General features: G+C 42.8%; 1 protein-coding gene across 1 annotated transcript; it reads left to right on the forward strand.

Moving 5' to 3' along the window:
• The first annotated feature begins 20,094 nt into the window (after nucleotides 1-20,094).
• Nucleotides 20,095-56,347, forward strand: LOC121549274 (protein cornichon homolog 3-like). Its single transcript, XM_041861133.2, has 6 exons — nucleotides 20,095-20,642; nucleotides 25,786-25,854; nucleotides 32,071-32,118; nucleotides 50,509-50,621; nucleotides 52,717-52,860; nucleotides 55,842-56,347. Exons 1-6 carry the CDS (start codon nucleotides 20,565-20,567, stop codon nucleotides 55,867-55,869), a joined length of 480 nt encoding a protein of 159 aa, XP_041717067.1. The 5' UTR covers nucleotides 20,095-20,564; the 3' UTR covers nucleotides 55,870-56,347.
• The last annotated feature ends 15,742 nt before the right edge of the window (nucleotides 56,348-72,089 follow it).

The following is a 72,089-nucleotide window of genomic DNA, read 5'->3' on the forward strand; positions in this document are numbered from 1 at the left end:
AGAATCGTCCCAAACTGAAGATGAACCATCCGAAAGGTTTTAAAAAAAAATGTTTTGTTATGCCAACATGGTTCTACTCATAGGACCTAGGTCATTCACAGTGATTTAAAGGGCTAATAAGAGTAGCCTACTACTGAAATAGATAAATGGGGCTGTCAACTGAGGCAAAAATTCAACAAGAAAGATCACACAAAAAAATCGTCACAACATCAGCTCTGAGATCCATTGGTGTCGAACATGTTAAGCCTCCAAGAAGGGGGGGAGATACTGATAATCTATTACTGAGAAGAGAATTGCATTGGATTCACCGTTTGTCCACAATGTCTCCTAAAGGTCTGAACCAAGAGTTTGATATCAGACTATTTCTTACATAAATATGTTACGCTGTAGCGTTGCGTGGGTAAAATCACTGGGGAAACCAAGACAGAAAAGACACGCGTAAACGACACAATGCTAACAATTACAAACAACAATGACTGAACAGTCCAGGGCTATATAGTGGTGGTGATGATATGATGAGGTGCAGGTGCGCTGGAGGTGATTTGGGTGTGTTGCGTTTCCATTCCTGTGTTGCCGATGTGGTGCGCTCAGACGCACCCGTCTCAGTAGACCGGCGAATCAGAGCGCCGGAGGGGAGCAACGGGAGGAGACTTGACAGCATGTAACAAACAGTTACATGACCTACAGCATGGTTAAGCAAGTTAATGTTTACGACATTTTCGGACTACTAAACAACAATTGATTTAGAACCACAGAGAGTTACCACAAGTCGCAAAGAAAACAGGAGCTGCCTCCACTATTCCAGCACAATTTCAACATCATCAAGTCACCTATGCTTAGTCTTTTGGGTGCGCCAGGACCAATCACAGTTGAGCTCACTCAGTTTAGCTCAACGCTGATTGGCTATTATTTTAAGTTAAATGCTCGCTGGCTTCCCTTGCATTCAATGCTGCGGGCGGCAACAATGTCATACTCTTTTTTGACCAGACAGCATGATAGATGGCCTACACATACTGAGACAGAGGGGCGCTGTTTCGTTCGCTCTGATGCTTTCTCCGGTGAGATACATTCAGCCTCTTGCGAATTGAAGGGAAATTAGGAAAACACAGAGACATTACTTAACTTTTTTTTCCTTCTTTTTTTCTTGGTCAATTTTTTGGGGAAGCTCGGCTTCCTTTGCATCCATGAATACATGCCACTGATGTTACGTTGATTTGTCTTGCCATCCAGGTCTCCACTTGGTCATTTTGCACATATGTATACGTTAGATTATCTGTAACATGTGCCCATCTCATTGATATCAAATTATTAGAGGTAAACAAGTTGTTTTTGAAATAGGTCACTGTAATTATATCTACAGCGACCGTGCGCCCTAATTTCGAATTCTGGCTACATAGGCTACCCAGAGAGAAAGCACATCTTTCCCTCTCTCTGAAACTGTTGGATGATTATTTCTCAGTTTCTCTCCCTTGCTGTGTTGGCTCTAGTAATGATTGGTAGGACTGGGGGTGGTCAGGATACAACGAACGAGGCAAACAAGAATTATGAGGGAGAAGTATGTAGCTAGCTAATGCTAGTTAATTAAATTGTTGTTCTCACATCATTTGTGATGACTGCCTGCTGAGGCGTCTTTCAACACCAATGACTGTGTCAACACACACACACTCCGAGCCTCTCCCTCCCTCCCCACCACTCACTCATTCACTCACTCAGCAACAGTCTGCCTCACTACCTGATAGTCAGCAGTAGCAGGACACAGTGAAATTCTGATTTTTTAAAAGAGAAATGCCATGGTGGCCGCAGTGCAATTTAGAAGTACCGCGACATCGTTTTTCAAACGGTTACTTGTGCAAAGCATGGAAGGGTTAGGCCTATGCCACGTTGGTAAGTGTCAGATGTAGGACCTGTCATAACAGCTTTTAGTATGAATTTGCTAAATATTTGTGAAGCATCTATGTTGGTATTTTAAAGGGTTTATAACGGCTTCATTTTGTACTAATTAAAAACGTCATAATTGTATTTTTGTCGTCATTATGGTGTCATTATCTGTCACAACCATAGAGATCACTATTACCAGTTTTTTACTAGTAGTATTTTAATTCCTAATTCTATGGTCTCAACATTAGTACCGCTATTGTTTGTATGTTCAGACAGTAATCACTAGATGGCGCCAAAAGACAAATTACTAGGCCTCTAAATGTTGGAACATTGCTGCGGGGACTTGCTTCCATTCAGCCACACAAGCATTAGTGAGGTCAGGAACTGATGTTGGGCAATTAGGCTCGCAGTCGGCATTCTAATTCATCCCAAAGGTGTTCGATTGGGTTGAGGTCAGGGTTCTGTGCAGGCCAGTCAAGTTCTTCCATACCGATCTTGACAAACCATTTCTGTATGGACCTTGCTTTGTGCATGGGGACATTGTCATTCTGAAACAGGAAAGGGCCTTCCCCAAACTGTTGCCACAAAGTTGGAAGCACAGAACCGTCTAGGATGTCATGTATGCTGTAGCGTTAAGATTTCCCTTCACTGGAACTAAGGGGCCTAGCCTGAACCATGAAAAACAACCCTAGACCATTATTCCTCCTACACCAAACTTTACAGTTGCCACTATGCATTCGGGCAGGTAGCGTTCTACTGGCATCCGCCAATCCCAGATTCGTCCGTCAGACAGATGGTGAAGCGTGATTCATCACTCCAGAGAATGCATTTTCACTGCTCCAGAGTTCAATGGCGGCGAGCTTTACACCACTCCAGCCAACGCTTGGCATTGCGCATGGTGATCTTAGGCTTGTGTGCGTTTGCTTGGCCATGGAAACCCATTTCATGAAGCTCCCGATGAACAGTTCTTGTGCTGAAGTTGCTTCCAGAGGCAGTTTGGAACTCGGTAGTGTTGCAACCGACGACAGGCGATTTTTACGCGCTTCGTGCTTCAGCACTCGGCAGTCCCGTTCTGTGAGCTTGTGTGGCCTACCACTTTGCTAAATGACTAAAATGTAAAAATGAATTTAAGTATGCTCCCTCTAATTCTCTCCCTCCCCTCCCGGTTTCCACTCTTCTGCATGCGGCTATGGAACCCTGACCTGTTCACCGGATGTGCTACCTTGTCCCAGACCTACTGTTTTCAACTCTCTCTCTCTACCGCACTTGCTATTTCAACCTCTAAATGCCCAGCTATGAAAAGCCAAGTGACATTTACTCCTGATGTACTGACCTGTTGCAACCTTTACAACCACTTATTTGACCCTGCTGGTCATCTATGAAGGTTTGAACATCTTGGAGAAAAATCTGGCCTTAATGGCCATGTACTGTTATAATCTCCACCCGGCACAACCAGAAGGGGACTGGCCACCCCTCAGAGCCTGGTTCCTCTCTAGGTTTTTTCCTAGGTTTCTGCCTTTCTAGGGGGTTTTTCCTAGCCACCGTGCTTCTACACCTGCATTGCTTGCTGTTTGGGGTTTTAGGCTGGGTTTCTGTATAGCACTTTGTGACATCTGCTGATGTAAAAAGGCCTTTATAAATACATTTGATTGATTGATGCATCCCAATTATTTTTGTTTTGTTTGCCCCACCAAGATGTACATGCTAAAATCGCCACTGGCTCTGTGTGCCAAATGTACAATCTGTACTCTTTCTCTCTGTCACGATCGAGGTAAGGAGTAGACCAAGGCGCAGCGTGATGAACAAACATACTTTAATTAGTTAAAGTTTAAACATGAATACAAAACAAGAAACGACTCGTGACGTCCATGGTATCAATGACCGAACACGGAACAAAAACCCACAAACCCAAAGGGAAAAACATACAGTTTAAATATGGCTCCCAATCAGAGACAACCAGCCAACAGCTGACACTCGTTGCCTCTGATTGGGAGCCACTCAGGCAAACATAGAATTAAACACAACAGAATTACCAACATAGAAATACACACATAGAATGAACACACCCTGGCTCAACATAATGAGTCCCAGAGCCAGGGTGTGACACTCTCCTCCATTTAAACAGTGTTCGCTGTGGGGTCCGAGCTTGTCCGAGGCGCCAACAGAACCAGAGCACATGCTGGGAAGCTTATCTGGCTACTTTGGCCCTATGTGGTAGCGGTAAGTTGTGTTATCTACATTTACATTTTAGTCATTTAGCAGACACTCTTATCCAGAGCGACTTACAGTTAGTGATTACATATTTATTTATTTTTTATACTGGCCCCCCGTGGGAATCGAACCCACAACCCTGGCGTTGCAAACGCCATGCTCTATCAACTGAGCTACATCCCTGCCGGCCATTCCCTACCCTACCCTAGACGACGCTGGGCCAATTGTGCGCCTCCCATGAGTCTCCCGGTCACGGCCGGCTGCGACAGAGCCTGGATTCGAACCAGGATCTCTAGTGGCACAGTTAGCACTGCGATGCAGTGCCTTAGACCACTGCGCCACATCTAGATCAAGTTTAGTGCGTTTCGTCTAAAACAGTTGTTGAAGACAATAGGCAGTGCCGCTGTCATGTCAGCCTGTGTTACCTTGTCAAGGAATGTTCCCCTAGAGACTCTGTCCAAATATTGTCTATATATCTGAAATCAGGCTTTATCCCTGTTCTTTCTGTCAAAGTTGGAAATACATTCTTGCTTGATTGAACATACATTGAACAACATTGAACATTGTCCTCTTGAACAACATTGAACATTGTCCACTTCTTTGTATTTCAAAGGCTTACTGAGAAACAATTTCACTATTTTAATTAAATCAATAACTTTGTTGTATCACTAGCATTATTAGTGAATAGCTTGATAAAAAAATGTATTCTTATTGATAAACCATCATATAGTTTTTCTTGAATCATATTGATAAACAGTCAAACTATTTTATGTGAGAAATTATTTTACATCAATACAGTATTGTGTTTGATGTTATTATGACTTTATGATCATAAAGTTCAAAATGTATAATGAGATGGTAATTGTACATATTCTATAAGGTTTGCATGATCTAATTTCAGATTACTAAACAAGACTATAAATCATAGATTTATCGGCTATAAATATGCTGTAACTTCGAATGGAGCAGTACCAATTTATACCACGAGAGATTCTCATACATGGTTTTAATAGACTAAATGAGAGCAACAACCCAAATCCAATGGGCCAAAGACTGTTTGGGTCAATTTTCCTCTTTATCTACAATTTGAAACCCATACTGATGGTTAAAAGCCTATCAGATAGTGTTTCTGTTGGCTATAGAGGTGTCAAAATCTTATGAAATGTTGAAATATAATTAAACAGCTCACTATAGGGTTGATAAATGTGTCAAAGACCATATTGGGTGATTTTAATTTTATCTGAAGGAAACACATGCTGATAGAAAGTGTCTATCAGATAGTGTTTGTATTAAAGGGATACTTCAGGAGTCAGATTAACTTGTGGATACCATTTTTATGTCTCTGTACCCAGTATGAAGGAAGTTAGAGGTAGTTTCACGAGCCAATGCTAATGAGCGTTAGCGCAATGCCTGGAAGTCTATGGGTATCTATTAGCATGCTAGCATATACCCATTTAGGACGATTATGAATGTCCCTGTCACTAAAATTACTTTCTGACCTTCAAATTGCCAGTAGTCAGTCTCTCTTACAAATCCAGACCTTAATCAGTAGGACGAAAACAACAAAGCTGGCCCTAGACTTGTTCTTAAGGTTATAAATGGAAGCAAGTCCTCGCAGCAATGTCCCAACATCTAGTGGAAAGCCTTCCCAGAAGAGTGGTGGCTGTTACAGCAGCAAATGGGGGACCAACTCCATATTAATGCCCATAATTTTGGAATGAGATGTTCGAAGAGCAGGTGTCCACATACTTTTGGTCAAGTAGTGTGATTATTATTAAGTAACTGGTTCCATAGTTGTTTACTCAACTTATCGGTCAAAGTGTTACATGAATGCGCAACATTTTTGGCCCAAACTTAGCTCCAACTTGAGAAAACTTTGGCAAAAATTCAGTCAATTTAAAATGATGTATTTGCTCAACTTGTCTCACATGTTCATTCAACTATGAATTATTATTTGGGCATCTTAACTAAAAATAGCTGTGCAACTGGTAACATAGAATGTTTTCAACGTACGTATTTGACACACGTTGACGTTCATGATTACATTGTGCATGTTCATTTATTCAGTAATTGTTATTCTATTCGCTAGCTAACAAGGTAGAACAGTTACATTGTTATGAACACACCCTTCTGTCCATCCAACTGTTTGAACAGCATGCTAGCCTGTCCACTTTGTTCAGATGTTGAAATTAAGTGGCCTACCTTATTTCTCAAAATAAGAACAAGTTGCCAATTCCTTATATAAATGTTTTTTATGCTCATTTTATGCTCACAGACTAGACAGCTAGAATAACAGTCTGTGGCTAAAACGCTGCTAGTGGCATAGCCGCGGGAAGTAGGGGTGCTGAGGTGCTGCAGCACCCGCTGAAAAAATCTGAATTAGAAGAACAATAATAATAAAAAATGTGTATTTTCTTATACTAATATTTGTTCACAAATGTAGTGCACTGGGCCTTTAATAGTATTGTATTAGGGGACCAATATGGCCGTCTGCAGCTCGGGCAAAATGTTTTTCCCAGCTCTATCGTCCAGCCCTTATTGACACCTCTATAGCAAACAGAAACAACATCTGACTGGCCCTTTAACCATCAGTATGTGTTTCCCATTGGAGATAAACATGAAAATCACCACAAATGGTCTTTGACACATTTATTCACCATTTCATAGTGTATTGACAGCTCTATAGCCAAACAAAACACTATCTGATAGGCTCTTAACCATCAGTATGGGTTTCACATTGTAGATAAAGAGGAAAATCTACCCAATAGTCTTTGGCACATTGGATTTGGGGTTTTCCTTGGATTTTGCTCTCATTTTGCCTATTACAACCCTGCTTTTCACTTGTGTATGAGAACCTCCAGTGGTATAAATTGGCACTGCTGCATTCAAAGTTTCAGCATATTTATAGCTGGTAAAGCAAGATGGAAAGGAAAGAGAGGGGATCCATCATGTTTCCAGTACATCAAGAGTTTCATTCTGTTTCATTCTACTATAAATCAATCAATCACTACTATTATAATTTGATAGTCAGTAATGTAGTTAATCGGTTCCTCTCTGCACAGGCGCTGCTCTCTCTCTCCTCTGAATTCAACTTTCTGGCCAATGTTAGCTAGCTAAGTTGCTACATAGGCTACAGGGTTCGAGACTAACTTTTTTCATCACTGTATCAGAATCGTCCCAAACTGAAGATGAACCATCCGAAAGGTTTAAAAAAAAAATGTTTTGTTATGCCAACATGGTTCTACTCATAGGACCTAGGTCATTCACAGTGATTTAAAGGGCTAATAAGAGTAGCCTACTACTGAAATAGATAAATGGGGCTGTCAACTGAGGCAAAAATTCAACAAGAAAGATCACACAAAAAAATCGTCACAACATCAGCTCTGAGATCCATTGGTGTCGAACATGTTAAGCCTCCAAGAAGGGGGGGAGATACTGATAATATATTACTGAGAAGAGAATTGCATTGGATTCACCGTTTGTCCACAATGTCTCCTAAAGGTCTGAACCAAGAGTTTGATATCAGACTATTTCTTACATAAATATGTTACGCTGTAGCGTTGCGTGGGTAAAATCACTGGGGAAACCAAGACAGAAAAGACACGCGTAAACGACACAATGCTAACAATTACAAACAACAATGACTGAACAGTCCAGGGCTATATAGTGGTGGTGATGATATGATGAGGTGCAGGTGCGCTGGAGGTGATTTGGGTGTGTTGCGTTTCCATTCCTGTGTTGCCGATGTGGTGCGCTCAGACGCACCCGTCTCAGTAGACCGGCGAATCAGAGCGCCGGAGGGGAGCAACGGGAGGAGACTTGACAGCATGTAACAAACAGTTACATGACCTACAGCATGGTTAAGCAAGTTAATGTTTACGACATTTTCGGACTACTAAACAACAATTGATTTAGAACCACAGAGAGTTACCACAAGTCGCAAAGAAAACAGGAGCTGCCTCCACTATTCCAGCACAATTTCAACATCATCAAGTCACCTATGCTTAGTCTTTTGGGTGCGCCAGGACCAATCACAGTTGAGCTCACTCAGTTTAGCTCAACGCTGATTGGCTATTATTTTAAGTTAAATGCTCGCTGGCTTCCCTTGCATTCAATGCTGCGGGCGGCAACAATGTCATACTCTTTTTGACCAGACAGCATGATAGATGGCCTACACATACTGAGACAGAGGGGCGCTGTTTCGTTCGCTCTGATGCTTTCTCCGGTGAGATACATTCAGCCTCTTGCGAATTGAAGGGAAATTAGGAAAACACAGAGACATTACTTAACTTTTTTTTCCTTCTTTTTTTCTTGGTCAATTTTTTGGGGAAGCTCGGCTTCCTTTGCATCCATGAATACATGCCACTGATGTTACGTTGATTTGTCTTGCCATCCAGGTCTCCACTTGGTCATTTTGCACATATGTATACGTTAGATTATCTGTAACATGTGCCCATCTCATTGATATCAAATTATTAGAGGTAAACAAGTTGTTTTTGAAATAGGTCACTGTAATTATATCTACAGCGACCGTGCGCCCTTAATTTCGAATTCTGGCTACATAGGCTACCCAGAGAGAAAGCACATCTTTCCCTCTCTCTGAAACTGTTGGATGATTATTTCTCAGTTTCTCTCCCTTGCTGTGTTGGCTCTAGTAATGATTGGTAGGACTGGGGGTGGTCAGGATACAACGAACGAGGCAAACAAGAATTATGAGGGAGAAGTATGTAGCTAGCTAATGCTAGTTAATTAAATTGTTGTTCTCACATCATTTGTGATGACTGCCTGCTGAGGCGTCTTTCAACACCAATGACTGTGTCAACACACACACACTCCGAGCCTCTCCCTCCCTCCCCACCACTCACTCATTCACTCACTCAGCAACAGTCTGCCTCACTACCTGATAGTCAGCAGTAGCAGGACACAGTGAAATTCTGATTTTTTAAAAGAGAAATGCCATGGTGGCCGCAGTGCAATTTAGAAGTACCGCGACATCGTTTTTCAAACGGTTACTTGTGCAAAGCATGGAAGGGTTAGGCCTATGCCACGTTGGTAAGTGTCAGATGTAGGACCTGTCATAACAGCTTTTAGTATGAATTTGCTAAATATTTGTGAAGCATCTATGTTGGTATTTTAAAGGGTTTATAACGGCTTCATTTTGTACTAATTAAAAACGTCATAATTGTATTTTTGTCGTCATTATGGTGTCATTATCTGTCACAACCATAGAGATCACTATTACCAGTTTTTTACTAGTAGTATTTTAATTCCTAATTCTATGGTCTCAACATTAGTACCGCTATTGTTTGTATGTTCAGACAGTAATCACTAGATGGCGCCAAAGACAAATTACTAGGCCTCTAAATGTTGGAACATTGCTGCGGGGACTTGCTTCCATTCAGCCACACAAGCATTAGTGAGGTCAGGAACTGATGTTGGGCAATTAGGCTCGCAGTCGGCATTCTAATTCATCCCAAAGGTGTTCGATTGGGTTGAGGTCAGGGTTCTGTGCAGGCCAGTCAAGTTCTTCCATACCGATCTTGACAAACCATTTCTGTATGGACCTTGCTTTGTGCATGGGGACATTGTCATTCTGAAACAGGAAAGGGCCTTCCCCAAACTGTTGCCACAAAGTTGGAAGCACAGAATCGTCTAGGATGTCATGTATGCTGTAGCGTTAAGATTTCCCTTCACTGGAACTAAGGGGCCTAGCCTGAACCATGAAAAACAACCCTAGACCATTATTCCTCCTACACCAAACTTTACAGTTGCCACTATGCATTCGGGCAGGTAGCGTTCTACTGGCATCCGCCAATCCCAGATTCGTCCGTCAGACAGATGGTGAAGCGTGATTCATCACTCCAGAGAATGCATTTTCACTGCTCCAGAGTTCAATGGCGGCGAGCTTTACACCACTCCAGCCAACGCTTGGCATTGCGCATGGTGATCTTAGGCTTGTGTGCGTTTGCTTGGCCATGGAAACCCATTTCATGAAGCTCCCGATGAACAGTTCTTGTGCTGAAGTTGCTTCCAGAGGCAGTTTGGAACTCGGTAGTGTTGCAACCGACGACAGGCGATTTTTACGCGCTTCGTGCTTCAGCACTCGGCAGTCCCGTTCTGTGAGCTTGTGTGGCCTACCACTTTGCTAAATGACTAAAATGTAAAAATGAATTTAAGTATGCTCCCTCTAATTCTCTCCCTCCCCTCCCGGTTTCCACTCTTCTGCATGCGGCTATGGAACCCTGACCTGTTCACCGGATGTGCTACCTTGTCCCAGACCTACTGTTTTCAACTCTCTCTCTCTACCGCACTTGCTATTTCAACCTCTAAATGCCCAGCTATGAAAAGCCAAGTGACATTTACTCCTGATGTACTGACCTGTTGCAACCTTTACAACCACTTATTTGACCCTGCTGGTCATCTATGAAGGTTTGAACATCTTGGAGAAAAATCTGGCCTTAATGGCCATGTACTGTTATAATCTCCACCCGGCACAACCAGAAGGGGACTGGCCACCCCTCAGAGCCTGGTTCCTCTCTAGGTTTTTTCCTAGGTTTCTGCCTTTCTAGGGGTTTTTCCTAGCCACCGTGCTTCTACACCTGCATTGCTTGCTGTTTGGGGTTTTAGGCTGGGTTTCTGTATAGCACTTTGTGACATCTGCTGATGTAAAAGGCCTTTATAAATACATTTGATTGATTGATGCATCCCAATTATTTTTGTTTTGTTTGCCCCACCAAGATGTACATGCTAAAATCGCCACTGGCTCTGTGTGCCAAATGTACAATCTGTACTCTTTCTCTCTGTCACGATCGAGGTAAGGAGTAGACCAAGGCGCAGCGTGATGAACAAACATACTTTAATTAGTTAAAGTTTAAACATGAATACAAAACAAGAAACGACTCGTGACGTCCATGGTATCAATGACCGAACACGGAACAAAAACCCACAAACCCAAAGGGAAAAACATACAGTTTAAATATGGCTCCCAATCAGAGACAACCAGCCAACAGCTGACACTCGTTGCCTCTGATTGGGAGCCACTCAGGCAAACATAGAATTAAACACAACAGAATTACCAACATAGAAATACACACATAGAATGAACACACCCTGGCTCAACATAACGAGTCCCAGAGCCAGGGTGTGACACTCTCCCCTCCATTTAAACAGTGTTCGCTGTGGGGTCCGAGCTTGTCCGAGGCGCCAACAGAACCAGAGCACATGCTGGGAAGCTTATCTGGCTACTTTGGCCCTATGTGGTAGCGGTAAGTTGTGTTATCTACATTTTACATTTTAGTCATTTAGCAGACACTCTTATCCAGAGCGACTTACAGTTAGTGATTACATATTTATTTATTTTTTATACTGGCCCCCCGTGGGAATCGAACCCACAACCCTGGCGTTGCAAACGCCATGCTCTATCAACTGAGCTACATCCCTGCCGGCCATTCCCTACCCTACCCTAGACGACGCTGGGCCAGTGCGCCTCCCATGAGTCTCCCGGTCACGGCCGGCTGCGACAGAGCCTGGATTCGAACCAGGATCTCTAGTGGCACAGTTAGCACTGCGATGCAGTGCCTTAGACCACTGCGCCACATCTAGATCAAGTTTAGTGCGTTTCGTCTAAAACAGTTGTTGAAGACAATAGGCAGTGCCGCTGTCATGTCAGCCTGTGTTACCTTGTCAAGGAATGTTCCCCTAGAGACTCTGTCCAAATATTGTCTATATATCTGAAATCAGGCTTTATCCCTGTTCTTTCTGTCAAAGTTGGAAATACATTCTTGCTTGATTGAACATACATTGAACAACATTGAACATTGTCCTCTTGAACAACATTGAACATTGTCCACTTCTTTGTATTTCAAAGGCTTACTGAGAAACAATTTCACTATTTTAATTAAATCAATAACTTTGTTGTATCACTAGCATTATTAGTGAATAGCTTGATAAAAAAATGTATTCTTATTGATAAACCATCATATAGTTTTTCTTGAATCATATTGATAAACAGTCAAACTATTTTATGGAGAAATTATTTTACATCAATACAGTATTGTGTTTGATGTTATTATGACTTTATGATCATAAAGTTCAAAATGTATAATGAGATGGTAATTGTACATATTCTATAAGGTTTGCATGATCTAATTTCAGATTACTAAACAAGACTATAAATCATAGATTTATCGGCTATAAATATGCTGTAACTCGAATGGAGCAGTACCAATTTATACCACGAGAGATTCTCATACATGGTTTTAATAGACTAAATGAGAGCAACAACCCAAATCCAATGGGCCAAAGACTGTTTGGGTCAATTTTCCTCTTTATCTACAATTTGAAACCCATACTGATGGTTAAAAGCCTATCAGATAGTGTTTCTGTTGGCTATAGAGGTGTCAAAATCTTATGAAATGTTGAAATATAATTAAACAGCTCACTATAGGGTTGATAAATGTGTCAAAGACCATATTGGGTGATTTTAATTTTATCTGAAGGGAAACACATGCTGATAGAAAGTGTCTATCAGATAGTGTTTGTATTAAAGGGATACTTCAGGAGTCAGATTAACTTGTGGATACCATTTTTATGTCTCTGTACCCAGTATGAAGGAAGTTAGAGGTAGTTTCACGAGCCAATGCTAATGAGCGTTAGCGCAATGCCTGGAAGTCTATGGGTATCTATTAGCATGCTAGCATATACCCATTTAGGACGATTATGAATGTCCCTGTCACTAAAATTACTTTCTGACCTTCAAATTGCCAGTAGTCAGTCTCTCTTACAAATCCAGACCTTAATCAGTAGGACGAAAACAACAAAGCTGGCCCTAGACTTGTTCTTAAGGTTATAAATGGAAGCAAGTCCTCGCAGCAATGTCCCAACATCTAGTGGAAAGCCTTCCCAGAAGAGTGGTGGCTGTTACAGCAGCAAATGGGGGACCAACTCCATATTAATGCCCATAATTTTGGAATGAGATGTTCGAAGAGCAGGTGTCCACATACTTTTGGTCAAGTAGTGTGATTATTATTAAGTAACTGGTTCCATAGTTGTTTACTCAACTTATCGGTCAAAGTGTTACATGAATGCGCAACATTTTTGGCCCAAACTTAGCTCCAACTTGAGAAAACTTTGGCAAAAATTCAGTCAATTTAAAATGATGTATTTGCTCAACTTGTCTCACATGTTCATTCAACTATGAATTATTATTTGGGCATCTTAACTAAAAATAGCTGTGCAACTGGTAACATAGAATGTTTTCAACGTACGTATTTGACACACGTTGACGTTCATGATTACATTGTGCATGTTCATTTATTCAGTAATTGTTATTCTATTCGCTAGCTAACAAGGTAGAACAGTTACATTGTTATGAACACACCCTTCTGTCCATCCAACTGTTTGAACAGCATGCTAGCCTGTCCACTTTGTTCAGATGTTGAAATTAAGTGGCCTACCTTATTTCTCAAAATAAGAACAAGTTGCCAATTCCTTATATAAATGTTTTTTATGCTCATTTTATGCTCACAGACTAGACAGCTAGAATAACAGTCTGTGGCTAAAACGCTGCTAGTGGCATAGCCGCGGGAAGTAGGGGTGCTGAGGTGCTGCAGCACCCGCTGAAAAATCTGAATTAGAAGAACAATAATAATAAAAAATGTGTATTTTCTTATACTAATATTTGTTCACAAATGTAGTGCACTGGGCCTTTAATAGTATTGTATTAGGGGACCAATATGGCCGTCTGCAGCTCGGGCAAAATGTTTTTCCCAGCTCTATCGTCCAGCCCTTATTGACACCTCTATAGCAAACAGAAACAACATCTGACTGGCCCTTTAACCATCAGTATGTGTTTCCCATTGGAGTTAAACATGAAAATCACCACAAATGGTCTTTGACACATTTATTCACCATTTCATAGTGTATTGACAGCTCTATAGCCAAACAAAACACTATCTGATAGGCTCTTAACCATCAGTATGGGTTTCACATTGTAGATAAAGAGGAAAATCTACCTAATAGTCTTTGGCACATTGGATTTGGGGTTTTCCTTGGATTTTGCTCTCATTTTGCCTATTACAACCCTGCTTTTCACTTGTGTATGAGAACCTCCAGTGGTATAAATTGGCACTGCTGCATTCAAAGTTTCAGCATATTTATAGCTGGTAAAGCAAGATGGAAAGGAAAGAGAGGGGATCCATCATGATTCCAGTACATCAAGAGTTTCATTCTACTATAAATCAATCAATCACTACTATTATAATTTGATAGTCAGTAATGTAGTTAATCGGTTCCTCTCTGCACAGGCGCTGCTCTCTCTCTCCTCTGAATTCAACTTTCTGGCCAATGTTAGCTAGCTAAGTTGCTACATAGGCTACAGGGTTCGAGACTAACTTTTTTCATCACTGTATCAGAATCGTCCCAAACTGAAGATGAACCATCCGAAAGGTTTTTTTTTAAAATGTTTTGTTATGCCAACATGGTTCTACTCATAGGACCTAGGTCATTCACAGTGATTTAAAGGGCTAATAAGAGTAGCCTACTACTGAAATAGATAAATGGGGCTGTCAACTGAGCCAAAAATTCAACAAGAAAGATCACACAAAAAAATCGTCACAACATCAGCTCTGAGATCCATTGGTGTCGAACATGTTAAGCCTCCAAGAAGGGGGGGAGATACTGATAATCTATTACTGAGAAGAGAATTGCATTGGATTCACCGTTTGTCCACAATGTCTCCTAAAGGTCTGAACCAAGAGTTTGATATCAGACTATTTCTTACATAAATATGTTACGCTGTAGCGTTGCGTGGGTAAAATCACTGGGGAAACCAAGACAGAAAAGACACGCGTAAACGACACAATGCTAACAATTACAAACAACAATGACTGAACAGTCCAGGGCTATATAGTGGTGGTGATGATATGATGAGGTGCAGGTGTGCTGGAGGTGATTTGGGTGTGTTGCGTTTCCATTCCTGTGTTGCCGATGTGGTGCGCTCAGACGCACCCGTCTCAGTAGACCGGCGAATCAGACTGCCGGAGGGGAGCAACGGGAGGAGACTTGACAGCATGTAACAAACAGTTACATGACCTACAGCATGGTTAAGCAAGTTAATGTTTACGACATTTTCGGACTACTAAACAACAATTGATTTAGAACCACAGAGAGTTACCACAAGTCGCAAAGAAAACAGGAGCTGCCTCCACTATTCCAGCACAATTTCAACATCATCAAGTCACCTATGCTTAGTCTTTTGGGTGCGCCAGGACCAATCACAGTTGAGCTCACTCAGTTTAGCTCAACGCTGATTGGCTATTATTTTAAGTTAAATGCTCGCTGGCTTCCCTTGCATTCAATGCTGCGGGCGGCAACAATGTCATACTCTTTTTGACCAGACAGCATGATAGATGGCCTACACATACTGAGACAGAGGGGCGCTGTTTCGTTCGCTCTGATGCTTTCTCCGGTGAGATACATTCAGCCTCTTGCGAATTGAAGGGAAATTAGGAAAACACAGAGAGACAAAAGATACATTATTTAACTTTTTTTTCCTTCTTTTTTTCTTGGTCAATTTTTTGGGGAAGCTCGGCTTCCCTTTGCATCCATGAATACATGCCACTGATGTTACGTTGATTTGTCTTGCCATCCAGGTCTCCACTTGGTCATTTTGCACATATGTATACGTTAGATTATCTGTAACATGTGCCCATCTCATTGATATCAAATTATTAGAGGTAAACAAGTTGTTTTTGAAATAGGTCACTGTAATTATATCTACAGCGACCGTGCGCCCTTAATTTCGAATTCTGGCTACATAGGCTACCCAGAGAGAAAGCACATCTTTCCCTCTCTCTGAAACTGTTGGATGATTATTTCTCAGTTTCTCTCCCTTGCTGTGTTGGCTCTAGTAATGATTGGTAGGACTGGGGGTGGTCAGGATACAACGAACGAGGCAAACAAGAATTATGAGGGAGAAGTATGTAGCTAGTTAATGCTAGTTAATTAAATTGTTGTTCTCACATCATTTGTGATGACTGCCTGCTGAGGCATCTTTCAACATCAATGACTGTGTCAACACACACACACTCCGAGCCTCTCCCTCCCTCCCCACCACTCACTCATTCACTCACTCAGCAACAGTCTGCCTCACTACCTGATAGTCAGCAGTAGCAGGACACAGTGAAATTCTGATTTTTTAAAAAGAGAAATGCCATGGTGGCCGCAGTGCAATTTAGAAGTACCGCGACATCGTTTTTCAAAGTTGCCCAATTTGCAGAAAAACTGTGGACATGACAACACTGGGCTAACCTGTCACTCCAAAACTGGTTGACCAATAGAGACGCATCATCTTAGGCTCCCTCTTAACTCCGTTTACATGGAATGAATGCACCAACACTTTGCAACCGCAAAAAAAGGCAGTGAAAGCAAAGGGCAGGGTAATGTAACCAAAGATTGCAGGCAAAGAGCGAAGCGTTTCATCGCAATCGCACTATCATTGAAAAGGTTTTGTAGTGTCGAGTCAATGTTGCTAACTATTGCTGCTAAACAATGGAGTCCGCCCATACTGAACTTTGATCATAAGTTTTATTCATTTCACAAGATTTCAGCATGAGTGTACAGGTGTCCAGATCACCCGGAGAGCAGTGGTTCACAAATTGTAATGGCCGCTCTGCTCTTCTTCGTTTAAACCCAGTATATATAATCTTCCCCAAAACATGGGTGGCTCCCTCTACTGTCCAATCCCCTGTCTACAACACACAGACTTCTCTGTCCTATGTGGCGTCACACTAAACCAATTCCCTCTGACACTAAATAAACATCCTCTCAAGTTCCACTTAAAACCTTATCAAATCATAATCCTTAATACACTACATTTTCACTGAAAAAAAATGTTTGGTTTCATTTTTTGGATTAATGTTTTGCTTTCAATATTATTATTTTTGTTTGCAATACTAAGAATTTTGTTCTCGAATTCAAAAGGTTTGCTTCATATTAAAGGCACAAAAGTAATTCCATAGACTATGCGCTAGAGCCCTGCATGGGCATGAATTTTAAGCCCAAGACCTACGGATTGTTTCTGCCAAATTTAAGGACCAGTCCGACTCTGCCCGAAACCTCAAATCAGAAATAACTTCCTCCATTAGTAAATCCATTAGCTGCTCTTCTCTGTCTGTCACTCGCTCCCTGAGCACTGCTTGCTCTGCTCATGGCGGCTCCGCGTCTGTGAGTATCCATAGTCAACGGCTCCGCTTGGGCTGCTCTGCTTAATAATGAGGCATGAGAGAGCAGTTAGCTGTTAGCTACTTTTTGTCAATCTAAATTCTCCTGTCTTATATTTGACGAGGTTGAAGCACTTCTGACACCATGTTATGATCTTAGTTAGATATGACTGTAATGCGCATCAGAGCACGAGCAAATGGCTCAGATCAATTTAGTGATACCCAAGCCGTGCCCGTACCCTAGTTATTGATGAAAAAACAGGCCCTACCAGGCCCTAACCTGATGTATAATGTTGGGGCCCGTAGGGCTCGGGTCGGGTAGCAGAGCTCTACTATGCAGCCAATAGGGGGACTCTGACCAAGCAAAAACTCAGTTGGGGTCTCAACTTACTGTTAAGAGTTAGAAAAGTAGAATACACAAGGTTCAATTTCAAAATTTAGATTTCTAGGTAAGGTAGTCTAGCCAGCTATCTAAACCTTGTAGTAATCATCACCAAATTACCGTCCAGGCACACAGGGCATACGCTCAGGGGCACTGACCTCCAATGGGCTTTTGTTAGTCACTCTCACGCATATATAATTTGAACATTGCATAAGTTGTGGCAAATTGTGAAGAATTGCAGGTAATTAGCTTTAAAACTGCTAAAGTTTCTCTACACCCCATAGCAAAATGTGAGGAATTGCAGGAAATGGTATGTCCGCGAGGTGGGTGGGGGGGGCTTAGGGCCCCCAAGAGGCTAAAGGTGGCACTGACAATAGGCCTGTAAGAAAAGTTTGTAATCTAGGCTAAAAGGACTCCAAACATGGAAGTTATAAGCTGTTGCTAGGGGAAAATTACAAACTTCTCTGAGAGGTATGAAAACGGTTACTTGTGCAAAGCATGGAAGGGTTAGGCCTATGCCACGTTGGTAATTGTCAGATGTAGGACCTGTCATAACAGCTTTTAGTATGAATTTGCTAAATATTTGTGAAGCATCTATGTTGGTATTTTAAAGGGTTTATAACGGCTTCATTTTGTACTAATTAAAAATGTCATAATTGTATTTTTTGTCGTCATTATGGTGTCATTATCTGTCACAACCATAGAGATCACTATTACCAGTTTTTTACTAGTAGTATTTTAATTCCTAATTCTATGGTCTCAACATTAGTACCGCTATTGTTTGTATGTTCAGACAGTAATCACTAGATGGCGCCAAAAGACAAATTACTAGGCCTCTAGATGTTGGAACATTGCTGCGGGGACTTGCTTCCATTCAGCCACACAAGCATTAGTGAGGTCAGGAACTGATGTTGGGCAATTAGGCCTGGCTCGCAGTCGGCATTCTAATTCATCCCAAAGGTGTTCGATGGGGTTGAGGTCAGGGTTCTGTGCAGGCCAGTCAAGTTCTTCCATACCGATCTTGACAAACCATTTCTGTATGGACCTTGCTTTGTGCATGGGGACATTGTCATTCTGAAACAGGAAAGGGCCTTCCCCAAACTGTTGCCACAATGTTGGAAGCACAGAATCGTCTAGGATGTCATGTATGCTGTAGCGTTAAGATTTCCCTTCACTGGAACTAAGGGGCCTAGCCTGAACCATGAAAAACAACCCCAGACCATTATTCCTCCTACACCAAACTTTACAGTTGCCACTATGCATTCGGGCAGGTAGCGTTCTACTGGCATCCGCCAATCCCAGATTCGTCCGTCAGACAGATGGTGAAGCGTGATTCATCACTCCAGAGAATGCATTTTCACTGCTCCAGAGTTCAATGGCGACGAGCTTTACACCACTCCAGCCAACGCTTGGCATTGCGCATGGTGATCTTAGGCTTGTGTGCGTTTGCTTGGCCATGGAAACCCATTTCATGAAGCTCCCGATGAACAGTTCTTGTGCTGAAGTTGCTTCCAGAGGCAGTTTGGAACTCGGTAGTGTTGCAACCGACGACAGGCGATTTTTACGCGCTTCGTGCTTCAGCACTCGGCAGTCCCGTTCTGTGAGCTTGTGTGGCCTACCACTTCGCGGCTGAGCCATTGTTGCTCCTAGACGTTTCCACTTCACAATAACAGCACTTACAGTTGACGGGGGTAGCTCCAGCAGGGCAGAAATTTGACGAACTGACTTGTTGGAAAGGTGGCATCCTGTGACGGTGCCACGTTGAAAGTCACTGAGCTCTTCAGTAAGCCCATTCTACTGCAAATGTTTGTCTATGGAGATTGCATGGATGTGTGCTCGATTTTATACACCTGTCAGCAACGGGAGTGGCTGAAATAGCCGAATCCACTAATGTGAAGGGGTGTCCACATACTTTTGTATATATAGTGTATAATAGTGGTAGGCTATTAAACGTTTTTTATAGTCAAGACCTATATCTTAACTTCCTCATAATGGTTCCCTGTAAAATGGCCAAGGCTTTGGCAGAGTCAATCACAATTTGTAACTCTATCACAATATATTCATCCAAACCACACTCAAAATTTAAATAATCTGGGGATTCGTTTAAGGCGTTCTTTGATTTTTAAACCCTGTCTATGTGAATATATGTCTTATTTGGGATGCTCCGTCTACTATTCACATGACAACCATATAGCCTAGAGTAGCCTATAGTTGCAAAAAACTAAATGAAGCCTAAAAAGCATGTGCTTTTGAATGGGAATTGGGAAGATACAGTAGATAAACCCTACGGCTTGAACGCTGGCCCTTTAAATCCACCTGTTGGGGCGCCAGACTCTGCGCCTTCGGTGTGGTGGAGCTATAGGTTAACTGTGGTTTGAAGACGCTGTTTATTATGCCTAGTGCCAGGATTGTTGGGGAGCTACTATTTTAATACCATCACATAGTAGCCGACCAGATTCTCTTCAGTCGCTGTATGGAAAACATTTACCTGTCCAAAGCAGTATTCCAATCCTGGATGTTTTTGCGCATAATTTGGATCTCTTAATATCAATTTCAAGACATCGCTTGGACTTACGATGTATATTCTTTGCTATTGTGTAACAATCTCTGCATTGAAATGTCTGTCCGTTTTCACCATGTCGAGTCCACTGGTCTAATTTCCAAATTAAATCATTTAGCGTCAACACGTTTGGACTTCAAAGTGAAACCACAGACGCGCGTTTCGTAGGAGACGTTCTGCAACAATTTGTTGCAACATTCAGGGCAAAGTGATGGTGTCATTATCACTTCGGTTAGCCATGGCAGCATAATCATTTTATTTTTATGATTGACCCGAGTCCTCTTTTGGGAGATATTCCTCGTGGTATTCAATTATGTTCACTTTCGCTGCCTTCTGCTATATGCTGTCGCTGGTCCTCTGTGCTTCCCTGATCTTCTTTGCGATATGGCATGTAAGTGGAGTTTTATTACTATATAATTATTATTGGTGTTATGAGTTTAAAAAAATACGAAAACAGCCTTTTTTGAGATTTTGAATGGTTATGGACAATATTGCGTAATGGTGCATAGGCTAATAACGTATGTATTTACCTGCTCACTTCCCCAGTGCCTTGCGCAAGGTAATTAATACATTTATTTATGTTTCGAAAGGTGCAGTTTCAATGCCCAACCTTCCTTTGTAAACCCCACCAGCTCTAACGGGCAGGGGGAAAAAATCATTTCAAAATTGACAGGTGTGCACCTAGATCTCAAACGTTCAGCCCAACACAGAATTCTTGGCTTGCATTTTTCACTTCATTCTACTACATTTTGGATTTTATTTTGTTATTGCATATTTTGTTAACTATAGTTTTATCAAAAGGTTTTACAATAATTGGCTTGACTCGGGCATTAAACACCGCTCTGGAATTTGGGGGAAATCTGTTGGAGAGGTTGGACACGCTGTTCGGACCCACTGAGACGAATTCCCTCCCTCACATTTGTTTCTGTGCGTTATTGTCTTTGTTCAAATTACTTCAATACAGAAACTCCGATAAGAACACATTACAATACAATATTTTAATAATCTAATTATTTACTCTCAAAGCCCTCGCGCCCTCCTGCGGCGTTTATGTGATGGCAGATTTGGGTCAGGTCGCACAGCCCTTGGCCCCCGGCGTGCCTTTGCATAGCAACAGACCTGAGACTGAAGAGCTTCAGGTTTACTACTGAGCCCAAGCAATTACAGGAGAAGAGGCATGGCATCTGTCTGTCTGTCAGGCCCATGTAGGAGTACAGAGCAGTGGACAAATCCCATCTTGTCTATAATGAGACTGTCTGCAACTCAGGAATTGAAGAACACATTACAGTTATACAGCTTATGCCTAGAGCATTATTCTCACCCATAGCTATTTTCATAATGTTTATATTACACTGTTATCGAAATGACTTACAGCTCATAAACATTTCAATGTATCTGGGCCATGTGGGAATCAGACCCACAACCGTGGTCTGTTAAAGCACCATGTTCCAACCAACTGAGACATATGGGCACCACAATGCTTATGGTGGCAGGGTGGATATATCTCTAGCAGCCTGATTCTCATTCACAAACATGGGCATAAGCTATAGACAAAGCTACAGTACTCGCTGTACAGTAAGTGAGCATAATGGGAATAGCCTGTTATGTAGTCTACTATCACATGTATAGCTAAATAAATGGTTTTTAAATTACCAGCAATTTTCACATTACAGCATGGCTGTCATCTAGACACGATCTGAGTGATTGCAATACATGCTCCCATGCACTTTGACAGTGAAATGTGCCCATACATGCTACAGTAAAGAACAATATTATTAACTGTCTATCATCTAATTGTTCTGCCCATTATCTTATCCCTCTACTTGACAGGTTTATTATAGTTCTGCTTGTTTTTAAGTGGACCTGTCAGGTGTAACATGACCTATATTTCCTCCTCTTTCCTCTCCTGACATGCTCTAAATTCCTATGTCTGAGCTCTCATATTTAAACTGAATGTGTCCCTCAGAGAGAAAGGTACTCAGAAGGAAGGACGTTTGGAATATCAGGACATGTCTTGTCATTAATCACTGCCTGTTAACAAGCAGCCTCATCTCTCACAGGGCATGTACTGTACTGGGGGCTGACTGATGAGAACCCTATCAGACACTACGTTGGCTGATGTATATGATTCGTTGAGATGAATTGTCCAAGAAACCATAATTTCAGTCTCAGTGATGATGCTTCTTTCCATGTCCAGACTGCACATAACATTTTTGTTAGTGCCAAAGAAAAGCTGACATTCAGTCGTCAAGTTCTTTGAATAATCCGAAATCCTTGACGCTATCTACTTTAACATGTTGTAAGGGATGCACTGTAGATTAATCCTAATTGATTAATTCATGCCAAACTAGCTCAAGGTTGATCGATGCTCCTACAAGTCACTCATTCTGTGGAAGGAAAATCACACCTCACTGGTTAGCTAGCAAGGTTCTGTCCAGATTGAATTATCAGTAATCAAACAGGTAATCCCGGTTAGACCATCACTCCTGGGACTGCTTGTAACAGATTAGAGGGTATTTTAATTAACATACAAGGTGAACTGTGTTCTCCTAAACTCCACACTGCTCCGCACGCACAGACACTAAATGGTTGAGTGATTTCCCTCGGTGTACCAGAGCCCCTAATGTAGAGCTGGGTGACGATAAATCGGGGACATTTTACTGATATCGATAATAACGATAAGTAGCCTTAACTAGGGGAATGTGAAGTTTGAAATGAAACGGGACAATGATAGCCACAACATTCAAAGTAGTAGTAGTAGTAGTTTTAAGGGTAATGTAAAAAAGTAACTGGTGCACATTAATGTTATAAACGTATCGTTCAATTTATTGTTATTGTGATAATTCAGTCAATTTATCGTGATATGGATTTTTCTCCATATCACCCAGCTCTGCCGTGATGTATTAAGAGTGTCATTAACAGGCCCATGTGAACGGCTGATGTGTAAAGTCCCATTGGCGAAGAGGGCATACGTTAAGTTAACATCATTCGATCTCATGGTGGCCATATGTTGTTTTCGTTTTTCTGACATGTTAGTGGATGGCTGTTAGTGAGCGTAGGAGGGAACTGTGAAGGAGTCATATGTATTAGTGGTTTCCCTCCTGCTGCTTCAATGTGTGCCTCATGCTGGTGCCTCTAGCAAGTACAGGACATTCACAGGTCTAACGAACCCTCACACTGACTCCTCCACTCAATGCTACTGGCCTCAGAGCATGGTGTTACGTGGGAAGGACATATTGCTTATAATTTCAAACCCCCTTTTGCCCTCAGATCAGCCTCAGTTAGTCGGGGCATTGACTCTACAAGGTGTTGAAAGCGTTCCACAGGAATGCTTGCCCATGTTGACTCCAATGCTTCCCACAGTTGTGTCAAGTTGGCTGGATGTCCTTTGGGTGGTGGACCATTCTTGATACACACGAGAAACTGTTGAGCGTGAAAAACCCAGCAGCGTTGCAGTTCTTGACACAAACCGGTGCGCCTGGCACCTACTACCATACCCTGTTCAAAGGCACTTAAATCTTTTGTCTTGCCCATTCACCCTCTGAATGGCACACATACACAATCCATGTCTCAATTGTCTCAAGGTTTAAAAATCCTTCTTTAACCTGTCTCCTCACATTCATCTACACTGATTTAAAGTGGATTTAACAAGTGACATCAATAAGGGATCATAGCTTTCACCTGGATTCACCTGGTCAGTCTATGTCATGGAAAGAGCAGGTGTTCTTAATGTTTTGTACACTCAGTGTAAGTGGCTCTATAAAAGTTAGCTAGGGTTTAATTCAGTTGGTGGTTGGTTGCACATAGTCCCACACGTTCATTAATCCCTCATAGGCTATTCATCCATCAATGGGACATCAATTAAATTCAGTCATATTGTTTCACTGTATGTTAAATTGTCCTGTAAATATGAAATAGTTGTGATCATGAAACCTATTTAAACGTGTATGATGTGAGAATGTATGTGTATGTGATCCTTTAAATGTAAGGTGATGTCAAAGAAAATGTCCATCCTGGATGGACAGTAAAGTTTTATTCTATTCTATTCTATTTTCCTGGCAAACGGAGGTAGGGATTTTGTTATTCTGAACTGGGGGAAAGAACAACATTGCCATGCTGGTCTTTGGAGATATACTGTAGGCCTACACAGATGTGAGCATTTTTAATAAGGCCAGTCAATCATGAGGAAGCGGAACCATCCCTCCCCACATATGGCGCCAATGTCATTTAAATCGTTCTGGATAGAAAGCTTCAGTAAACGCAATCAAATAAATAAAAACACACAGTATAAAGTCCATTCCCTTCATGTAGCTCTGCTACTGCTGCCGGCTGCCACTTCAAAAAGAGCAGCAATCCCAAATGGGCAATCTCCACTCACCGAGGAACTGTTTGTGAGGCTTCCAAGCGGTTGCACTGGGCACGTCACACATTTAGAGCATCAGCCTGCAGTGACTGTGTGCAGTCCAGAACAGACCTGTCAGTCCATGATTACCTTTCCAGTCATAGAGCTGTACTGCACCCAGTCATCAAACCGTTTTAATTGTATTCTCCTCAGGGTTGATGAAAAATGTACCTTGAGAAAATGAACCCATCTCAGGCGGTTTAAAATCTTCCTGAATAAGTAACCATAGCTGCTTAATATTATGAACACGGAACTTGTAGTCTTTTGCATGGGAATTGATGTTCTCCGCATCACGTTTGTGGTGTTATTTTTAATGTAATTATTTATATATGAATGCCTCAAGCAGAATGGCAGTGATGTAAGGTAGGGGCCATGTATGTTCAAAGAGGGTCAGGGTCTCCCACAAACAAGCAGACAACAACAGTTTAGTTGCCAGTCAGCCATAGTCTGTGGACCAAGCGTGGCCAGCCATGCTCATGTATGGATGTACCGTACCAGAATATTTCATCCTCTCATCACACCCCACTGCCGCAGGTGTTTACAAACAGTCCATCCATGTTGTCTGCCATCGATGCTCCTTCTACTGTGTGTTGTGGGAGCATCAACACACAGTAGAACAGGACAGAATCACACCACTGAGAAATATGGCTGTGTGTGTGTGTGTGTGTGTGTGGACCAAAGGAAATAACCCAGCCCAGCTTCGTGTTGTTGTTCCAGCTTCTCTCTATGTTCAGCAAATTCCCTCCACCACGCACTTATGCGCCGATATTTGTCAATCCCCTGACACCAAAGACACACACACGACCCAGAGGACTTAGCTACATACACACACAAACATATACTGTACACTCCCTGCCTCTGCCTCTGCTGTGCCTCCGTATGGCCACAGGGATAACACTGTAATTACCGCTGTCTCTATAGAGTCCTACTGCTGCTCTGTCTGTCTGTCTTATTGATCCTGTTGGTCATGCTGTGAACGCTGTGCTATTTCTCAGACGGCCCATACAACCACTGACACAGCCACTGACACAAACAGTGACACAGGTACTGACACAGCCAGTGTGACTGATAAAGACTGATGTTGACAGAGATCTAAAACACATTTCTCTCTTCCGCTCTCACTCTCTCTCAGATAACAGCCTTTGATGAGCTGCAGGCAGACTTTAAGGTCCCCATCGATCAGGGCAATCCACTCCATGCGGTATGTATGTTTCTCTGCTATGGTAGTACACTCACATGTTGCTCATGTATTACTGTCAAACATGCTCTCAGTTCAGTGTGGCGAATGTGTCTGGGATACATGAGCATGTGGCAAGTGTGGTGAATTAGTGTATGTCACAAGTGTATTTTTTGGAATATGTGTGTGTACAGCGTGTTTATAGCGTGTTAGTGTGAGTTTGGGTGTGTGTGATGATTGTTTTGGGGAATTATGTGGTGCGCGTGTCTGTCTGCATAAATGTGTGTTAGTCTGCGTGTGTGTGACTGTGTTGCGTGCGTGTGTGTATATGGGCTTGGCAGAGATGTGTGATCAGTGCTAGGGGCCCCAGCCAGGTGTGGTGCCCACCCCACTGCTCCCTCAGTCATCTGCAGCTCTACATTAATAATACAGGAACCAGCTGGCTGCATGCTGTTCTGTTCCTCCTTACCTCCTCCTCCGGACTTGGACTGACTGACTGGTAGATACCTCACATCACAGGTTTCAAGGCCACAACACCCTGGCTGCATCTGAAATGGCACCCTATTCCTTATATAGTGCACTACTTTTGACCAGAGCTCACATAGAGCTATGGTAAAAAGTAATACGCTATGTAGTGCCATTTCAGACGCATACTCTGTATCAATTATCGTTCCAGTCCTTGTGTTCCCTCTGGGGTTTCTTGGTCTTTATTCCCTCTGACTCCCTAAGTGATTTGAGCAGTTTATGTATGATGTCCCTGTGACAATATACTGTAGTTTAGAGGTAACTCTGACTTACTGTACTGTCGCAGTACTTGAATTTTGACAGCTGTGTGTCCTTTGGGATGACTAGAGAGAAAAGTTAGATGGAGAGACAGCGTATTCATGGAACAGGATTGCTGAGCAGTTTCAAATGCAAATTTATGAGTTACTTTTCTTGAAAGTCATTGTCGTAGCTTTGAAAAGGATCTCAAATTACATCAACACTGTCAGATCTTGGCGCATTTGCATTGCATGTAATTATGAACTTCATCTGGATACTACACTTGATACAAATCCCTCTGATCTCAGAGAGAGAGAGACTAATAGTAAGTCAGAAAGTGCCGTTATCACTGTGCAACTTAAATACTTTAAAATAGAAAGGTCTTTAGTGAAGTCCACTGCACAACTTGTCTTTCTCCCCATGGCTCCTGAGGGGAGTGTTGGAGATTGATGGCTTCCTCCCTGGGCACCCCCCTGCTCCCCTGCCACCCTTGCAACCTCTGCCACCTCAGCCTCACACCCAGGCAGCAGGCTAATTAGTGGCTGACTGTCATCCTCCCCGCCCCCAGGGGGCTCTCTGGGAGTCAGGGCTGACCCTGGAGGAACCGCAGTGAGGATCCACAGGGCTCTCACCACACACAGAGAGAGAGGCAAACACACAAACCAGTCTCTATGGTTCTGGGGCTACAGGCACAGGTATAAAGACAGGGCCTCTGATCATTGGGTGTAGAATAGGTAGGAGTGCCAACACAGAGAACAGTGGAATGAAAAAAGTAGATTTATTCCTAGAGAGTGTGTGTGTGCGTGTGTGTGTACGTGTGTGTATGTGCATGTGTTAGTGTATAAGTCCTCTGGGTCTTGCAGAATATGCGGACGCACTCTCGGCCCAGATGTATTTCAGCCCTGTCAATGTTGTTTATTTTGAGGAGATCAGTGCCTAGCTACCTATCTCTTCTGAGACTCTCAGACGACACCTCAGTGCAGAGCCTGATGAGAATTCATGATGCTTTAATACATTATTCCCCACAGCGCTCAGGGCCCTGCTTGTCCTTTGTGATGCTGATTGCATCTGTTGCTTCTCCGACTCTGAACTAACGTTCTATCAGCTATGATGGCCCGCAGCAAATAATATCATCTTACTCTCGCATTAAAAATCAGACTGATAAAACAGTGAATAAATTAATGCCAGGGATGGGAAGGAGTTTCCATAGTTTCATTTTCATGCAGAGAGAGGGGTATTACTTGTGTTATGATTTTATTTCCCTAGACTGATCATGGAATTGCATACTTCCCATGTGCTCAAATGGTGAATTAGGACCTGGTGGTTTGGATTACAGTAAGACTGGGTCGTGGCTAGAATCATTGGGTTTCTTAACTTGTTTGGACACAGGACAACTACAAAAGCTTTATAGGTTAGGTAACCACTTAAATCGACCGGACACCCATGTAATCGACCGGATACTGAATCTGGGTTGTTGGCTCACTGCCTAAACCCTACTCCCTTAAAAAAAGGGTTCATAAAGGCTTTTTCGGCGGTATTAGAAGAACAGAGACCTCAGATCTCAAGTTCTCAGTCACAATAGGAGGCAAACTACCTGCACAATACTGACAATACATCAACCTCCCTATTACTGGATAGTCCTTTCTCCTCTCCTCTCCTCCAGGAAGTGAACCAGTAATTAGCCCATTCCATTTACACTGTGTGTACTTCAGTGTACTCTGTGTAGGTACACACTCCAGAGAAGGCATTCTAACCTGACAAACACTCCTCTTCTTTTCTCAACAGTTCCTTGACTTCTCCATCTCTCCTCTCCCTTCTCAGCCTGAGCCTCAGTTTACTTTTGTTTATCATATTTACAGTGCCCCAGCACACTTGCTTGTCAAGCAAATTCTTGCTGAGTAACATTTCAAAGCGAGCCCAGTCTAATTGCTTGCTAATGAGAAGTGTTGATATGTCGGCAGTTATCTGGCGTCTCCATGGCTGCCACTGGAATATATTAGCATGGCCTCGTTCATATTCCTCCTCAAGATTGAGAGAGGAACGGAAAACATGTCAGAGGCAAATTCAGGTTCGCCCAAATGAGGTGCTAAAGTCTCAAAATAGAGCTAATTTACTGTATCTTCTCATAGATGTTGTGGTTTCTTATGCTGATGTGCTGCAGTGGGTCGTGAGAGGACAGGGGGAGGGAGCAATATCTGTTTGGAGAACATGAAAGTACTCTGCAGATTGAGTTCATGAATGTACAGTTGAAGTCGGAAGTTTACATACACTTAGGTTGGAGTCATTAAAACTAGTTTTTCAACCACTCCATACATTTCTTGTTAACAAACTATAGTTTTGGAAAGTCGGTTAGGACATCTACTTCGTGCGTGACACAAGTCATTTTTCCAACAATTGTTTAAAGACAGATTATTTCACTTATAATTCACTGTATCACAATTCCAGTGGGTCAGAAGTTAACATACACTAAGTTGACTGTGCCTTTTAAACAGCTTGGAAAATTCCAGAAAATGATGTCATGACTTTATAAGCTTCTGATAGGCTAATTGACATCATTTGAGTCAATTGGAGGTGTACCTGTGGATGTATTTCAAGGCCTACCTTCAAACTCAGTGCCTCTTTGCTTGACATCATGGGAAAATCAAAAGAAGACCTCAGAAAAAAAATTGTAGACCTCCACAAGTCTGGTTCATCCTTGGGAGCAATTTCCAAACGCCTGAAGGTACCACGTTCATCTGTACAAACAATAGTACACAAGTATAAACACCATGGGACCACGCTACCTTCAGACTGCTCAGGAAGGAGACGCGTTCTGTCTACTAGAGATGAACATACTTTTTTGTGAAAAGTGCAGATCAATCCCAGAACAACAGCAAAGGACCTTGTGAAGATGCTGGAGGAAACAGGTACAAAAGTATCTATATCCACAGTGAAACGAGTCCTATGTCGACATAACCTGAAAGGGCGCTCAGCAAGGAAGAAACCACTGCTCCAAAACCGCCATAAAAAAGACAGACTACGGTTTGCAACTGCACATGGGGACAAAGATTGTACTTTTTGGAGAAATGTCCTCTGGTCTGATGAAAAAAAAATAGAACTCTTTGGGCATAATGACCATCCTTATGTTTGGAGGAAATCGGGGTGGCTTGCAAGCCGAAGAACACCATCCCAACCGTGAAGCACGGGGGTGGCAGTATCATGCTGTGGGGGTGCTTTTCTGCAAGAGGGACTGGTGCACTTCACAAAATAGATGGCATCATGAGGAAGGAAAATGATGTGGATATATTGAAGCAACATCTCAAGACATCAGTCAGGAAGTTAAAGCTTGGTCACAAATGGGTCTTCCAAATGGACAATGACCTCAAGCATACTTCCAAAGTTTTGGCAAAATGGCTTAAGGACAACAAAGTCAAGGTTTTGGAGTGGCCATCACAAAGCCCTGACCTCAATCCTATAGAAAAGTTGTGGGCAGAACTGAAAAAGTGTGTGCGAGCAAGGAGGCCTACAAACCTGACTCAGTTACACCAGCTCTGTCAGGAGGAATGGGCCAAAATTCACCCAACTTATTGTGGGAAGCTTGTGGAAGGCTACCCGAAACGTTTGACCCAAGTTAAACAATTTAAAGGCAATGCTACCAAATACTAACTGAGTGTATGTAAACTTCTGACCCACTGGGAATGTGATGAAAGAAATAAAAGCTGAAATAAATCATTCTCTCTACTATTATTCTGACATTTCACATTCTTAAAATAAAGTGGTGATCCTAACTGACCTAAGACAGGGAATCTTTACTAGGATTAAATGTCAGGAATTGTGAAAAACTGAGTTTAAATGTATTTGGCTAAGGTGTATGTAAACTTCCGACTTCAACTTTATATGAGACTACCCGCAGCTCAATTTCACATCGACTCAACCCCAACCTCTTTCATACTTCTACCTAATATAATAGCACATTTCTCCACTTTAAAGTCAGTGGATTGGACTTAAGTTAAAGTGAAACTTTAAAGTGAATTTAAAACATCTCAATACACTTTGCACTTTTAAAATTGAATAACAGTATAGTAACAGGAGGTAATTTAAGAAATGTTCCACAGTCTTTACCCAGAACAATTTCAAACAGGCTGAAGTGTAGATAATCCTATCAGATTTTGAGATGAGAGATAAAAATGGCAGAGACTAACTATCTTATGCTCAAATCAAGATTAGCCACCAGACTGCACATTTCCCCCACAGAGTGTGCCTGTAGAACCGTTACAATGGTCTTAGTTCCAACGTACGCTAGGCTGGCTCTTCTACTGTAGTGTTACCTCAGATTACATTATTTAGTGGCGAACAGTGGGCCTCATGATGAATTATATATCCCATCAGAGGAGGTTCTTCTGTAGTGGGGGGATTTTCAAAAATACTAATCAAATATGTATGTTTAGTCTTCATTAATGCAGCTTTTAGGAAATAATATTCAACCACCCCTCCCGGTTTGGGGGGCCTTTACACGAGCACCCCACAGTGGAAGATAAGCCTGTTTGGACGTCATTCATATATAATTTATCCTCAAGATAGCACATCATCCCAAGTGTGGCTCTTTTGCACATCAACCAAGTCAATTTGGTCTGATAGAGACCAAAATTGGAAATGTTTCTATGTAATCGCTATATGCCATGCTGCTCACATGTGCCATTCAAGAAATGGTGCCTGCCTCCTCACCTCGTCTGGCATTAGATTTTTTAAATATGGCCCTTGATGTCCTCGCCAGTTTCTGGTTGCACCGTAATTCTGCAGTGAGAGGAGTGCTATGCCAAGAAGTGGGGGGTAGACAAGTGCTTTAAGCATTGCTGAGTTGGCTTGACAAAGCCCCAGCACCACACACAGACAGACACAGGAAAATGCAGCGTCTGCTTAGAGCTCAGCAGAGGTGGGGAGGAAGGAACCAGCCTCCTCCATGTCTCACTGTAGGCCTGCACAGTGCAAATCCAGCCTCACAGGCCAGTCAAATCATGTTACCCTGAACACTCCTGAATACCACAGTCATTCTTACTAGCTTGTTACAGGTGTACCACAGGCCTTAGTGGCTGGACAGGACAGCGGAGTCACTGACCACCTTCCGGAGACACTTGAAATTCTACCTCTTTAAGGAATACCTGGAATAGTATAACAGTAATTATTCTACCCCCCCTTCCCCCACCCCACCATTTTAAAAAAAAGAAAAAAAAAGAAAAAAGGGTGGTTGTCCCACTGGCTATCCTAAGTTGAATGCACCAATTTGTAAGTCGCTCTGGATAAGAGCGTCTGCTAAATGACTTAAATGTAAATGTAAATGTAGACAGATGGGCTCACTACACTATCTAGTCTAGTCACTAAGGTCTGTAAAATACCCCTATTTTTGGACGGATGCACCTCATTTAGGCAACTGTTGTGTTTCCATATGTATATTTAATGTAGGGATATAACTGTTTCCTGTTTCCTGTTTGGGCCCAACAGAGAGAGCGACTCCGAAACATTGAGAGGATCTGCTGCCTGCTGAGAAAGGTAAATAGCTACTGAACACTGTCCTATTTAAAACACTTCCTTCATTACTTCTTCTGCTTATGTCATTTAGCCTACATTTTAGAGCTACCAAATGATCACAGTCTTCTATACCTCGACTTTGCACAGGGGTGAATTATAGTTCTGTACTTACTGTATGTCAAAACATTCATATTCCTGTTTAGTCAACTGACATTATGAATGAGAAACATTTTTGGTAAAGTTTAAAGCTTGCCCTTGCCTTCAGAAAGCTGTCTTGTCTTTATAAAAGACTGTGTGTGTCCAGTGCCTGTGGTCTGTGAGCCTGAGGTTACCGTCTGGGACTGAGAGAGTGTGTGTTGTAAGGGATGGTGTGAGGTGTGACCCAGGTGCGGTGCAGGATAGACAGTAGGCACCCGGCTCTGCACAGCGATCATCAGCTGGCGGAGATTCTCGGTGATCTGCTGCAGGCTGCGGTCGTGCTGGTTCAGCATAGCTCCCTGCTTTGCCAATGCGCTGCGATACTGTGCTGCCACCACTGGGTCTATATTGGCTCTGTTTTCTGTAAGGGTTGGTGTGAGGTGTGACCCAGGTGCGGTGCAGGATAGACAGTAGGCAGTAGGCAGAGATGGTGAAACAAGGATATTTACTGGTGGTCCCAAAACCAGGATACAAAATAATGGATTTGTCATGAAAAAATAAAGGAGGATCAAATTGGTCTCCAAAAACAGGCTAACAGCAAACATACGAAATACTAACTATGACTGAAAACAACAATGAAACAGAGAGAACACTTCTCAAGAACCTGTACATACGTCTCGCGATCAGACACTGATTAGGACTGTTTGGCATCGAGAACTAGCAGAGAAAACAGAGCAAGGGAACACAGGGAAGTGAGGCCATAAATACACAGGTGAACAGATAGACACAGGTGACACCAATAGGATGATGATTAGTCCAGACTGTGACTGAGGAGGTGCCTAAGGTTGTCGGAGGATGACACCTAGTGGGTCGCTCCGGAACTGTGACCCCCTCCTGTAACAGTGTGTGTCCAGTGCCTGTGGTCTGTGAGCCGGAGGTTACCGTCTGGGACTGAGAGACAAAATGATTCTCTCAGCTCAGTCTCAGTGTGACATCTGTTTCAGTGGCCTGTGAGGCTTCACCCTACCTCTGCGTATGTGTGTGTGTGTGTGTGTGTGTGTGTGTGTGTGTGTGTGTGTGTGTGTGTGTGTGTGTGTGTGTGTGTGTGTGTGTGTGTAGCCAGTGTTTGTGTGCGTGTGTAGCCAGTGTGTGTGAAGCCAGCCTTGGGCTGGTGGAGTGGAGGCTGCTGCTGTTCTTTATCTCTGTTGTGGACTCTGTGCCTGAGGCTCATCTGTCACCCCTGGAGACTATAGTGTAGAACTACACCAACACCACATCAGAACAGTGGTTGACTGTTATTGTCCTACTCTGCCCGGAGTCATAGAGCTCATTCATGAGAGTTCATTGTTCAGCACTGCATGGACAATGTTACTGAAGATATGGTTATTGTTTGCTTCTGTATGTTCCAAATGTATTCTTTCAGCATTTGCCGATCTGAGCCATATTACATAAAATACTATCTTGATCTTGTTTTTGATAGATTGTGGGGTTTATTTTCGATATGGGCTTGTTTTTTGGCAGCAGGTGCTGTGCGTTGCGATACAGTCACAGAGAAGCACTAGCTGGAGCCTTTATTTCATACGGTTTGGTTTAGGGGTGCGAAACAGCGGTGTTGTCACAGCAACAGAACCAACCATAGGGTGCTCCTCATCTATCTTTCTCTTTTTATTTTGGTCTCATTCTCCCTCCCCAGTCCCCACACACCTCAGTGAGTACAGAAGCAGAAGCACAGCAGTAAGGCGGTGGAGCCTGCATCACCGCTTCTTCCTGATCCTAAAATACACAGGAGGACCGTTTTCTCTCCCCTTTCGTTGGAGGGCGATAAGCTATAGAGAGGGAGAGAGTAATGGAGGTAGATGAGAGAAAGATAACGAGGGGGGGTAGAAAGAGATAGGGAGAGAGATGAGGGAGAGCTGCTGCGCTCCGGTGATTCAAAGCCAATCAGAGCGTCTGTATGGTGTTGAGTCATGGAGGATTCCACTCCCTCCCACAGCGCTTGGCTGGACCCATGCCACCATGTCTGACTGAACAGACAGCTTCCAATCCTTCAGGCTGCACTACCACAAACTGAACAGACAGCTTCCAATCCTTCAGGCTGCACTACCACAAACTGAACAGACAGCTTCCAATCCTTCAGGCTGCACTACCACAAACTGAATAGAAAGCATTCAGTCTTTCAGGCTGCACTACCACAAACTGAATAGAAAGCCTTCAGTCTTTCAGGCTGCACTACCACAAACTGAATAGAAAGCCTCCAGTCCTTCAGGCTGCACTACCACACACTATTTAGCTCCGCAAACTAGACTTCTCACAACACTTCAATAGGTTCTTTGGCAATGGATGGGGAGTGTCATGTTGACCAACTGTATTACTCCCAAGCACAGTTCAGCTCATGGAGAGTTCTCAGAACACCTCGTATGCTGTTTTCCAATGTAAGGGGTTATAAAGTGATAAGGAGCGTAATCCTTCTAATCTGTCCTGCTATGTTATCACAAGTTTAGCACATCAAGCTGTTTGCACTTCTCCTCTTATGCTCTTTCCTAATGTAATGGGGTAGAAAGTGATAGGTATTGCCATTACTAGTCAAATAAGCATATATCCTCTTTGTGTGTGTGTGTCAGTATGTTGCAGTGTGTGCTATTAATGGAGCATGGTTGTACTGTATGTTGCACACAGATATGATGATGAAATATGAATGTAAATCTATGACACAACCAAGGAGGAGAGGATTACCGTGGATTACCATTAGAAAGTCTTAGTAGATCGCTGTGTTTGTGGATCTGTATTCACGGGATATTGAAAAGGGATTTTGAACTGATAATACTAGACCTCTCTTACTTGACTGTACTATAGTCCTCTTGTCTTTCTAAAAGGTCACCCCAGTTCCCAGCCCCATATTATTACACTACAGTAGGAGATGTAAAAAGAAGTCAAATCCTACATATGGAAATGCAGCATCCTGACAGAACAAACAACAAATCCTTGTGAGCTCAGCACTGATAAGGAATAGGACTGAGTGTTTCCTCCACACCCTCTCTCTCTCCCTCGCCCAGGTGCGTGAAATTGCATACTTCTCCCCCGCCAGAATAATCAGAGCTTATGCAAAAGAATTGGCGCTCTGATCCCAGGCAGTGGCAGAGAGGGAAATAACACTCAACTGGCGATTGACAGCCACCGTTAAGAAATTGGAATTAATAATAATCATGCCTGCGCAGTGTGTTGGGCATTGGAAATGGAACCAGGATTTGAGGAGTACGGAACATAGTGTTAATTAACTGTTGTTGGTGTTTTATACTTGCAACCCAGTGGTTGTACATTATAAAGGTAGAATGAGGTTTGCGTTTATCTAATAATGAATTTAAACACTATACTGCACATTGAATCTTTGATTGATTCATTCATGATTCCATTTATTATTTCTCCAAGTCATTGATTGATTTGGGTAATTCATGCAGGAGTTGCTCCTGTAGCCTCCAGTATTTTGATCGGGCCGCTGCTTTAGTGCTACTCTACTGCTCTGCTTTGATGCTCAGGCTGTTGAAGAATAAAAACGTCCCCAGCAGGAAGACTTGGATACCTGACCTGACCTCTTCAGCACTTACCATTACACCTCTGTCTCTGCTTCTTATCCCTTGTTTATTCCTTTTTTCCCGGTCGTACAAAACCTCCTGGATGAAGAAGCCTTGTTTCTTTTTTCTTTTTCTCCAACATGAGTGTCATGGTGAATCTCCCTCACAGCCAATCAGTGCCCAGCGAGGTGAGGAGCCGATGGTTGCCGTAGCGCTGTGTGTTTATTCTTCAAACAAGGAGCTACTTTTGATGTTTCAGTACAAAGGTTTCCGTCCTCTGCGTAGGATTTTCAGTTAGTAGAGGAGCGGGGAGGGAGGGAGGGCAGGTTTGGCTTGACAGATGAGATGAGTGCTGCTCGTTGGGAATGTAGATGTTTACAAGGGTGCAGACACAAGCGGCTCGTGGTGTAGTCAGGTGATGTAGCTACAGTGTCTGATGTAGGCTACAGAGGAGCTGCTGGTTTGATGAAGCTCATGAAAGGACTGTTGATGTGGAGCAGGAGGTACAACATGGTTAGGTACACGGCACTCAGGACTTGGGGCTATACTTACTGTGGTTCTGGGCTTGCTTGTCACACTGGGACCTTATGTTGATGTGTGGGTTATTTCAAGTGTATGACGTCCAAACTGTTGCTGCTTTGATTTCTCCCTACCTGCTATATGGTTGGATAGTGGGATGCACATTCATTCTCACTGTAACACATATACAGTATATTAACATATTTGCCCAATTGAGTTACTATTAAAAAATGCATTACAATTTTTTTCTGTGCTCTGATAAAGATAGACAGACAGAGCAAGAGTCATACTGGAAATCCCCCAAATCATTGGTTCAGACTGTTGAGCCCATTAACTCACTTTGGTGGATATTGTGAACTGCATAAAATCAGTGCTCATCTCACTGTCATTTCCCTGTGCATGATTTGAATGAGCAGAGCGCAGCACTCTCTTAACATCAGTACAGTATAATAAAGGAGTTTCCTTCAAGACAGGTAGGAGATGTGTTAGTCTGAAACCCTGTAGTAAATCATTTCAGTTGTAATGGTACTGTGCAGGTACTGATGTACTGTAGGAAGACCAGTGGCTTAAGTTGAGTTTATTTCTGCACAGTGACAACATTCAATACCAACTCTTTGTATCAGTGGTACTACATGGCCCCGGAGAGGAAGTTTACTTTCCACAGGCACTGTGTCACAGCAGCAGTGAGCTACTTGTGTTGTATCAGACACACCTGATCTACACCCTCTGTGCTGGAATTCACTGTTGAGAAACAACCAGAACTGCCTGGAGTACAAACCTCATTTGCCTTTAAAGTGCTGTGGGCAGGGAAGAGAGGAGAAGAGGAGAGGATCCAAGGGGAAACAGTCTCTCTCTCTCTCTCTCTCTCTCTCTCTCTCTCTCTCTCTCTCTCTCTCTCTCTCTCTCTCTCTCTCTCTCTCTCTCTCTCTCTCTCTCTCATTTACATTACATTTTAGTCATTTAGCAGACACTCTTATCCAGAGCGACTTACAGTTAGTGAATTCATCTTAAGATAGCTGGGTGAGACAATCACAAATCTCTCTCTCTCTCCCTCCATCTGGATATCTATCCACCTATCTATCCCTCTGTCTATATCTCTCAGACGCTGGGATGAATATCCCGGCGGGCATCAGGCAGTTTGGCAGCCCACTGCTGAGTTGTACTACTATGAATATACATGAGCAGCCACGACGTACGGCTGGGGAAAACAACAAGAAACAGTGCAGTCGTCCAACATTAGTGGGATATTAGCTGTACATGTAAATGCTAAACTGGCTGTACCCAATATGATACATAAAAAATAAAGCAACTCTTAGGCCTTGGTTTTTAAAGTCCCCTTCTAGCACTCTGTCATAGAAAAATACTTTCTCAAATCTCTACGCTATTAAAAATAGAATAGGACTGTATGCAGGGTGTAATCAGCTGGTGTTTCATGCCATGGCCCGAATTTTGCATTTTTCAAACACCTGAATCTAGAGCCATAATCATTACGCTTAATGATTCCCCCTCAGGAGACTGAAAAGATTGGCCGGCAGGGATGTAGCTCAGTTGGTAGAGCATGGTGTTTGCAATGCCAGGGTTGTGGGTTCAATTCCCACGGGGGGCCAGTATTAAAAAATAAAAAAATAATGTATGCACTCACTAACTGTAAGTCGTTCTGGATAAGAGTGTCTGCTAAATGACTAAAATGTAAATGTTAACAGCTTCTACCCCCAAGCCATAAGACTGCTGAACAATTACTCAAATGGCCAACCAGACTATTTACATTGACCCTCCCTCTTTGTTTTTACACTGCTGCTACTCTCTCTTTATTATCTATGCATAGTCACTTTACAAATTACCTCGACTAACCTGTACCCCCGCACATTGACTCGGTACCAGTGCCCCCTGTATATAGCCTCATTATTGTTATGTCATTTTCTTGTGTTACTTTTTGATGGTATTTTCTTTTCTTTACTTAAGTTTATTTTGTAAATATTTTCTAAACTCTATTTATTGAACTGCATTGTTGGTTAAGGGCTTGTAAGTAAGCATTTCACGGTAAGGTCTACACCTGTTGTATTCGGCACATGTGACAAATAGAATTTGATTTAATTTGAATTTTATGTCAAAAATGTGTATCTTAGCATACCTCTGTCTGTATCCTCCTGATTCTTTTTTTAAAGAAACTAAATATTAGGGGTGTAACGATCCATCTACTACATCGATGTATCGATTTATATTCCTATGATCCAACTACATCGATCTGTGCTCGGCGAGTTGGCCTTTTGGACAACATATATCAATCTAACATAGTTTTAAAATGTAATAAATCGATTGTATCGATACTAGGAAATAACCCATTGGATTTAAGCACGTCAGACTTTATATGGATGTTTTTTCTTAGCACTTTTAATGATAAAGGCTTTAAACATTACTCGATTCAGTCTGCCTATCCGTGACGTCATCGCCCCGCGCCAGCAGCAGCGCAAAGGCGCAAAGACAACAAAACATAGCATGGCGGACGACAGAGGAGAAACCGACGAGCGAGAAATTATCAAGCCACCATTGCGGTCCTTACAAGAAACAGGAATCTAGGAAACTTCACCTGCACTGTCCAGTATCCAGGTATTTATTTCAGTCACACTGGTTGAATTTTTGGCTAAAAGGTTACTGAATCGATTTCAAGTCACTGAATCGTTTCGGATCGTATCGTTCTAAATGAACCAATATCGTCCTTGAATCGTATCGACAACCACGAATCGTGATACAAATCGAATCGTTGTTAAAACGAATCGTTACACCCCTACTAAATATGCATCTCTGCTAAAATCTGGGTAAAAGATTGAAAGGAATGTGAGTCGAATTCAGTACATTTAGTAATTGCTTGCTTTTGCAAAGTCTACCAACCTTGCCAGCAGGCATGCCAGCTAAGATAGTTAGACAAGCTAGCTACTCTAACTTGATTGATAGCCTGAAATGGCTTCTTGGTAGCTAGTTATGAGGTTGGACGATTGGGAACCTATCTGGGCTAGCTAAAGACAATTTCATAAAATTGCTAGGTGGCTAGTAGTATTACAGAGAAACAACAAAAACAAAAATATATATATTGTTTTTTTACAGGACACATCTGAGGGGGCACGTGCCCTTGTGCCCCCTATGTGCATGACGCCTCTGTTCTAGCCAGTGTCTTGATCAATACGATCCTCTAGTATAGTCTACACGTTATCAGTCTACACATAAACTCTTCACTTTGCCCCTAATTTTTCTGTCACTGTATCTTGTTCTACCTCTCTTACTAGGCTATAAGAGTGAGTAAGGCATGTCTGAGCTCTGTGTTCATGATCCCATTACTCTTCCAGATGAGGTGTGTGGAGCAGAGCAGGTCCCTGCATATTTCTGCTATGTCCCTGGGCACTACAGTCGTGGTGAAAAGTTTTGAGAATGACACAAATACTTATTTTCACAAAATCTGCTGCCTCAGTTTTGATGATGGCAATTTGCATATACTCCAGAATGTCATGAAGAGTGATCAGATGGATTGCAATTAATTGCAAAGTCCCTCTTTGCCATGAAAATGAACTTAATCCCCCCAAAACATTTCCACTGCATTTCAGCCCTGCCACAAAAGGACCAGCTGCCATCATGTCAGTGATTCTCTCGTTAACACAGGTGAGAGTGTTGACGAGGACAAGGCTGGAGATCACTCTGTCATGCTGATTGAGTTAGAATAACAGACTGGAAGCTTTAAACGGAGGGTGTTGCTTGTAATCATTGTTCTTCCTCTGTTAACGATGGTTACCTGCAAGGAAACACGTGCCGTCATCATTGCTTTGCACAAAAAGGGCTTCACAGGCAAAGATATTGCTGCTAGTAAGATTGTACCTAAATCAACAATTTATCGTATCATCTAGAACTTCAAGGAGAGGTTCAATTGTTGTGAAGAAGGCGTCAAGGCGCCCAAGAAAGTCCAGCAAGCGCCAGGACCGTCTCCTAAAGTTGATTCAGCTGCGGGATCGGGGCACCACCAGTGCAGAGCTTGCTTTGGAATGGCAGCAGGCAGGTGTGAGTGCATCTGCATGCACAGTGATGCGAATACTTTTGGAGGATGGCCTGGTGTCAAGAAGGGCAGCAAAGAAGCCACTTCTCTCCAAGAAAAACATCAGGGACAGACTGATGTTCTGCAAATGGTACAGGGATTGGACTGCTGAGGACTGGGGTAAAGTCATTTTCTCTCATGAATCCCCTTTCCGATTATTTGGGGCATCCGGAAAACACCTTGTCCGGAGAAGACAAGGTGAGTACCATCAGTCCTGTGTCATGCCAACAGTAAAGAATCCTGAGACCATTCATGTGTGGGGTTGCTTCTCAGCCAAGGGAGGGGGCTCACTCACAATTTTGCCTAAGAACACAGCCATGAATAAAGAATGGTACCAACACATCCTCCGAGAGCAACTTCTCCCAACCATCCAAGAGAGTTTGGTGACGACCAATGCCTTTTCCAGCATGATGGAGCACCTTGCCATAAGGCAAAAGTGATAACTAAGTGGCTCGGGGAACAAAACATCGAAAGTTTGGGTCCATGGCCAGGAAACTCCCCAGACCTTAATCCTATTGAGAACTTGTGGTCGATCCTCAAGAGGTGGGTGAACAAACAAAAACCCACAAATTCTGACAAACTCCAAGCATTGATTATGCAAGAATGGGCTGCCATCAGTCAGGATGTGGCCCAGAAGTTAATTGACAGCATGCCAGGGCGGATTGCAGAGGTCTTGAAAAAGAAGGGTCAACACTGCAAATATTGACTCTTTGCATAAACTTAATGTAATTGTCAATAAAAGCCTTTGACACTTATGGAATGCTTGTAATTATACTTCAGTATACCATAGTAACATCTGACAAAAATATCTCATAACACTGAAGCAGCGAACTTTGTGAAGACCAATACTTGTGTCATTCTCAAAACGTTTGACCACGACTGTAGATCAAAGGGGCTAGCAGCAGCATACTGCCTAGACACCTGCACTTCAGAGTGTTGATATATCCCTGGATACTCAGGATGAAAGGTCTAGTAGCAGAATATTGCAGAGATACCAGTCGCCTACTTAATTGTCATCTGAAGTCAAGCTAGCTCATGCTATATAGACACAGAGATTTTTGATTCAGTTTCCTTCCTATTATTCTGTGGTATAGTGGTCATGGCTTTCACCAGAGTGGACTGCAATATAATTCAAAACCCAAAACATTTCATACTGTTAAACAAGTATGGTCAGCAGACTTTGATCTTTAGAACAATGTTTAACCTGATTAGAAACAGGTTTTCCTAATGTAATCTATCTTCAAGCATGTAAAATATCAGAGGTGCTAAGTTGAAAAAATAATTCAGACAAGACTTTGGAGTTACTGTATGCTGGACTATCAAAGCAGTGGCAACTCTGTATCCTTATAATGAAAATATTAAGTTCTGTGAAATCAGTTGGAAATGTATGTACAGTATGTGAAGAAATTCGGCTTGGCCCATAAGACTCTCATGAACTTCTACAGATGCACCATTGAGAGCATCCTGTTGGGCTGTATTGTACGATTCGCAACCGCAGGGCTCTCGAGAGGGTGGTGCGGCCAGCCCAACGCGTCATCGAGGGCACACTGCCTGCCCTCCAGGACATCTACAGCACCCGGTGTCACAGGAAGGCCAAGAAGATCATCAAGGACCTCAGCCACCCGAACCACAGCCTGTTCAACCTCGCTACTATCTAGAAGGCAGAGACAGTACAAGTTCATCAAAGCTGGGACTGAGAGACTGATAAACAGCTTCTATCTCCAGGCCATCAGGCTGTTAAACAGTCAGCACTAGCCTGGCTCCACCCAGTACCCTGCCCTGAACCTTAGTCATTGTTACTAGCCGACTACCACCCAGTACTCCTACCCTGCGCCTTAGAGACTGCAGCCCTATGTACATAGAGTAATTGAACACTGGTCACTTCATAATGTTTACATACTGTTTTACCCACTTTATATACTGAACAAAAAGATAAATGCAACATGCAACAATTTCAAAGGTTTTACTGAGTTACAATTCATATAAGGAAATCAGTCAATTGAAATAAATTATTAGACCCTAATCTATGGATTTCACATGACTGGGAATACTGTTGGTCACAGTTACCTTAAAAAAAAGGTACGGCCGTGGATCAGAAAACCAGTCAGAATCTGGTGTGACCACCATTTGCCTCATGCAGTGCGACACATCTCCTCCACGTAAAGTTGATGAGGCTGTTGATTGTGGCCTGTGGAATGTTGTCCCACTCCTTTTCAATGGCTGTGGGAAGTTGCACATCGATCAGTACACATCGATCCAGAGCATCCCAAACATACTAAATGGGTGAGATGTCTGGTGAGTATGCAGGTCATGGAAGAACTGGGGCATTTTCAGCTTCCAGGAATTGTGTACAGATCCTCGCAACATTATCATGCTGAAACATGGGGCGATGAACAGTGGATGAATGGCAAGAAAATGTGCCTCAAGATCTCGTCCCCGGTATCTCTGTGCATTCAAATTGCCATCGATAAAATGCAATTGTGTTCGTTGTCTGTAGCTTATGCCTGCCCATACCATAACCCCACTCGCCACCATGGGGAACTCTGTTCACAACGTTGACATCAGCAAACTGCTCGCCCACACGACGCTATACACGTGGTCTGCGGTTGTGAGGCCGGTTGGACGTATTGCCAAATTCTCTAAAATGATGTGTATGGCTTATGGTAGAGAAATGAACATTCAATTCTCTGGCAACAGCTCTGGTGGACATTCCTGCAGTCAGCATGCCAATTGCACGCTCCCTGAAAACTTGAGACATCTGTGGCATTGTGCTGTGAGACAAAACCGCACATTTTAGAGTGGCCTTTTATTGTCTCCAGCACAAGGTCCACCTGTATAATGATCATGCTGTTTACTCAGCTTCATGATATGCCACACTTGTCAGGTGGATGGGTTATCTTGGCAAATAAGAAATGCTCACTAACAGGGATGTAAACAAATTTGTGCACAACATTTGAGAGAAATAAACTTTTTATGCGTATGGAACATTTCTGGGATCTTTTATTTCAGCTCATGAAACATGGGACCAACACTTTACATGTTGGGTTTATATTTTTGTTCAGTGTACTGTATTCTAGTCATGGCTCATCCTATTTAACTACTGTTATTCACTCTTTCTCTATTCACATACTGTCCATAATGTCTATACACACCATTCACATACGTATACTGTATATTATTTATATAGCGGACTAATTTCTTGCAGTTCTCTCCATTTTGCCATGATGTTTTGTACTGTGTATTTATATAGTGTATTCTCCACATAGCTCATTCTAATATTTCTACTACTGTACATTGCATTTTAGTTAGGCTGTTTATACACACCGCATATTTATTTATATACTGGATTCTTGGCATAGCTCACTCTAATAGATCTATTGCTGTACATACCATTCCTAGTATATCTTGTGTAAATTGTGTAGATATATATAGATTGCATTTTGATTACTGTTACTGTGTTATTTGGGTTGTTATTGGATTCGTTTAGAAATGTTTTGATTTCTTGTTGTTCTTTCTGTTTTTTTTTGTTTTTAAATGTATTATTTGTGTACCTGTTTGGCATTTTACTGCATTCTTAGGAGCTAGTAACACAAGCATTTTGTGCACCCGCTATAACATCTGCTAAGCTGTGTAGGCGACCAATAAACTTTGATTTGATTTTATATGTATGCACGTCTAGACTAATGTTCTACAGAGGCGTTCCAGTCCAGCCTTTGTGGCCAACTTTTCATCTATCTGCAAAGTTTGACTAACAAAATGTACTTTGGATTCATATGCTACCAGGTCTCAGAGGAATACGTAAAGAGAAAATATGTATAATTATTTGCTGCACTTAATTATCGTTGCTGTTGTAAAGGGAGAGACAGTAATTGGAGAGTATGAGCTCTTTTGATCTCTGGCGGCAGCAGAGGACATTTTCTGCTGCTAAAATGAGAGCTATATCCAGGTTAGTCATGAACACAAAGGAGCTAGACGAAGAACAATATTGCGTACATGATTGCATGTATGTCACCAGATAACCTTTAGTTAGTTTCAACCCCTTCTCTACATCAAGTTACCAAGAGGAATTTCATGTATTCCTTCTATAATGAACACACTGCTAATGTATAATTATGAATATGAATACTGAATATAGGACATGGCACTGTCGAGATGAGTTTGCTGGGTTTGGTCTTTGGCCTCAGTTAGTAAACCATGTTTCTTCCCTATCAAGTTTTGTCTGTTTTTAGCCTTTCTCTCTCTGCTATGATAGCAGTTAAAACCCAGGCAGGATTTTAGGAGCAAAAGGGGTATGATCTCTGAAAATGAAACTTCTCAGTCTGTCTAAAACTACTTTTTGCACCATTTGATCCTCTGGTTCCATTGTATTTGGAGCGTACTGAAGGCTATATCATAAGGGGCCCTTGTCCTGTTGAGGGATGTATAATCACTGTTAAGTGGTGTTAATTGGCTGTTGCGAGCCGCCGTCGAGTGGCATGGAGATAACTCCATAGCCTAATAACCCCACAGTCAGCAAGCAGAGAAGGAGTGAAGGACTGTCGAGGAGATGGTGAAGGGGATGAGAGTGGAGTAGAGGAGAGTGGGTGCTAGCACTGTAGATCGACTGAGTGGAGCAGAGCAGCAGCAGTCGGTCCACAGCAGCAGCAGCCCTCTCTCATTAACTCTGTGTGCTGTAGAGAGCCTGCCTCCCCGTGTTGCTCTGCTCTCCCTTCCAGGGGGGCGCCTCAAAAGTCACACATGAAAAGGTTTCTGGCCTCTTGAACTGTAGCTGAATGGGGCCGACAGGTTAAACCCTGCTTCGCCACTGTCTGGGGCTGTGGAGCGGGTTGGCTCTGGCTTGCAGCAGCACAGGCCCTAGCTGTTATTGAAATATTGGCTTGAGATGTTTGAGAGAGATTTGGGTAGTATGTAGTGTGAGGTGTAGGTGTGGAAAAAATATTTCCAATCTATGTGGAAATGTAAAGAGTGATCTTTGGAAGAAAGAAAACCTTGCAGAAGCTCTGCAGCAGACATGCTGTAGGTGTTCCTGGTGTGTATGTGTCACTTTCTGATGTTCTCTCTCTCAGCGAGAGAGCGAGAGAGAGAGAGAGAGAGAGAGAGAGAGAGAGAGAGAGAGAGAGAGAGAGAGAGAGAGAGAGAGAGAGAGAGAGAGAGAGAGAGAGAGAGAGAGAGAGAGAGAGAGAGAGAGAGAGAGAGAGAGAGAGAGAGAGAGAGAGAGAGAGAGAGAGAGAGAGAGAGAGAGAGAGAGAGATATGCACAAATGGCTCAGTTAGTTTTTACAGACTTCTCATTTCTATGTGCCGGAGTCGAGGAGTTATCAGAATGTGTGTGTGTGTGCTCCTGGGTGGTAAGATGTGGAAGACAGGGAGGGAGGAACCCTTCAGGGCTCATAGCCCAGAGACAGAGCCCTGATCCTAGCCTTGCTTGGCTCAGATGAGCCCCGAGCTCCACACAGCTGGATCAACCCTACACCCTCTATATTCAGAACCACATTCCTGTAAAGCTTAGATAGGATCTCATGTTAAATACTGTTGAAGTGATATGGCTACAGGTTCATCTGCCTCACCTAAAGCCCATTCTTGTGGGAAGCTGCTATAGACCACCAAGTGCTAACAGTCAGTATCTGGATAATATGTGTGAAATGCTTGTGTATGTGATATATATTTTCTGGGTGATTTCAATATTGACTGGCTTTCATCAAGCTGCCCACTCAAGAAAAAGCTTCAAACTGTAACCAGTGCCTGCAACCTGGTTCAGGATATCAGTCAACCTACCAGGGTAGTTACAAACAGCACAGGAATGAAATCATCAACATGTATTGATCACATCTTTACTAATGCTGCAAAAATTTGCTTTAAAGCAGTATCCAAATCCATTGGATGTAGTGATCACAATATAGTAGCCATATCTAGGAAAAACAAAGTTTGAAAGGCTGGGCCTAATATAGTGTATAAGAGGTCATACATTACGTTTTGTAGTGATTCTTATGATGATGATGTAAAGAATATTTGTGTAATGAGGAGCAACCAGACGCTGCACTTGACACATTTATGAAATTGCTTATTCCAGTTACTAATAAGCATACACCCATTAAGAAAATGACTGTAAAAATGGTTAAATCCGCTTGGATTGGCAAGGAATTAAAAATTTGTATGGTTGAGAGGGATGAGGCAAAAGATATGGCAAATAAGTCTTGCAGCACAACCAATTGGCAAATGTACTGCAAATTAAGAAATCATGTGACTAAACTAAGTAAAAAGAAGAAGAAACTATACTTTGAAACAAAAATAAATTATATAAAGAATGATAGTAAAATGCTTTGGCGCACCGTAAATGAAATTTCGGGCGAAAAGGCAAACTCGGCTCCATCATTCATTGAATCAGATGGCTCATTCATCACAAAACCCACTGATATTGCCAACTACTTTAATTATTTTTTCATTGGCAAGATTAGCAAACCTAGGCATGATATGCCAGCAACAAACGCTGACACTACACATCCAAGCATATCTGACCAAATTATGACAAGCATTGTACTTTTGAATTCCGTTTAAGTGAGTGTGGAAGAGGTGACAAAATGTTTGTCTATCAACAATGACAAGCCACCGGGGTCTGACAACCTGGATGGAAAATTACTGAGTGTAATAGCGGATGATATTGCCACTCCTATTTGCCATATCTTCAATTTAAGCCTACTAGAAAGTGTGTGCCCTCAGGCAAAATGACAACAGACTTTCAGCACACGTATAGTGAAGGACATTCAACAAGCACAGCACTTACACAAATGACTGATGATTGGTTGAGAGAAACTGATGATGAAAAGATTGTGGGGGCTGTTTTGTTAGACTTTAGTGCATCTTTTGACATTATCGATCATAGTCTGCTGCTGGAAAAACGTATGTGTTATGGCTTTACACCCCCTGCTATATTGTGGATAAAGAGATACCTGTCTAACAGAACACAGAGGGTGTTCTTTATTGGAAGCCTCTCCAACATAATCCAGGTAGAATCAGGAATTCCCCAGGGCAGCTGTCTAGGCCCCTTACTTTTTTCAATTTTTACTAACAACATGCCACTGGCTTTGAGTAAATCAAATCAAATATAGTAAAGCCAGTGTGTCTACGTATGCGGATGACTCAACACTATACATGTCAGTTACTACAGCGACTGAAATGACTGCAACACTTAACATAGAGCTGCAGTTAGTTTCAGAATGGGTGGCAAGGAATAAGTTAGTCTTCAATATTTTAAAAAGTAAAAGCATTGTATTTGGGACAAATCATTCACTAAACCCTAAACCTCAACAAAATCTTGTAATGAATAATGTGGAAATTGAGCAAGTTGAGGTGACTAAACTGCTTGAAGTAACCCTGGATTGTAAACTGTCATGGTCAAAACATATTGATACAATAGTAGCTAAGTCTGTCCATAATAAAGCGCTGCTCTGCCTTCTTAACAACACTATCAACAAGGCAGGTCCTACAGGCCCTAGTTTTGTCGCACCTGGACTACTGTTCAGTCTTGTGGTCAGGTGCCACAAAGAGGGACTTTGTCAATTGGCTCAGAACAGGACAACACGGCTGGCCTTAAAAGTACACAGGGAGCTAACATTAATTATATGCATGCCAATCTCTCATGGCTCAAAGTGGAGGAGAGATTGACTTCATCCCTACTTGTTTTTGTAAAAAGTGTTGACAAGCTAAATGTACCGAGCTGTCTGTTTAAACTACTCGCACACAGCTCGGACACCCATGCATACCCACAAAACAGAGGTCCCCACCAGAGGTCTCTTCACAATCCCCAAGTCCAGAACAGACTATGGGAGGCACACAGTACTACATAGAGCCATGAATACATGGAACTCTATTCCACATCAGGTAACTGATGCAAGCTGTAGAATCAGATTTAAAAACAGTTAAAAATATACCTTATGGAACAGCGGGGACTGTGAAGAGACACACACAAAGGTACAGACACGCATACGCACACACAAGCGCTAGCACACACACTCTACACACACCTACATTGTAATATTGTTGTATGGTGGGATTATACATTTTGTATTGTAGATATATAGTGGTGTAATAATGTTATAGGATGTACTGTTTTATGTTTTGTTTTATAAGTAATGCAACTGCCTTAATGTGTTTGGACACCAAGAAGAGTAGCTGCTGTCTTGGCAATAGCAAATGGGATTTCCAATAAATACAAATACAAATACAGTTAATCAGTGTTGTTACTCTCCCTTCGTTGATAGGCCTACAATATCATGTAGCTTTGTTGCTCTGTGTGCCTCTGCCTCGAAACCAAACCCTTTGTCTTATATCGTCTCACTGTTTTAGTCATGGTTGGTGTGATGACTACTACTCATGTTTTATGTGCTCATAATGTATTTTAGGTTGTAGGTTAAAATGTGTTATGCCTCCTACATTAGCATGTGAGTGGTACATAATGTTTGTCCGCATTCAGCAGGAGTTTAGCCAGCGACAGCGAGGGTAGGATTGGGACTGAGAATTAGGGGGGGGTAATGCGTGACTATTTGTGTTTTAATTAGCGTGGCGGCGTGTCATGTGTTTGTGTATATATAGTTCTGTTTGAGCAGCAGTTTCTCCATCACCTGCTATTCAAGAGCTCATCCACTGTGCTCCAATGTGTTTTTATGTTATTTGGAAGTATGTAGTGCTATGAAGAATGTATAATAGAGCCAACGCACATCGTGTACAAGTCCAGGTGTTTCAGACAGGGCTCCAGTTGTGCCTGTAGTGTGTTAAATATACATGAACTTGTGAAGGGCTTCGGGAATAGCATTAAGCATACATAGTTTAACTCAGCCTGTGCTTCTCTCCTTCTGCTTCTCTGAAAGCTTTTTTTCAGGGTACATCTGTGCTGCTAAGTAGCACAAATCCTGGTATTGTTGAGCTGCTTTTTGTGGTAACTTTTGTCCCACCCCCTCAGCCTAGGATAAAACCTTCTGTATGAGTCAAACATTATAACCTAAAAACCCTTTCTGTGGGTTCACACAGACACACAGCTGGAAAAAGGACTTACACCGTGAGCATTCAGGACTCAAGACATTGTATTTATCAGCACTGGGTTGAATACACACATGAATACAACTACTAATCTTGTTGTATTAACATATGGATATTGTACGTCTTCCACCATTATGGGCCAATATATTCAATGGGATACTTTTATGACTAGCACATATGATTCATGTCATAATCATATCCACAAAGTTCTTTAAATCTCTTCAGAGCAGGCGCAATTTAAACCACAGCTTTCATTTTTGACTTGCAACTTTCTTTGGGTAGGCTCCGAGCTGCTTCCAGAATCTTAATTTCACACTGCGTTAATTTCACCACATGAAAGATGAGGCTTGGCTTGGCGCTGGCTCTTTTGGGAGAGATACCCTGAATGTGGTGCAGCTAGCGCTAATGACTACTCTGTAATATCGGTGCTCACTCTTTGCCAGACTCTAACCATGTTTGGAGCTCTGCTCTGATGACTAGTATATGCTGCTGCTGGATTCATTAAAGTGACTGATGGAGGTTTGCCACCATGTGTTTCACCACACTCAATAATCTTCTCCGCTATCTAAAATAAAACATTTTGTCTTACTGACAAGTAAAATATGTAGCTTATGTTGAAGGTTTCAAAACCCTAATGATAAGGTTGCTGTGTAATATCTAGCAATAAGGATTACATTTGAAAAAACCTAGGTATAGCAATGCTTTTAGACACATGACATGGCACAAGAACAGTTAGTTTATGATAATTGCCAATGTATTGACATAAGTCATTATCCAGGCTAGCCAGTTGCTCCATTACATTGTGAAGCCTTGCGTGTAATTGTCTCAAGCTATCTATGATTGCCGTAGAGATAGTGTCTTTCAACAGCCGTAGAAGCCTGGCTGGCACGCAAGGTTACGATAAAGATGACCCCTTGTCTATAATGGGTTATTATGTATATTTAATGTCAAATGGTGATGAATAATCTGTGAATGAGAAGATGTAAAATGACCTTTCTCAAGAGCATTTCTCTTTCGATCCCCCTCTTCTCCTTCCCTTTCTCCCTCTCTCCCTCCCTCATTCTCTCCCTGCCAGTTGGTGCTTCCAGAGTACTCTATCCATGGGCTGTTCTGTATCATGTTCCTGTGTGCCCAGGAGTGGCTGACAGTAGGCCTCAACATCCCCCTCCTCTTCTACAACACATGGAGGTAACTATCGAAGCTGGACCAGTCTACTTTGTCTTTCTCTCATTTGTAAGATATCATGAATTCAGTGTGGTACCCAGAACATAAGCACTGATATGGAAGTATTCACAGACAAAGGCCAACATAAAACATTGACAGAAATTTGACTGACAAAGTATAGTTTAGTGGAGTCTGCAGTGATTGTAAATATGAACAGATTGTTTTGTCTCTGCTCAACAAAGAGACAAAAGGTCTTACACCTTGCATTTTGGTTTGAAATCCTTTGTAAAAAATCTCAAAAGAGCTTTTCAAAAGTTCCTGCAATAAAGAAAAATATTGTATTTCTTTAATGAATTGAACACTTCAATAAGTTAAAATTGTAATTTGACAGACAGGCTGTACGTGACTTTGGTTATGATTCTCTGAAATCACACCCTGAAAATGGGTCACCTGTCACGGCTCCCTCCCATTAATACGTTGTATTCTCTTTTCTTTTGGCTTGTTCTTGTTTCGTTATTTGATGTGAATCACTTGCAGAACTCTGTGATTGTTTTGCTCAGCCGGTTGAAGTTACGCAGCAACGCTCACTGACTCATTAATTGCAGACTGCCAGATGCCCAGTGGCTACAGATGCTGTTCTCGCTGCACAGCTGAGAGGAGACAGGGAGCGATGGAGAGAGAGGGAGCGAGAGAGAGCGCGAGAGCGAGAGAGAGAGAGAGAGATAGAGAGAAAGAAAAGAGTGAACGAAAGAGAGGTGGAGATATGGGGGAGGGAGACCTACAGCAGCTATAGATCTGTCCGTCTGCTTTCCTTCCCAGTGAGCACAGCTGATGCCTAATGTCTTCAGCTCGCCCCCCTCCACTCCATCAGCCCCCACATGCAGCAGGGGCTCAGTGACACACAGTCACATCAACAGGGGAGAGGTTTAAATTTAGGTATAGCAGCAGCAACACAGTGGAACGGAGCATCACTACCTGTGTAAAGCAGATACATACTGTACATGCAGATGAAAAGCAGTGGCTATATTTCTGTCAAAGATGTCTCAGTTTAAGGTCAATTCCAAATAGCCTCATTAAAAGAGGACCATCACGCTCTCCCAAAAGTTTGGTTGGCTTCCATTGCCTCCAAAATGTGCCAGTGAACCTAAAGCCTGTGGCTCTTAGAGCCCAGCATAGCACCTCACTAGTCAGACTGAGCTGGTCCTCTCCTCCTCCCCAAACCCCCAGTGCAGCCATCTCCAGTCTCTGCTACCTGGAGGGCCATGAAGCTGGGTCCACTGGAAGAGCCCTGCTACAGTAGAAGGGATCCCTCTCTCTCTGTGTTGAGACTGAACTCATCCTGGTAGCACACACAGACATAGACAGCTGCCCCCCTGTCCCCACCATGCCCCCACCATTTCCCCCTCACTATCTCTCTCTATCAACCTCCACCTGGGTCCCTCTCTCTGTGCCTGTACCTCTCTCTTCTTCAGGTACTGTGAGAGGTAGTGGAGCTGAGGTTACAGCCCCCCTCCAACCATGTACTGTCAGTCAGTGTGCTGAGTTACTGTCTGACTGTGAAATAGGCCACTGTCTCTGGTGGTATCTGTCCTGATGGGAGAGATGTGTTGCAGATGTGTTAATGGAATGGGCAGAATGGTTGTGATTCTGGATTATTTATTATTGACTAACCTTTATTTTACAAGGTACATTAAGTTGATTGAAAACACATTCTCACACACATTCTCATTTATAGCAATCTTGTTCAACATTAATTTTCAAAAACCCAGTCACAATTTATTTAATAGTCTGTCTATAGTACAAACGACTTAGAAACCATTATTGAATAGTTTGTTACCCATTAGCAAACTATTGGTAAATCATTATAAACCATGTGTTCATGTATCTATTAACATAAGTAAATACATGTACCTATGTTCATAAACCATGCATTCCAATTATTACAACCTGTAATCATGCACAACTTAACCATACTAATCATGAACAGTCAGATGTTTCATGTAAAGAGGGTGTCCCCCCTACTCATCCTCCATCTCTCCATTCTTCCTTCCATCTTCCCCTCCGTCCCTCCATCTCTACGGGTCAACTACCCCTCGTGTGTCGTGTCCCTATTCGGTAGGTACTTCCACAGCCCCACAGACACTAAGGAGCTCCTCTACGACCCAGCCTCGGTCATGAACGGGGACACGCTCAGGTTCTGCCAAAAAGAGGCCTGGTGCAAGATGTCCTTCTTCGTCCTCTCCTTCTTCTACTATCTCTACTGGTGAGTGAGAAATGCACTGTCCACTGTGTTGTTTGGTAAGGTGTTAGGATGCAGACAATGATCATCACCTCAAAGTGACTAACTACAGTATAGTTGTTACTCCTTTTCAGGGCTGTTACATGCTGTTACATGCTTTTTCAGACATGTATTGTTCACCAGTGTGTTTATGCTGCATTGGCTGTTTAAAGTTTAAAGACCCCAAGTGTAGATTTCTGCTGTGCCTAATCCAGCATCTGAATTCACAAGGGCATGATGTCCTTTTAGTATGCCATGCAGCCAGCAGTGGGCCTGCTAGATTTTTTCACAGTGTCAACTCTTGTTGATGTTTACATAGCCATACAGCATAAGGGCAGGGGTCAATTGCCATTTCAGTTTAGCCAATTCAGGTTATGATTGGGACATTTTCAATTCCTGAACTAAAACGTTTTAAAGAATCACTTATATTGACTAAATTGAAATGGAATTGACCCTACAGCCCCTGGTTGTAGTAACGTCTCACCAGAGGTACAGTGCATTTGTAATTGACCAGTCGGAAGTGTTGAATGTGGTCATGTGACTCTCCTCCCCTCGGCTGTAGCGTGTACTGGACCTGACCTTCCATTTGGTGCTCCGCTGGCCTTCTACTAGTAGTGAGTCTCTCTACAGTGGGTTTGTCACCTTGTGATACTGACCCCCTTCCTGCCCCCTGCCCCCTGCACACAGTATTTCTCTTTCGCTCTCTCTTTCTCACCCCTCAGCGATACTGTAACATTGATGCACAATCTTGCCTTGTGAATGGGCCCCTAACCTCTGACCTCCATTACTCCTGCCCCCCTGACCTACTGGTGTTTGTCACAGGGGAGGCGGTCACTCTAGTGGAGTCCAATATGGAATATAATATAGCAATATAATAATATGGAGTCCTCCATTGTTTAACCTTGATGAGATGTGTGTTTTTTCCTAATGTTTAACCACTGCTATGGATGTTATGTAACGTTACTGTATATGAATGCTTCCCTCTCTTTGTCTACTACTGTAATACTGCTCCAAGGCCTACCCGCTCTCACTCACATCTCCACTTGTCTTTGGCATGATCTCTAAACCTTTCCTTGCATACATACACACTTACAAACAGATGCAGAGGCACTCATACACACACACACTCATACTGTACACACACACTCACTGCCTGAAGCTATCGAGCATCAGCTGAATAATGCTCTCCCACTCACAGATTGATGGGAAATCAAAGATTAACTCTGGAGGCCTAACCCTCTCAATTACAATGGCCAGGTTTGCCTCGGCTCATTAGCCCAACAGCCGTTTAAATATAATGGAACAAGAAATTATTGTGTGGCTCTGATAAGGAAGCAGAGCTCAATATAAAAGTTTATGCCCTCAGTGAGGAATATACTGTATTCGCCTGTGGAAGCCAAGCTACTGGGTGAATTAAAACAACCTCAATGACAGTCAGACAGACAGACAAGCTGACAGCAAGGACATATGTAGCATGTCTGTCCCCTCTACCATGAAGAGCAGTCTGGAGATGAAATGTGATCTAATTCACATCTCATACTGTAATGTAATATCTAATGTAATGGTATATTAGTACAGTAATAGTAACTCTTGCCAAACATGATGTAGATTTCAAGTACGGGTCTTGTTACACTGAAGGTGTTTAACAGGACCAGTAAGTGGGAGATCCAATAGCTAGGGAGTGTCTGTCCCACAAATCTCCTCAGCTGTTGTTCAGCTTGCTGTCTCACTGTTTGGTACAGTGTTGACTAGGCTTGGTCTTCATCAAATGACATGGGGTCTTTTTTCACCTAACAGCTGAGTAATAATGGAGATGTTTGTACAGTAGATTAGGATCAGTGATCCTGTGATGAGCTACAATGAGTAGATGCCGTGGTGAGGAGCAGTAGCTTTGGGCTAAGGCTGGCCTAAGGCTACTAAGGAATCTAGCTACAGATCTGAGGGTTTTTTAAACCTGGGGCTAATGGAGAGATCATCATCTGCCTAAGCTGCCTCTGGTTCTCCTAACACTGGGTGTAAGACACCTCCAGGCCATCATACTTATTGTGCCTCCATTACATTAGGAAACATGGATATTGATAACCCAGACCAACAGGAGAGCTCAGGCTTCACCGCAGCAGGGATTAGTCCCTCACAGGCCAGAGGATAGCAGGATTCTTGCAAATGTCTCCAATTGGGAGTAGCTAGGTGATCATGATTAGCTTAAGCACTAAATGTGCTATTGTGGTAGAGTTAGCTAGGAGGCTAAATTATTTTAGAAGATGTTTATTTGTTTACCTGATGCTAAGAACAAATGTTAAGTGTTGGCATCTGGGAGACCTACACTTGTCTGACCAGTTCACAAAATGTTGTTATGCTAACATGATTCATGGTTGTAAAGAACAAAACTCAAGGGCTGTCCTCATTTGAATAAACCATAACATTGTATATTTCATGAGCAGTGTTGTGTGTGCTATGACATAGGCCTACCTCTTATTTCGAGCCCAGTTCTTCAAATAAATATTACATTTTTAAGTTTGATTTATCGACAACATTACTCAAGCATAACTTTACTGCAGCCTGACATCAATTTCTTGCTTATTTAGTTGCTTGTGTTTTGAATAGGCAAAATGTTTATCCCTTCTAGTCGAAAAGCCCATATGCACAACATTAAAGGGCTCTTTTAATTGCAACTTCAAATAAACAAGCACAAACAAAGTCTAAGTGAATCTGGCAGGCACCCAGGCACCCAGCCTGAACACATCAACCACTACTAAACCAAGCATGGATTTATCAGATGTTTCACTTTAACACAGCTCTTGAACGCTCCTTTCTTGAATGTGTATTAATTCCAGTGGACCAGTTTATAATCTAATAGATTTTGGCAATGGTGTTAGTAATTGTTGTTGGTGTTACTGTTTGGTCCAATCATGTAGTCTCAGTCATTGATTTGTATTCTTGTGTTTTTTCCCTCTCTTGTCTTCCAGTATGGTCTACTCCTTGGTAACCTCATAACAGCAGAACTCTCTGTATTTGAGCCATCCTCCGGATATCAGACACATTTCTGGAATATGAGCTAGCTAGCGCAAACAACAACTTTGGAGCAAAAAAGAGCACTTTGTGTCACAGCTTTTCTGTTTCATGAGAAGGACAGTTGTTGAGTCTGGGCTGTGCTGGTCTGGTCTGGTCTGGACTTGGGGGAAAGGAAGGGTTTCAGCACCAGTCCCCATCGTCTCCTCAATGTATGTAAAGAGACATTACAGTACTGTTTACAGTTATCTGTAGGTCAAAAGCCCATGATGAGTCACAGCGACCACCATATCTACTTGTGTCTGTCACTGCCTGGCCAATGTTTGTACTCACAGCCTGTCCTGTCCTGGAGAAGTACAGTAGCATCACCACTACCGTAGTAGGGCACAGTAGTGTTTTTTCTTTTTTACAGGGTAGATCAGCTTTAATATTGCAGATAGATTGTGGCTTCTATCAATGTAATTGTCTGCATCATTTCCAATCCCCCATATATTTTTTGGGTAAATATATATGTATGTATATATATATATATATATATATATATATATATATATATATATATATATATATATATATATATATATATATTTATACCCCAAAAAATATATGGGGGATTGGAAATCATTATATATATATTTATATTTATATATTTTCCTCTATTATTTTCCCCTAACCCTACCACCCCTACTCTAATTTGAGTAAACTAATGGACAACAACACTTAGGCTTCTACTTCCAGCTTATACATACTATATACAGTACCAGTGAAAAGTTTGGACACACCTACTCATTCAAGGGTTTTTCTTTATTTTGACTATTTTCTACATTGTAGAATAATAGTGAAGACATCAAAACTATGAAATAACACATACGGAATCATGTAGTAACCAAAAAACTGTTAAACAAATCAAAATATATTTTATATTAGAGATTCTTCAAATAGCCACCCTTTGCCTTGATGACAGCTTTGCACACTCTTGGCATTCTCTCAACCAGCTTCACCTGGAATGCTTTTCCAACAGTCTTGAAGGAGTTCCCACATATGCTGAGCACTTGTTGGCTGCTTTTCCTTCACTCTGCCGTCCGACTCATCCAAACCATCTCAATTGGGTTGAGGTCGGGGGATTGTGGAGGCCAGGTCATCTGATGCAGCACTCCATCAAATCAAATCAAATCAAATTTTATTGGTCACATGCGCCGAATACAACAGGTGCAGACATTACAGTGAAATGCTTACTTCGATTACTTCCATCACTCTCCTTCTTGGTAAAATAGCCCTTACACAGCCTGGAGGTATGTTGGGTCATTGTCCTGTTGAAAAACAAATGATAGTCCCACTAAGCCCAAACCAGACGGGATGGCGTATCGCTGCAGAATGCTGTGGTAGCCATGCTGGTTAAGTGTGCATTGAATTCTAAATAAATCACAGACAGTGTCACCAGCAAAGCACCCCCACACCATAACACCTCCTCCTCCATGCTTTGCGGGGGGAAATACACATGCGGAGATCATCCGTTCACCCACACCACGTCTCACAAAGACACGGCGGCTGGAACCAAAAATCTCACATTTGGACTCCAGACCAAAGGACACATTTCCACCGGTCTAATGTCCATTGCTCGTGTTTCTTGGCCCAAGCAGGTCTCTTCTTCTTATTGGTGTCCTTTAGTAGTGGTTTCTTTGCAGCAATTAAACCATGAAGGCCTGATTCACACAGTCCCCTCTGAACAGTTGATGTTGAGATGTGTCTGTGACTTGGACTCTGTGAAGCATTTATTTGGCCTGCAATTTCTTAGGCTGGTAACTCTAATGAACTTATCCTCTGCAGCAGAGGTAACTCTGGGTCTTTCATTCCTTTGGCGGTCCTCATGAGAGCCAGTTTCAAGATAGAGCTTGATGGTTTTGCGACTGCACTTGAAGAAACTTTCAAAGTTCTTGACATTTTCCGTATTGACTGTCCTTCATGTCTTAAAGTAATGATGGACTGTCGTTTCTCTTTGCTTATTTGAGCTGTTAATATGGACTTGGTCTTTTACCAAATAGGGCTATCTTCTGTATACCCCCCTACCTTGTCACAACACAACTGATTGGCTCAAACGCATTAAGAAGGAAAGAAATTCCACAAATTAACTTTTAAGAAGGCACACCTGTTAATTAAAATACATTCCAGGTGACTACCTCATGAAGCTGGTTGAGAGAATGCCAAGAGTGTGCAAAGCTGTCATCAAGGCAAAGGGTGGCTATTTGAAGAATTTCAAATATAAAATATATTTAGATTTGTTTAACAATTTTTGTGGTTACTACATGATTCCATATGTGTTATTTCATAGTTTTGATGTCATCACTATTATTCTACAATGTAAAAAATAGTAAAAAATAAAGAAAAACCCTTGAATGAATAGGTGTGTCCAAACTTTTGACTGGTAGTATACATTTTAAGGACACAGTGTATTTTACATTAGTTATCTTTTCTTTGTTTTTAGTCCCAGCATTCAGCTCCCTTCAACCTCTCCCATCTATCTCTGAAGACCATCCAGTTTTGATTTAATATATTTTTCAACTGTGCTGTGATGTTTTACAAAAGTTCTGAACCTATAAACATTTTACGGACACAGTATATTTTACATTAGTTTGCACAGTTTGTCTCAGACACAGCACAGAGAAACACACCACAGCACAGTTGTGGTCGTCAACGGGACAAACAGGTCTTCTTCTTAACCCATCTGCCCTTAGAGTCTCACTGATAGTAGCTTCTTCTTCACTGGTGGGAAGGGGAGATGACACATGATGACACATCCTGTACAGAGACAAGGTGAACATTCTGTACAGGGACAGGGAAACCAGGTCAGCCAATGTTGCATTTTTGCCTGCCGCATTACACTACATGGCCTGTGTGTTTATATACAACATTACATTACTATGTGAATGGCTTTTGTGATGTGTGTGTGTGTGTATTTTGTGTATTCTTAACAAAAGCATTTCAAAATGAAATATGGTCGACAAAGCATTATATACAAATGGAATATTGTGTGATTCTCTGTCGTTATAGTGAATTTATTTGGTGGAGAGATTTTTCAATTAACAGAAAAACTGAAATAACTAGATAAGCAACAATTCTTTGCACAATAGTGTATTACATTGTATTACATTTTTTTGTAGCATATTTTCAATGTTTGGTTTTGTTTAAATACTCTATAGTCTACCCAAATGGCTGACGGTCTTCCAGTATATAAGGATTTATTACACCCTATTTTAAATGGGGAAAAAATATGACTCTTTTTATCACTATTTCCATAATGGACCAAATGTTGTACTTATTTACATAATTTATTAAAATTGAATTGTTAACTCCTTCCTTTCATACTTTGTCCAAAAAACATTTAATCATAAATATAAGTGAATTGCATATCTGCCTCCACTGTAAGATGGTATATAAACCTAAAGCCACTGTTAAAGTTCTAACTGTACTCACATTTCCATTACCATAAGCTACCAGATGCTGGCAATAATTAAACACTGTCTGAAAACAGCTATGGACTTCAGAGCTTTTGGCAATGCTTTTTCATTGTATTGTCTGTTAGCTGCATAGTTCGTATGCATCTTTGCTCAGAAGTATTTCATCAACCTTTACTCAAGGTTTAGAAAGGAATGCCCATATTGTTATATTATTTAAGAGCATTTTATATCTTAACATATTAACTCTGTATGCGTCCACCCAGGATGAATTTAGATAATTGTTTATGAAATAAAGTATGACTATTTTAAAATGTGACATCAGAGGCTTTCTCTCTTTGAAATTGTATGTCTTTTTTTATTTCTTTTTCTTTTCCTGAAATTATTTTTCTGTCATGGTGTAGGTTTTTAAATGGCTAGAGGACTGTAACTATCAAGGGGAAGAAATGTTGTGGTCCTCTAAAGAACTGAAGAAAGAAACGTATGTATTTCTGCAAATATCTACACTGACTGTAATAAATAAAAAGGGTGTGCGTTAGGAACACATTAGGAACACCTGCGCTTTCCATGACATAGACTGACCATGTGAATCCAGGTGAAAGCTATGATCCCTTATTGATGTCACATGTTAAATCCACTTCAATCAGTGTAGATGAAGGGGATGAGACAGGTTAAAGAAGGATTTTTAAGCCTTGAGGCAATTGAGACATGGATCGTGTGTGTGCCATTCAGAGGGTGAATGGGCAAGACAAAATATTTAAGTGCCTTTGAACGGGGTATGGTAGTAGGTGCCCGGTGCATCGGTTTGAGTGTGTCAAGAACTGCAACGCTGCCTGGTTTTTCACACTCAACCGTTTCTCGTGTGTATCAAGAATGGTCCACCACCCAAAGGACATCCAGACAATTTGGAACAACATTGGGACGCATTGGAGCGCTGTGCCCATGTAAGTATCAGAGCTGTGTCCAATGTTGCCGTGCGACGGTGAGGGCGGAGACAGATCGGTCACAGCCTGTCCTCCCATGGGGCACCTGATTACTGCCGTTCCCCTCGCCGTTCCTCTCTTCTCCCTCCCCCAACCCCCTCACCTCTCTCTCTGCTCCCCTTGCCAGCATCTGACGCTCCATTCAGCTCATGTCAAACGGCTCTGGCACTCAAACTCAAATTCTCTTAACCTGCTTCTGCGGCCCCACTCAGAAGACACCTCTTACCCACTTAAAGAGATGCTTGTGCTGTTGTACAGTAGATCAACTATGTGTGTTAAGAGGCTCTGTACAGGACATCTCAATTTGATATTTTCATTTTAGAGTGATCAGGTGACTGATATGTTATGATATCATGTCTCGCTACTCAGTAATGTCTCACCTCCTCCCTCAGCAGTGACAGATTCCAGATCACAGCTTTTCTCTAAATCCTCATTATGTCACAGCTTTTCTCTAAATCCTCATCATGTGGCCCCATGTAGCTCAGTTGGTAGAGCTTGGCGCTTGCAACTCCAGGGTTGTGGGTTTGTTTCCCACGGGGGGGCAGTATGAGAAAATGTATGCACTCACTAACTGTAAGTCGCTCTGGATAAGAGCGTCTGCTAAATGACTAAAATGTAAATGTAATGTCTGGATTTCAGCCAGACTGACCTGAAAATACTGTCTAAAGCCAACCAAATGCTATCTTCCTAGTGAAGTGAATTCTACACTTTCCTGCTTCCGTTGCATTTCCCTCGATGTGAGTTACTGTCCTCTCCTGGAATATCCTTGGATGAGAGACTGTTGCTGAGCATTATGGGGCTTGACGTGTGTGGTTGTGCCCCCCGCTGCAGCAGACGGACAACCTGTCCTGGCTGTTTTAGATGCCCATCCTGTCAGCTCGCATTACCCAGCAGCCCCTGGGAGAGAGAATTTCACCTGCCTGTTCCTTCCACTCCCTCTAACCCTGGATCTGAACACATGTGACACCCTGAACTGTATCTCCCATCATAACTCACCCCCGGTCCAGATCAGACACTGTCTTGTACTCTCCACTCCATTGGCTTTGGTTTACATCGGATGCTATATACAGTAGATGGGAGTCTGAAACAACGTAATAACACTGTCATTTTCAGAAGGAGGTTAAATAGCTAAATAGTTGGCCTCAGAGCTGTAGAGCAAAACATAAATCTGACTAAAAGGCATATAAACCAGCCATAATCAGACATATATTTTGCTATTTGGGTAAACCTGGCATTTTCAAGAGTTTCAGCAGTCATCTTGTCAGAGGTTATACAGTAATAATCATTGTTAGTTCAAGGGAAAGCTGTAAAAAAAAAATCACATAGAAAACGTGTCAGATAAGAGTCATCCCATAATGACAAGTAATTGTCTCATTGCCTCTTTAAATTATCATCATCACACAAAAGACTACATTAATATCCAACTAAGACTCTTCCTGATGCTTCTAATTAACCTCTGAATGTTCTGAGAGTTAGCATTCTAGTTCATCATATTTTCTTCAAGTTAAAGAGCCTACAGAGTCCGGATGCAGAGACATAAAAGATGGATTAATTAGGAAATAACATGAACCGGTTGGGAGGCTTATCATTAATCACTTTACAACACTTTTTGGCTTAGTTTTCAGGATTAGCTAAATGACCAAAATGTTTTCCTCTCCTATACTCTCTTTGACTGAGATCTCTCAGCTATACAGTAGTTTCTGCCAGCAGTAATGATGAAGTCATCTGAGCTGTAGCCAGACTGGGTAAAGTTAAAGTACAGTCTCTCTCTCCATTAATAAGCAGAATGAGTGTCTGTCTGTGACACCCTCCAGGCCTGTCTCTAAGGGGTTTCCTCAAACACACAGTGATGTACAGCTTATCAGTCAGTGGTGAAGCGGACACTTAAATATACTACTGTAAGGTGCCTGTCTAATTGCACCAGGCTCACACTGTCTGTCTATTAGATGTGGGATAGACACACATTGGTGCATCTATGTAGGTTGAGCATTTCATGAACCCGAAAAGGAGACACCTCTAGAAGAATATATAGGGTGATTATTTACACACATTATTGTTGTCATGACCTAGACCAGAGTATAAGTTAGACATAGCTAAAGCTCATCCAGACAGATCTGGAACCAGGCTAGGAAGAGGCAGTGAGCTTGGTTTCCTTTCACTGCAGATCGGCTAGTTTGAATCAGATCCATTCCACAGAGCCAAACATGATGGCATCAGATTAAAACCACAGCCTATGACTCTACTGTGTGCACCAATAATTTATCAATTTACTTCCCATCACCTACAGAGAGCAAACTGCTATCTAGAACATTCCACTGCCTCTCTCATTGTGCTCAGTGTACCACTGCAGAGTTATGGGCGGCTAGCGGATACGCTAACCTGACTAGAATAGATGTCTACGGTGCGCCGCAATTCCTTCAACCTCGGAGCAGCACAACAGGCAAACAATGAAGCAGGCTAAGTGGCCCACTTTACTGAGCATATTTTATCATCATGATTCTATTTTATGATATTATTTATTTTTATTTCCTTCAGTGGACTCTGAATTGAATTTGTATCAATGTAGACATTTGCCCCCATGTACACAATGCCTGTTTGTAACTGATGTGATGTAATGTCCTTTTCCATTGTGACCTGAATCAGTTAAAATGTCTGTGATATAATGTGCTGTCTTGTTGATGTAAATATGAGTTGACATGGATATGGTCTATACTGTATAGAACATTACTGTATGTTCCGAAGCACATTAGTAGCTTACTGGCCGTGGACAGACTTTTAATGGCCTAATTCGGTTCCCTTAGTAATGTTAACCTTGTAACTGTTGTTGTTTATGTTCGCAGCTGAATTAATCCAGATGTGTGCTTTGGATCCCTCCTCTGTCATATGATCTAAGGTCAGGAGACAGGCTTGCTGTGCCAACACACACACACATACACACACACACACACACACACACACACACAGAGAGAGCGAAAGACAGAGAGAGAGATGGAGAGAGACAGAGAGAGAGAGAGAGACAGAGAGACAGGGAGATAGAGAGTCAGAGAGAGAGACAGAAAGAGAGACAGAGTCAAAGAGCGAGACAGAAAGAGACAGAGAGAGAGAGAGACAGAGAGACAGAGTAGGGCTGTCTAGAAAATACTAGGTTTTTGACTCTCCAGTGATCCCTGTATAGAACTGTCTGACTCATTGAGGTTATAGGCAGTGGATCTACTCTTTGACATTAGTGAAGCTTAAAAAATGTTCTGCTCTTCACCAGAGCAGATGTCATCTATTGATCCTTATCATAGGCATCTCTGGGCCATGGATGATCAACAATATGGGATATCACTTCTGATGTTTCATATAGATCTGAGAGTGGATATGCCGAGAAATAAGTTGTGGGAATGGCATTTTCTTGTCCCTACGCTTATTGACATTTAGTGATGGTACCTGAGATGTTTCCGTAGCCAGCAGAAGTCTAGATTAGTATCCTTCAGAGCGGAGGCAAATCTCAGAGACACGTGGGTGGACTCAGCGTGTATGTGTGTATGTGTGTGTGTATGTATGTGCGTGTGTGTGTGTGTCCTGAGGCAGGCTGAAACAGATGCTGGACTCTCAGTCAGAGTGCTAATTACCACAGATCTGTGCTTCTCCTCAGCACTGAGATGACCTTCAGCACTGTTCCCTCACCCAGTGCTACTGTATACACCGGATTCACACACACACTATTATACTGTGCAAAGCACACCACTGATATCACACTTCCTCACACACACATACACACAGCTTCTCTCAGCGGAAGCACAGTGAGTCAAAAGCCACTCCTTTCTAGGAAGATGCAAATTCTCATTGCTCCTGACCATTCCTGATGATCTGTTCTAAGAAAAGCAGCAACTTGGAAATAAGACACTAGCTCCATGTCTTATGTGGAGCCCCGTCTTTTTGTGAGATCGCACAATTGGCCCAGCGTCGTCAGGGTTAGGGGAGGGTTTGGCCGGCCGGGATGTCCTCCTCCCATCGTGCTCTAGCGACTCCTTGTGGCGGGCCGGGCGCATGCACGCTGACTTCGGTCGCCAGCTGTACAGTGTTTCCTCCGACACATCGGTGCGGCTGGCTTCCGGGTTAAGCGAGCAGCGTGTCAAAAAGCAGTGCGGCTTGGCAGGGTCGTGTTTCGGAGGACGCATGGCTCTCGACCTTCGCCTCTCCCGAGTCCGTACGGGAGTTGCAGCAATGGGACAAGACTGTAACTACCTATTGGGGAGAAAAAATACTAAGTGATAGTGGCTGGGCTAGACTGGTACCACAAAGGGAGGGAAGGGGAAGCATGCAGGGAGTCAGTACAATGGACTGTTTGGCTCGGACCACACAACAAACCTGGAATGGATCTTTGTCTATTTAAAAACCATTAAGATTTCAATTAGGAGGCAGACATACTGTATGTTGCCCTATAACGAAGACCAAACTAAGATTGAAGGAAGCGGGGTCAGTACATGGTAGCTTGTGGCTGAGCAGTACCCCTCAGAGCCCTTTTATCCGCTGAGGCAGTATTGAGTCTGGCAGCCCATGGCTGTCCCTCTACATCAGGTACAGTTGAAGTCGGAAGTTTACATACACTTAGGTTGGAGTCATTAAAACTCGTTTTTCAACCACTCCACAACTTTCTTGTTAACAAACTATAGTTTTGGCAAGTCGTTTAGGACATCAACTTTGTGCATGACACAAGTAATTTTTCCAACAATTGTTTACGGACAGATTATTTCACTTATAGTGTACCTGTGGATGTATTTCAAGGCCTACCTTCAAAGTGCCTCTTTGCTTGACATCATGGGAAAATCAAAAGAAATCAGCCAAGACCTCAGAAAAAAAATTGTAGACCTCCACAAGTCTGGCTCATCCTTGGGAGCAATTTCCAAACGCCTGAAGGTACTACGTTCATCTGTACAAACAATAGTATGCAAGCGTAAACACCATGGGACCACGCAGCCTTCATACCGCTCAGGAAGGAGACGCGTTCTGTCTCCTAGAGATGAACATACTTTGGTGCGAAAAGTGCAAATCAATCCCAGAACAACAGCAAAGGACCTTGTGAAGATGCTGGAGGAAACAGGTACAAAAGTATCTATATCCACAGTAAAACAAGTCCTATATCGACATAACCTGAAAGGCCTGTCAGCAAGGAAGAAGCCACTGCTCCAAAACCGCCATAAAAAAGCCAGACTACGGTTTGCAACTGCACATGGGGACAAAGATCTTACTTTTTGGAGAAATGTCCTCTGGTCTGATGAAACAAAAATAGAACTGTTTGGCCATAATGACCATCGTTATGTTTGGAGGAAAAAGGGGGTGGCTTGCAAGCCGAAGAACACCATCCCAACCGTGAAGCACAGGGGTGGCAGCATCATGCTGTGGGGGTGATTGGCTGCAGGAGGGACTGGTGCACTTCACAAAATAGATGGCATCATGAGGAAGGGAAAATTATGTGGATATATTGAAGCAACATCTCAAGACATCAGTCAGGAAGTTAAAGCTTGGTCGCAAATGGGTCTTCCAAATGGACAATGACCCCAAGCATACTTCAAAAGTTGTGGCAAAATGGCTTAAGGACAACAAAGTCAAGGTATTGGACCTCAATCCTATAGAACATTTGTGGGCAGAACTGAAAAAGCGTGTGTGAGCAAGGACGCCTACAAACCTGACTCAATTACACCAGCTCTGTCAGGAGGAATGGGCCAAAATTCATCCAACTTATTGTGGGAAGCTTGTGGAAGGCTACCCGAAACATTTGACCCAAGTTAAACAATTTAAAGGCAATGCTACCAAATACTAATTGAGTGTATGTAAACTTCTGACCCACTGGGAATGTGATGAAAGAAATAAAAGCTGAAATAAATCATTCTCTCTACTATTATTCTGACATTTCACATTCTTAAAATAAAGTGATGATCCTAATTGACCTAAAACAGGGAATTTTTACTTGGATTAAATGTCAGGAATTGTGAAAAACTGAGTTTAAATGTATTTGGCTAAGGTGTATGTAAACTTCCGACTTCAACTGTATGTCAGCATGGCCACAGCCTGGGCCCTGCCACCGCCACTGAAAGCTGGCCAACACAGGGCTCCACTGCCACCACTGAAGGCTGACCAACACAGGGATCCACCACTGCCACTGAAGGCTGGCCAACACAGGGCTCCACCACCACCACTGAAGGCTGGCCAACACAGGGCTCCACCACCGCCATGGAGCTACACACACATAGAATTACACAACCACACACACACACATACTGTACACGTACACATACTCGGCCCCCTGCCTGATGTTCACCATACAATAACCTCACACACATACACATGTATCTGCTAAACACACTGTTGGCCCACTTACACACCATATACACATACCCAGCCTCTCACACAAATACACTCCCCATGCAGAGAAACTAACGAAAACTAAAAACTTGGTCCACTAACACACACTGTTACACACTCACACACACTGTGCTCTGGGGGAGCCAATGCGAGGGGGCTATGTTTACTCATAAGCAAATCTATTAACAAAGAGGCCTCGGGCTGCTTCAGATGAAGGATCTCCTAAAATAGCCGAGCTCCTGTGTGACTACTGGGATGACTCCAGCTTCTGCCTGCTTTCTGCATGTAACAGCTAGCTAGCTACACCTGGCCCATCGTCTGCAAGTGGAGTGTGTTCAAATACTCACAGGAGTCCTGCTGCTGCCATGCACGTTGGTTCTGTGCTGTTCGAGAGGAGAGGAGGGTGGTATTCTCTCACAGGCTGTTGATTTAACATTCTGGAAGCGGTTTGACTAATTTTACGTGTCTCTGCAGATAAGAACTGTTTCGATGTTGTTGCTATTTACGTACAGTAGTTCTGTACTGTATGTTCCCCGTTCCTGCTCTTTGGAAACGGAGGAACGTATAGGCAGTGACCGGGTATCTAATGTAAAGATAAGGGTATAGGCAGTGACCGGGTATCTAATGTAAAGATAAGGGTATAGGCAGTGACAGGGTATCTAATGTAAAGATAAGGGTATAGGCAGTGACCGGGTATCTAATGTAAAGATAAGGGTATAGGCAGTGACAGGGTATCTAATGTAAAGATAAGGGTATATGCAGTGACAGGGTATCTAATGTAAAGATAAGGGTATAGGCAGTGACAGGGTATCTAATGTAAAGATAAGGGTATATGCAGTGACAGGGTATCTAATGTAAAGATAAATGTATAGGCAGTGACAGGGTATCTAATGTAAAGATAAGGGTATAGGCAGTGACAGGGTATCTAATGTAAAGATAAGGGTATAGGCAGTGACAGGGTATCTAATGTAAAGATAAGGGTATAGGCAGTGACAGGGTATATAATGTAAAGATATGGGTATATGCAGTAACAGGGTATCTAATGTAAAGATAAATGTATAGGCAGTGACAGGGTATCTAATGTAAAGATAAGGGTATAGGCAGTGACAGGGTATCTAATGTAAAGATAAGGGTATATGCAGTGACAGGGTATCTAATGTAAAGATAAGGGTATAGGCAGTGACAGGGTATCTAATGTAAAGATAAGGGCAGTCATGCAAGTATAATAGGGCATACTGGACTAGTCACAAATCCTGGCGAAATTTGAACCTTAGAACATGACGTAGGTTATAACGGTGCCAGTGCTAATATTGGTCTCATACACACACAATTACACCCCATCCTTCTCTATCGTTAAACCCCCCCCCCCACCCCAACCGATGGGCTGTTTTTGTAGCATGTCAACCTCTGCAGGGCATGTCTTCTCTGTGTGACATATCTGTTTACCAGGGATAAAGCCACTAAAGCAAAGAAAGACGGAGCCGATGGAGCCTGTAAAACCATACCGTCTAGATTCATGCCTAACTGTGCTCTACATTTGTTATTCCATAGCCCTTGTTGGTAGGGATGTGTGTGAGTGTGCGTGCATGCGTGTGTACACATATGTGTGTGTTTGTGTGTGCGTGCGTGTGTGCGTGTGTGTGTGTGTTATGAGTCCATAGAAGCGGAGCGGGATTAAAGCCTCTGCCAGACCACAGCATTTCCACTCCTTATTCTCCAGACTGTTTGCTGCACATCATCCAGCAGGAAGGGCTTAACTTTTAATTAGGTCAAATGGATGTCTTCATGCAAACAATGGAAGACTTATACACCAAGACGTACACCTCACTGTCGCTTTTTTGTAGGTTTTACATTCAGAATTGCTGATCAATTCTGTTTCATGCATTAGTCCATCGACTAGAGCTGTGGTTCTCAACTGGTTTTGCCTCGGGACCCAAATTGAGTCGCGATCCAATATTCACATTGCGATTTTTTGTTGTTGCCAAACTGCAAGCTGTAAAACTATTTTTAATGCTATATTGATAGTAAATGTACCAATTCTTGAGGGAACTACAGCCCATATCCTTGATTAAGATTGTTAAGCACACTGATTTGAGACCACAAAATCAACCTAATCCGCTAAATAACTCTGCTAATAACTCTATATTGAAAATACTGTGATTGAAAAAAAATAGTAAAGGTTAAATTATTTTAAAATATAGGTTCATTATGATTTCTAACACACTTTCTACATGGTTTTAGTCGATTAAGTTCAGACTGGAGTATTTTTCATAAAAAAACATTTTTACATTAATATTATTTTACTCTGACACTCGCGACCTATTCAAAACCTCCCACGACCCAACCCACCAGTTGAGAATTGCTGGACTAGAGTCACTTTTTCCTAGATTCCTCAAATAGCCTCAACCTGTGAAGGTCTTAATGCAGTCGTGTTTGTTTGCATACATATTTGTGTGTGTGTGTGTGTGTGTGTTGTCCTGGACTTCAAGCCTGACAGAGCTCAAGTGGGACTGGAGTGTGAACTGCTGCCTCTGGGGAGGTTAAAATAGCCTGGGTGAAAGGAGAATAAAGGCTCTGCAGCCAGCCCTGCACTGATGCTTATGCTTGGGGGTGTTTATCCTCCCTCCATCGCTCCATCCCTCCTTCCATCCCTCCTCCCTCCTTCTATCCTCCATCCTCCCTCCCATCATCCTCCTTCCATCCATCCTCCCTCCATCCTCCCCCATCCCGCCTTCTTCCATCCTTCTCAGTCTGACATCTTTATATTTGTGCTTCTCTATGTGACGCCTATTCCTGTCCACCCTGCACTGTTCTGTTCTGTCCACCTCAGCAGACCTGTCCACGGGGGAGGAAAAAGTTCCCAGACCCCCAAATTAGGAACTATAATGGCTTCTAAAAGCAAATTATCACTGCACAGGCTAAGACCCAGATGCAGACACAGGAGGTGGATAGTACGAGTCTCAGAGTTTATTACAATACAAGGGACAGGCAATCGGTAGGTCAAGGCAGGCAAAGAGTCGTAATCCAGGCAGGTACAGGACGGCAGGCAGGATCAGGGTCAGGACAGGCAGAAAGGTCAGAACTCTGAAGACTAGAAAAAGCAAAAACTAGAGCACAGGAAACCTGGAAACAGGAGACAAAGGGCTGTGAGACAGGGGTTTAATTATAGATACATGGAAAGTGGGATGTATACGGAGGGTGCGGGGCAACAGAAGGCGAACAGCAGAGGAGCTAAGGACTTTAGAGATAGGGAAAGGGCCGAGAAAACAGGGGGAAAGTTTGCGGGACTGCACCCGGAGGGGCAGATCCTGAGTGGAAAGCCATACCCTCTGCCCAAGATGGTAGCGGGGAGCAGGGGTCCGGTGGCGGTCCGCCTGTCGTCGATACCTGGAGGTGGTCTTGAGAAGGTACGGCGACAGCGACGGACGAACATCTGGGCAGAAGGTATGCTGACCTCTTCCTCTTGCTTCGGAAAGAGCGGGGGCTGATATCCCAGGGAACACTCAAAAGGTGAGAGACCAGTAGCAGAACAGGGAAGGGTGTTGCGAGCATATTCCACCCCCACAAGTTGCTGGCTCCAGGTGGTGGGATTGGTGGAGACAAAGCAACGAAGAGTCATCTCCAGGTCCTGATTGGCTCGCTCCGACTGGCCGTTAGACTGGGGATGAAAACCAGAGGACAGGCTGGCCATGGATCCGGAAGACGTGCCACACCATGAGCTGGGCCGTCTCCTTAGCTGAGGGCAATTTAGGAAGGGGGATAAAATGGGTAGCTTTGGAAAACCTATCCACCACCGTAAGGATTGTGGTGTTGCCCTCTGATGGAGGGAGACCCTTGAGACGAAGTCCAACGATATATGGGACCAGGGACGGTGAGGAACAGGGAGTGGTTGAAGGAGATCAGCCGGAGCTTGCCGTGGAGTCTTGTTCTGCGCACACACAGTGCAGGTGGCAACGAACACGGAGACGTCAGGAACCATGGTGAACCACCAAAAACATTGTCGGACAAAAGCCAAGGTCCGACGGGAGCCAGGATGACAGGTGAGTCTTGAGGAATGTGCCCATTCCAGGACCGGAGCACGGGCAGAGTCCGGGACAAACATCTGGTTAGCCTTGCGGACCAGACTCTCTATTCCCTAGATGATAGCAGCCGCTAGACAGGAAGTAGGGAGGATGGTCTCGGGGTCCGATGGTGTAGTATCGGGGCTGTACAGATGTGAGAGTGCGTCAGGCTTCTCATTCTTGGACCCCGGGCGGTAAATGACGATGTCGTCAAGGTAGACAAACACAAATCAGTTGAACATGTCACGGAGCACATCATTGACCAGGGCCTGGAACACTGCGGGAGCGTTGGTCAGTCCGAACGGCATCACCAGGTACTCGTAGTGCCCGCTAGCCGTGTTGAAGGCTGTCTTCCACTCGTCTCCTTCCCGTATCCGAACCAGATGGTAGACGTTCCGAAGGTCCAACTTGGTGAAGATGACCGCCCCCTGCAGAGGCTCGAAAGCCGAGGAGATGAGTGGTAGCAGGTAACGGTTTTTAACCGTAATGTCATTGTGAACCCGGTAGTTGATACACGGACGCAGGGTCTTGTACTTCTTCTCCACAAAGAAGAACCCTGTGCAGGCGGGGGAGGCAGATGGATGCATAATCCCTGCAGCGAGAGAGTCCTCAATGTACCCTTCCATAGCTTTGGTCTCCGGACCCAACAGGGAATATAGTTGCCCACAAGGCGGTGAGATGCCTGGGAGAAGGTTGATTGCACAGTCGTAGGGCCGATGCGGCGGAAGAGATGTGGCGCGGGAAGAGTTGAAAACCTCCCGTAAGCCCTGGTACTCTGCGGGAACAGCAGAGAGATCCGAGGCTTTACCCAAGCCCACAGGGAGACGTCCCGGGGCAGACTGTGACGACTTCAGACAATGTGCATGGCAAAACGGACTCCAACCCATGATAGAACACGTAGCCCAGTCGATTAGGGGGTTGTGCCTCTGGAGCCATGCAAACCCCAAAACCATGGGTACATGAGGAGACTCCAGAAGCAGAAACTGCATAGCCTCACTGTGGTTGCCTGACACTCGCAGGTTGATAGGAACCGCATTGTGAGTGACTCTGCCCATAGAGCGCCCATCCAGCGCTCTGACGTCCATCGGGATGGAAAGGGGTTGAGTGGAGATACCCAGCTCCAGCACCAGGGTAGTGTCCAATAAGCTCTTCTCGGCCCCAGAGACAATGAGCACCCGGATGGATTTGGACTGGTCTCCCCACAACAGGGTAGGATAGAGGGGTTTACGAGTAGAGAGAGATTGGAAACTCCCCTTACGGCTCACCAGTTTACTCATACCTACTGATGAGCCTGAACTTTTAATGGGCAGGTAGATAAGAAATGTCCCGTAGCTCCCCAATACAGACAGCTCTTAGTG

This window comes from Coregonus clupeaformis, chromosome 33 (assembly GCF_020615455.1).
Source record: "Coregonus clupeaformis isolate EN_2021a chromosome 33, ASM2061545v1, whole genome shotgun sequence".
Classification (NCBI taxonomy): Eukaryota; Metazoa; Chordata; class Actinopteri; order Salmoniformes; family Salmonidae; genus Coregonus; species Coregonus clupeaformis.

Excerpts from the sequence above, each read along its gene's own strand:
- LOC121549274 (XM_041861133.2), top strand. The coding sequence starts at position 20,565 with ATGTTCACTTTCGCTGCCTTCTGCTATATGCTGTCGCTGGTCCTCTGT. Across the intron at positions 25,855-32,070 it reads AGGGCAATCCACTCCATGCG|AGAGAGCGACTCCGAAACAT; the intron begins GTATGTATGTTT and ends TGGGCCCAACAG. Across the intron at positions 50,622-52,716 it reads CTCTTCTACAACACATGGAG|GTACTTCCACAGCCCCACAG; the intron begins GTAACTATCGAA and ends CCTATTCGGTAG.